This window comes from Cynara cardunculus (genome assembly GCF_001531365.2).
Source record: "Cynara cardunculus var. scolymus isolate 2C chromosome LG 3, CcrdV1, whole genome shotgun sequence".
In the NCBI taxonomy this organism is placed as follows: domain Eukaryota; kingdom Viridiplantae; phylum Streptophyta; class Magnoliopsida; order Asterales; family Asteraceae; genus Cynara; species Cynara cardunculus.
In genome coordinates this window covers 2088380-2146273 of record NC_037530.1, presented here as the reverse complement: position 1 = coordinate 2146273, position 57894 = coordinate 2088380, and the positions used below count along the sequence as shown (strand labels likewise).

General features: G+C 33.1%; 3 protein-coding genes across 4 annotated transcripts; 1 reads left to right on the top strand and 2 right to left on the bottom strand.

Annotated features, from left to right (window-relative positions):
* Positions 1 to 7888: 7888 nt before the first annotated feature.
* Positions 7889 to 17188, bottom strand: LOC112510335 (pentatricopeptide repeat-containing protein At5g04810, chloroplastic). The gene is made up of 10 exons (XM_025115729.1): positions 16145 to 17188; positions 14769 to 14896; positions 14035 to 14175; positions 13474 to 13560; positions 12565 to 12718; positions 11829 to 11888; positions 10891 to 11319; positions 9738 to 10033; positions 8925 to 9054; positions 7889 to 8488 (listed from the first exon to the last, which is right to left on the bottom strand). Exons 1-10 carry the CDS (start codon positions 17048 to 17050, stop codon positions 7994 to 7996), a joined length of 2826 nt encoding a protein of 941 aa, XP_024971497.1. The 5' UTR covers positions 17051 to 17188; the 3' UTR covers positions 7889 to 7993.
* Positions 17189 to 21896: 4708 nt separating this feature from the next.
* Positions 21897 to 34331, top strand: LOC112509921 (crossover junction endonuclease MUS81). Its single transcript, XM_025115130.1, has 15 exons — positions 21897 to 22243; positions 23590 to 23678; positions 24207 to 24285; positions 24396 to 24482; positions 24560 to 24688; positions 25245 to 25479; positions 27626 to 27821; positions 28332 to 28432; positions 28635 to 28780; positions 29265 to 29322; positions 29510 to 29668; positions 31075 to 31154; positions 31971 to 32208; positions 33252 to 33338; positions 34054 to 34331. The coding sequence occupies exons 1-15, from the start codon at positions 22059 to 22061 to the stop codon at positions 34156 to 34158; spliced, it is 1974 nt and encodes a 657-aa protein (XP_024970898.1). The 5' UTR covers positions 21897 to 22058; the 3' UTR covers positions 34159 to 34331.
* A 5011-nt stretch (positions 34332 to 39342) lies between these two features.
* Positions 39343 to 44517, bottom strand: LOC112510067 (cationic amino acid transporter 6, chloroplastic-like). 2 transcript variants are annotated; one of them, XM_025115343.1, is made up of 5 exons: positions 44130 to 44517; positions 43822 to 44044; positions 43379 to 43727; positions 42320 to 42554; positions 39343 to 40162 (listed from the first exon to the last, which is right to left on the bottom strand). In XM_025115343.1, exons 1-5 carry the CDS (start codon positions 44509 to 44511, stop codon positions 39594 to 39596), a joined length of 1758 nt encoding a protein of 585 aa, XP_024971111.1. In that variant the 5' UTR covers positions 44512 to 44517; the 3' UTR covers positions 39343 to 39593. The 2 variants fall into 2 exon arrangements, with proteins under 2 accessions (XP_024971111.1, XP_024971110.1); XM_025115342.1 differs by having other exon boundaries at positions 44160 to 44511.
* Positions 44518 to 57894: the final 13377 nt, after the last annotated feature.

Genomic DNA, 57894 nt, shown 5'->3' with positions numbered 1-57894 from the left:
AGAGGTGGGAAGGAAATGTTGGGGGGTAAAGACTTTGGATATGTGTTATTTAATAACAAAGAGGCATGAGGAATTTGTTGTTTATTTAATGAAAGATATGCATGCACCTCTCTTTTTTATACCCATTTTCATAATTGGGTACATGTTATATATGTATTTTTTTATGTTAGAATCAGGTTAAATCATGTATTGATAATGTAAAAAAGAAATTTTGATGTTAATGTGTTTGACTGTTTGCTAAGGAAATCAATAGGTGTGGCGCATTTAATGATATATAAAGGCGTATTTATCGTACCCTTTTTAGTGTGTGAAAGTGGGTTTTTCCTATAGTATGGGAATATACATTTAGATCAAAGCATATGCATCTTTTTTTTTTGTTAATTGTGGGTATTCGGTCTAGTTTGTGTGTAACTCGACTAATTTAAGGGAACCTGGAGGTATGAGTGTTCATGAGTTGGGTTGATCGGGTTGAAGACATTTGAACAACCCAACACAATGCTTGCGGTTTGAAAAATCTTAATCTAGCCTAACCCAAACCAAAGTGCAACCCAGCCTAACCCAAACCGTACGGGTTAATCGGGTTGGTCGGGCTGATACTTTGATACATTAAAATATTCTTCTAAACTTGAATATGTTATTTTTTACTCATAGTTTTTTGTTTATCATCAACCATTTGATACAACTTATTCTTACATAAGATATATGAATGAGTTGTATAGAGATGGAGAATAGGTTGAAAATATGTATATATGAAGAACGTACATGATAGTGTATATATTAATATAAACTCGACAATCATATTAATGCACAAGATCAATCCACGTATCAAACAAGAAATATAAGTGAGTTTGAGATTAAAGATGATCAAGAGCCCAGATCTCTTATCACGCTTCTCTCCTTAACTCTCATTCGTTATCTTTCTAGTTAATGAAAATTACCACATTTTTGTAACATGTTATATCCCATTAAAACCATATAAAAATGGACAAAATATGTGAAATTCAAATTTCTTCTTTTGGTAACTTGTTGAAGTGGATCTTCTTCACATTTATGACCATTTCTTGTGCATTCATTTAATAAATAAAAAAACTCATAAATTTCTAAAATGCCAATTCTACCCTTTTATATGTCTTAAAATTCAGTGATAAAAAGACAGAAAATTCAACGAAAAAACCTGTTAAATTAAATTACATTCAACATGATTTCTTGTTTTTATACAAAAAATAACCACTAAAATCATCTATAATTGTCGTATCTCCTATTTTATTCTATTTTAACGAACAAAATCAGTTATGTTACAACAAAACTAGAAAAGTAAGAATACGACGGTTAAAAAATAGATTATGTCTGAATAAGAATTATACAGTACCGTTTATAAATATATCTGTGTATAAACCAGCCATTTTGTAAAGTATACTGTTATTTGAAGTTTTAAATTTTATACATATTTTTCGTGTAATAAATAAGTGTATTTTAGTTAATATAAAGTCAGTAAAATGTCACATTCATGCCGTTTTTCAATTTTAAATATTTTCAAAATCAATCTTAAAGTTGACTAATTGAATATTATTATATGACATTACCCATAAATTTACATGCATGCATGCATATAGGCATGTAATTTAATATCATATATGTCTTGTAATTATTGTTTATTGACAAATAAATAAATTTAAATAAATTACAAGTATGGTATTTGATTGGTTTGAGTTTGCGTTCCAGAGATCAAAAATGTCTGGAGGTTACAAGTTCAAATTTAAGAAGAAATAAAAATGCTTTTATGGCTATAGGGGTTCAAATATGGTAACTTCGGGCTGCCTACAAAACAGGTGGTCCATCTGGATTAGTCGGCTCGTACATAACAAGTTGGATATTCAGGTTAATAAAACTTATTATTATTATTGTTTTCAAAATATTTAATGGTAAGTGAATGTCATGATATCAAATATTTATTGAATCACAAAACTTATGTATGAAATTACCGAAAAGACCCTAGGTGGGGTCCAAGAAGTAAATGTAGAAAGAGCAAGTGGGATCATATAATTGGAGAATCAAAAGAGGCAAATGTCTTGTGATTTTGCAATTTATGAAGCATACCTCTCTTGCTTGCTTGCCTTTCTCTTTAAGATGTCACATTCAAAAGTTATGAAAAAAATTCAAAAAAAAAAATGGGAATAAATTTTATTTTATTTAATATATAAGAAGTATATAAATTAGAAAATGGACAAAACACAAAAGTTTGTTCTTTTATTGTGGTGTATAATATCTGATTTTTGTCTCACAAATGGTATACATGTAGGACTCATTTGTACCTTATAATCAAAATCGCCCTTCAGGGACGATTCTGGTGGTCATTTTGTGAATTTTTTTTCTGAAAAATGGTAATTTTGTTAATGTACAGTTTAAGAAATGGTTATTTTGGGTAGGTTACGAGGGGATTTAAAAAAAGGGTTCATTTCACTCTCTTTAAATAAGACCAAGAGTCACTCGTTTCCTCAAGCACCGGAAAGAGAGAAGATCTGTTATTTGAATAGGGCGTGTAAGTCAACTATCTGTCTCTCTTTAAATGTACATTTTAAAAATATGTTCTTCAAAATAAAAGCAGATGAATAAGTTCTTTTTGATACCGTTTGCTTATTTTTTTTTTATACCATGTTTCAAACTCTAAGGTGACGTTTGTTTTCTAAGAGGTGCTGAAGTCTGATTTCACTTTTGATTTATAAAAGATGATCCTGAAATCTGGATCAGTAAGATTGTTTGTTTTTACGTCTGAAGTCCAAAATTTGAATCAGTCAAACTAGTGCAAAAATATAAAAGATAAATGCTTCTTTACAAAAATAAAAAAGATAATATTTTTTGGTAGCAAATCTCTTCCAACCCCCAAAATATGAATCGGATTAGGATTAAGAGGTATTAAGGGATACGTTTACCACCTAAAATTTCAGAGGACATTTAGAGCTTTTAAGCTCTTATTTTAAAAATAAAACAAACGCTCTTAATACCCAAACGTCTGAATGAATCAGACTTCAGAGTTATTAAAATGTAATTTTGAAAAAACAAACAGGGCCTAAATTTATTTCACTGTCTTTTTCCTTTTCTCAACCAGATAAGACTATACTGATTTATGGCCCACGGTAAGGGTCCCGATGCAATTAATGAATCCGTCCATAAAATATATCATTGCTTATAAATATCGGTTTAACACGAGACAATTATATTTGATATGGTTTACATGACAAATTACTGGGTTGTGAGTATCTCCAATGGAGGTTCTTTATAAGAACCTATTTTTATGTGTTTTTTTATTGTCATATCATTTCCAACTCATCGAATTAAGAACTTGAATAAAAGTTCACGATGATAGCTTTTATAAGAACCTCTTTTGCGGGTCCCATTTATTTTTTTTCAACATCAATAACTAATTACAAAATCAATAAGATATGTAATAAAAGTAACAAAATGTCAGTTCACACCAAGTTAAAGGTAAGAACCAAGGTTCATGTATAATAACTCAAAAGATACGAGGTTTTTTTAAGAACTTTCTCCAATAGTAATTCTTAACATCCCATTGTAACCCCAGAGGACTAAAAGTATACAGAGCAATTAAGGGTGTTTGGTTATAGGTATTAAACAATAATCAATGAGAATGAAAATAAAAGAAGCTGTTTGGTTTTCTATAATATAATGGGATCATTCCCCCATAAAACCCAAAGTTTCATTCCTGGCTAAAATAGAGGGAATGAAAATTAATTCTCATTTTCATTCTCTGTCATTTTTTATTTTCAATCTCATTTTCATTTCTCAGCATGAGCCAAACAGACCCTAAGTTAATTACATAATCAAAATAAACATCATTATGAACAACCGGATGTTAGGATACATACATACACAAACATATATATATATACACTATATTGTAAAGCATTTGACAAAAACTCTTAAAAACCGTTTTTTATGCATGAAGTACTGTTTATAGATGCATATTATTTAAAATTCAAGATTACAAGTAATTGTGCGTAAGTACAACTTATTAAAGCTCCATGTTTGAATTTGTGTAACTAACTGCGGATAAACATAATCAAATAGAGTATAAACATCTCATTTTAAAATTATAAAAAAATTAAAATATAATTATGATAATTATTGAGTTCTAACAAAATCATTATCTTTATAAAAAATTATTGTTACGTTAAAAATAAATTATTTCATTTTGATCTAAATTAAAGTATAATAAAAAAATTAAATTAAAGAAATTATACAAAAAAAACGAAAACTTTTAAATAGTTAATTTGATATTAATATCGATATACTTTTCATATTTTTATGATATCTTGAAATTTATTTTTATTCAAAAGTAAGAAGATTATCTTTCTCAAAACCACATAAATCATATTATATCAACAGAGACAAAAAATAAAACGATACAATAAAATGAAGATGTATCTCGTAGCATTGCGCGAATACCCTTCAAGTATATATATATATATATATATATATATATATATATATGGGTTGGTTCAAATATTAACCAAGATTTTTGTGTTAACTTTGTTAACCAAACTCAACCAATCATATTTCATCTTTTCTTTAGGTTCACATATAACTCATATATTAATGACAAGGGTAATTAAATAATTTGTCATTAAGTAACTCCCAAAGCATTAATTGGGAGTTACAAATCTAAAAATTTCAATAATTCATGATTATGTAATATTGATATTTTTTTATGTGTGTTCATATTTTGTAATTTCGATTTATTCTATCCATGATGATATTGATTTTGTAATTGTTAAAGAATTTCCGATTGTAAAGATTTCGATATCATCCGAGTAATATGGATAAACCAATTGGAAAACAGATCGACAACAATGAGAATGAAAAGGTTAAAATCGTCTACGACTACAATCGGAATTCGAATTCATATGTAATTGTTAAAGAATTGTTCACAAGTGTTCATATTGTGTTCATATGTACACTAGCTGCATATCTCAACATTGACTTGCTCCTGAATGTGTTCATAATGAATGAACTATTGTTCACAAACTGTTCATATTGTGTTCATACCTGTTTTTTTATTTATTTACTTTCGTGTAACAACTATTCTTGTTGTATTCATAAATGTTATACAATCTAAGTTCATATATATGTCAATTTTTGTTCGTATTTGACAAAATGGTTCGTATATATATATATATATATATATATATGTGTGTGTGTGTGTGTGTGTGTGTATGTGTGTGTGTGTGTGTTCATATGGTTCTTACATTAACAAAAATAAATTAATAAAAATAATGAGATTTTTTGATTTTGTAACTCTCAATTAATGATATGGGAGTTACATAAAAAATAAAATTACCTAAATACCATTTTCTCCTTTGTTCACATATGTTCTTTGAAATTGTAAATTCAAAAAATTATTTTTTTTATCATGATTAATCACAACCCTTTATTGTAAGAATCAATGGCCAAGATTAGTTAACAAAGTTAACACAAAAATCTTGGTTAGTATTTGAACCAAGCTCTCTCTCTCTCTCTCTCTCTCTATATATATATATATATATATATATAACCCAAAAGTAACTATACAAAAGTGAAGTCGTCTATAAAGTTATCCTCCAAAGTCCACTCCTAGTCTCTCAACTTGGATAATCCCATATCCTCTCTCTAGAACCTGCCACAAAAAACAAACATGGCTGAGTAATAACTCAATGAACAGATCAAAACCTACATTTTTTTTACTTATAAGAACCTTTCATCAAAGATGCTACAACCGTTCGAAAATATCAAATTTTGATCATTTGTTAACAATAATTTAGATTGTATCTTAAATTTTGACTTTGACAAGGTCAAAATTAAGCTTATAACCATCAAGAAAGTCAAAGGTATTTGCATGTGCATATGATGTCAAATGCCAAGACAAAGATCTTTTTGATTACCTTTCAGTTTAATTAATTATATTTTCCATTTTGTATAAATTATCCCTTTTTGTTTTAAATATTCTAAAAATATTTTTTATTTTTTAATAAATAAATTATATTTATTTTCTTTAATATAATAACAATTTGATCAAATGAAGATCAGTATTAATATAAAAAAATACCAGATATAAAATTATCTGCTAAAAACCAAATATCTCATTCAAAATTAAAATACAGTTTACAGTTGTTTGATTTGATTTCAGTTTTTTTAATAATAACCAGTAACAACATCTCCAATAAGTATGTTATATTTTTATTTTATTTTCTTTAAAATCTGAAGATTTCTCTTTTTACTTTTATTTTTATTTATTTTAGAGAAAAGTTTAATATAAATGTTGAAACAATTTTTTTTTTAAATTTTCAAAATTTTAAAATAACATAACTGTTGAAGATGTTTCAGTATTATAATATTCAAATTTCAATATTATGGATTATGCTAAATATCTATTAATCACTTGAAAACATAATATTTTTTTTATTAACCTGGATATCCAACCTGTTATGCGAGCTAACTAATTCCAGGACGACCACCTGCTTTGCAGATTGTCCGAAGTCACCGTATTTGAACCTTCGTGGCCACATGGGGGTTTTTATTCCTCCTTGGAGTTGAACCTGGGACTTCCTGATACTTTTGATCTTTGGAGTAAAGTTCAAACCAACCAGATACCATTTTTTTATTATTATTTTAATTTTTTAATTATTCATGATTGTGCATGATCACTTTTTTTAATTTAATGAGAAGTACAACTTCAATGCACAAAAGACAATTGAATCCAAACTCTGATTCACCAAATTTCTATGGAGATTCGTTCCATTTTTTTATAAAAAGTTAAAATTACATGAAAAAGTAACGTATTTTAATTTGATTTTTATTTTGGGTAACGTATTTTTAAAACTTTCATTTTATTATCTAAGTTGTAAAGTTTTAAACATTTAAGTATATGGGTGACCGGTTGAAGTATTAATCAATTATCATGCTGATGTGGTATCCAACTTAGTATTATTTGCTGACGTGGTTAGTGACATAGATTTTTTTTAATCTAAAGTTATTTTTTTTAATCTAAAATTAGTCTTCAACCGGATATTCAGATACTTAAATTATTTAAAACTTACATCTTAAGTATCAAAATGGAAGTTTTAAGAATACGTTACTCAAAATAGGAATAAAGTTAAAGTACGTTACTTTTTTATAAAACAGAAGTAAAAATCGATTATAATTTTTATTTGTATATAAAACTTGTTTAATTTTTAACAAAATTTTAGAAAAATATTTACAATATATATATATATATATATATATATATATATATATATGGTCGGGTTCACGTGAGACCAGCTTGTTTTCGTGAGACCCGTGAGACCACAGTTTTACACGTAAACTTCACAGCAAAAACACTGTGAAGGTTAAAAAAAGTCACCTTCACAACATTTTGCTGTGAAGTTTCAAGTGTAAAAAGTTGGTCTCACGAGTCTCACAAAAACACACTGGTATCACATGATCCCAAGTATATATATATATATATATATATATATATATATATATATATATATATCTTATTTTATACTATGTTTTGGAATAAGGGGTTGTTTACCTCTTAATAGTTCCATTAAACCGCAGCCTCTGAATTTTTAAGAGGTGAATCTCGTTTTGCAAAAAAAAAACCTTACCTCTTAATAGTTCCAAAACCTTCTGAATGATTTTGTATCATGAGCCTCCCTTAACCATTAACCGCCTTAATTTCGTTGTAAACAATTACCAAACAATTATATTTTATTTTACACTGTATCATGAGAGTCTCTTAATCATTCTAACCACTTAATCATTTTGCACCAAACCATTCAGCAACTTGCAAACAGCCCCTAATATACATCTATTGCAAAAGGTAAGTAATGGAACCGTGGAATTAACAAAACGAGAACAAATACAACTTTCATTGCTTAACGTACAAGTTAATACAGCATCGCTACCCGAAGACATTTACCAAATATACATCTAGTACCACAACCTTAAAATATCAAACTTCATCAAAATCATCATCAGAATCATCGTCATAACGCAGTCCATCATCGTAATCACCATCACCGTCGCTCCCCTCGACTCCCGAAATCTCGTCAAGTGTGTCCTGCGAATTCCAATCAGGTGGGAACGTTTTCTGAAGCGCTTCCGTAATATCTCCACCACCCCTTTCAATCTTGCGCAAACACCGTGCCCAGTGAACCGCAGTTCCCATATCGACCGTCAATCCCGACTCCACCATTTCCGCACAGATACGGTGAACACCCGAGTAAATGTAGTCTTCGGCAACCGAAGCTCGTGACAGCAATGACGTCATCAGACAATGATACACGGCTCGGTCCGGTTTCAATCCGGCCGACTTCATATCTTCAAAGCATCGTAAAGCCTTCTCGGGAAGCGAAGCACGCGCCCAGCCGTGAATTAACGTGGTGTATGTTTTCACATTCGGCTTCAATCCTGCTGATTCCATCTCTTTGATGGTTTTCGCTGCTCGCTGCACTCAAAATGCGAAACTAAGTCTCGTTGATGGTCCACAATACATGTAACATCGCTAATCATACCAAATATTGTCCACGTTGTCCACACACCAGGACCATGGTTTTAAAACGCGTCTTATAGAGGAGGTATCCAGTCCTTTATAAGGCAACCTTAGTTCCCCTCCCCAACCGACGTGGGATCTTACAATCCATCCCTCCCCCCGGATCCTGACGTCCTCGCTGGCACACCGGTCCGGACCTGCCTCTGATACCATCTAAAACATATCAGGCTAACCGTACCAGATATCGTGCGCATTGTCTACACACCTGGACAGACGCGTTTTGAAACTAAGTCCAGGTGTGTGGACAAAGCGGAGAATATTTGGTACGGTTAGCCTTGGATGTTACACAATACACAAAACAAAAAGAGGGATAATGACGAAGAAGACGTACAAGCATATCTCCCGCTTTGCAACAAGCATTCACCAAAGATGTGTAGGTACGGATGTCGGGTTGAACCCCTTCTTGCTTCATTTGTTGCATTAGATCAGCGGCTTCCCAAACATCACCCCTTCGAGCCCATCTACAAAAGAAACGAAGATTAGTTAAGAGTAAAAGGTAGGATAATCACGGAGAGGCCATTTTCTTGACTCGAACTGTGATTAAGTCCTGTATGGATAAAGTTGTCTGTGTGGATTAATCTGTCTATATAGATTGGGAAGGTTGTTTTTTCATAGATGGGATGAGCGTGTTTTTAATTGGGAGGGGCAGGTTTGGAAAAAAATTTGGCTTTCTGCATAAAGCTCCCACCTAGAAGTTTACTGAATAGCGACCACCAAACAGTCATATATAGCTGACCGAATAAGCAGTCTCATTAAGCTCATTAAGCTGCTAACAAGTGGTTGGTTTTCTATTAAGTCATGTATGGATAAAGTTGTTTGTGTGGATTAATGTCTGTATAGATTAAGAAGGCTTTTGTTTGGGAGAGTTTTGTCATAGATGGAAGGAGAGTGTTTTTTAATTGGAAGGAGCTGGTTTTAAAAATACTTGGCTTTTTGCATAAAGCTCTCCCCTAGAAGCTTACTAAATAAGTCACTTTCAATATCATCAACCCACTACGAAAAAGTCACGTATAGTTGACCGAATAAGCTGTGAGTCCCATTAAGCTCATTAAGCTGCTAACAAACAAGCCTTAAATAAAGTGTGATAATTAGTCAATATAATATACTCCATAAATTGTAAAAGAAGGCTGAATCAAATACATACCCGTCTATAAGTATGTTGTAAACAAACGTATTTCTCGGAATTTTCCGGGCATGCATTTCTTTGGTCACTGCTAACGCGCTTTGCATCCTCCCGGCTTTACAACATGCCTTGAGCAGCGCCTCGTATATGAACACGTCAAGATCTAATCCCTCGTTTTTAACTTTGGAGAAGTACTCGAATGCTTTTCCGGTATCACCCAATGATGCATAACCGTGCATGATTGTGGTGTACGTGTGCTCGTTTGGGCTAACACCCGCCAGCAACATTTCATCTAATATTTTTACAGCCCTTTCCATCTGTGAAAAATAGAAACTTTATCAATTTACAAGGCTACCAATGAGGTGCATTTGGTACACAGATGAGACAAGACGAGACAGACGAGAGTGAGGCAAACTGGTGAAAGAATTGTGAAAGGTTTTAAAGTTTTAAACTGACATGGGCAGTTAAGTAATTTACCAATCTAGTCTTTTCCTGATTTTTGTTCGGGAAATTGACAGAAATTGTCAATCCATCCAATTGAATTCACTTTGTAGCCACTTCTTAAAGCAAATTCTCAAATTATACTAACTAAAATACATAAAAAATACATTACTATTTCTACAAATTATATCATTATAATCGTCTCGTCAATACCTTCAAAATGAGCTCAATATTGAATATTTTTAGATTTTATTAAATATCACAAATACGTATGAATTATTTTTAATACTTACACTTTATACCTTTATAGTTACAAATTAAATTGCTAATTATAAGAGTTAGGGCATAAAGTGTAATTAAATAACCATATTTATGCAAATGGTTATGCATTTGTGTAAATCCTATTTTTTTAATTCGAAAAAGGTGGTTTACGCAGATGCGTAATCCATTCACGTAAATTGTGGATTTGTGGCTATTTTGGGAATTTGCTTCAAAAAGCGGCTCTAAAATGAATTCAATTGGATGGATTGGCTATTTCCGTCAATTTCCCTTTTTGTTCCACCTATTTTCGGTGGGACAAAAAAACACCCGGTCATATTGCCCGAATGTGGGGACACCAAGTTTTTGTTTTGTGTTGTCTTGTGTCCCAAACGCACAAGAAAGTGAGTACCCATTTTCACATTTTACAAGTTCAAAAACTCGGACTAATTCAACTTCTTAAGCGTAAACATACCTGGCGTTTCTCGACTAGACCAAGAATTAGAGCGTTGAAAGTGTGGACAGTCGGGATGCATCCACTCATTCTCATCATATTAAACACTTCAAGAGCTCTTCTAGCTTCTCCAGCTCTTGCATAACCATGAATGATGGGCATAAACGTTCGTGAAGTCGGCTTATGTCTCGCTCTTTGCATTTCCTCGACCATACGAATTGCACGATCCCTGTTTCCCATCCCACAAAATGCCCGAATAATGTTATTATAAAGCACAACATCGGGCTTTAAACCATCTTTCACCACATCTTCGAATATTGCAAATGCATTAGCCCAATCTTTCAACTTTATAAACCCGTTAATTAACATTGAATATGTCTTCATGTTATGCTTTATGCCATCGGATTTCATCGTTTCGCTCACCTCCAATGCTTTCGAAACTTTTCCCATCTGAAGAAAATCATAAGTCACCTTATAAGAATAGTTTAGCTACATGAGTCGTAAATACGGCTAGCCAGCTTTTCAAAACTTTATCTTATCTGACTTTCTCTCTTTGTCACACTTTTCATAAGTCGGGGATCTTTACAGAAACGACTCTACTCTTTCGGTAGAGGTCAGATCTACATTAGAGATGCACAAAAAAGTCCAAGCCCGGCCTGAAAAATCCCGGGTCTAGTGAGCCTGAATCACAGTCAATATCAGATCAGGCCGAAATTTTGGGGGAGGCCCGAGCCAGGCCTTTTTTTCGCTCACTGAAAACGGGCTTGGAAGGCCCGGGCCCCGGGCTGAAAAAGAGTGGGCTTTGTGCATCTCTAGTTTGCGTACATAGCCCTCCCAGACCCCACCTTCGAGTGGAATATACTGGGCCTGTTTGGTTTGGTTTTTAGTCGTCAATATGCTAGCAAGCCTACAAAGGCAAAAAGAACACGATATCATAGACACACGGGATTTGAAGTTACCTTGGTGTAAAGATTAATAAGACATCCATAAGTGATTACTGATGGTGTAAAGCCGCATTCCTATGACAAATTCGAACGTTAGCGTATTGGAAGAGATAAAAAGGATTCAAGTGGAAACATTGAACGATTAGTATGATATTTAATCACATGACAGTTGATATCCATATATATATATGGTCAGGTTAAGGGGAAAATTTGGAAAACATGGGAACACCCTAATAATCATTCATCTATAAGGTATGCACACGTGAATAAAAGTAGTTTGTCTAGTTGTATGCACATATGCATAAAATGCACAAGTGCATAGAAACCAGGAAATGTTTTCAGTTGCTTTTATGCACATGTGCATGCCATACAAATGAATAGTTATTAAGGTGTTCCTCAGTTTTCCATTTTTTGTGGTTTTCCATTCAAATAGAGTCTCTCCCTCTCTCTCTCTCTCTCTGTGTGTCTGTGTGTCTGTGTATATATATATATATATATAAGTATATGAATATAGATAGAATGAGATGTTGGCAATTTGGCATAGGTCCTGATGGTGTCTCCTCCCATGGCCCACATTTGTAAATTACATCTTTACAACATGCTTTCCAAGTAACTCCATCTACGATGGACAAGTTTCTACCCAAAGGGATGAAAAAAATCTCAAAGTAATCAAAGAATATATATCTGCTTAAATAACATGTTTTATAAGCCCTACTTCAACATAAAAGAAACTGTAAAAAGAAAACTTTACCTTAAGCCTCTTAAATACCACGAGACATTTATCTTCGTTCTTAATCATTGTATAACCATCCATCATCGTGTGGTAAATATCCATCGTAGCATCAATGCCCTCTTCCTCCATCTCCCTCACCAAGGCTTCGGCACGCTCCATGTTGAAGGTTTGGCTGTATTTTCGGTGTTAAAAAGAGTAATGCCATGAAAATCATAGTAGTATCACGTTGACCTATCAAGTTAGAAGATATACAAAAGATTTTACAACAATTTGAAAAAGGGTGATCAACTTGTCATCTTTTTTGAATAGGGCAAAATGCATCAAAATGCAATAAAGATTGGTTTACTTCCTATTTATCGTAACGAAATTTTTCTCTCATTCAATGTAACAAAGTTTCAAGATTTCCTATTTTGTACCCATTTGACCGGTAACCTCCTGATCTTGTAACATTCAATGACGTGGATGCCCGTTTACGAAAGGTTTACAACAAGTTTAGGAAGGAGTTACGACGAAGTGGACAATGAACTTGACACCCAAATCATCAAATGTCAAGAGTTTAGTAGGTCATCGGTATAAATGGGTACAGAATAGGAACTTTTGAAACTTTGTTACATTAAATAGGAAATTTTGTACACGAAAGAAAATTGTTACACTAAATAGGAACTATGGCAGACTTTGTTGTATTTTACCCTTTCGAGTACTATAGTGATTGACATTTTTTGACCCAACTAGCCCAACAGTGCAAATAAGGCAACAAGCACTAGTAAATTACTAAATTACTCCTAGGCCAACCCCTTGAGGTTATCAACTTGTCGTCTAAAGAGCCAAAAAGAACAAGATTATGTAGTTCTCGTAGTTTCTAAGACTCGTCCAAGCGTATAAGAAAGTATTTTTCACTCAAAAATATACACAAAAAGAAATACTTACCAATGAGCATAAATTATGTTTCCGTATATAATGGCATTTAGAGTTGTTTGTGTCTCTTTGGCCTCCTTGAACCACTTATCTGCAGCACTTCCAAAGGGAAAAATTGGAACAATAAACTTATGCACAATTGAAAAAATTGAGCATATTGAAAATTCATGCAACCATCGACTGTTTACTCCACATAATATATGCATCTATGTGTATGTATGTGTCAGTTTGTGTATATACATATATATAGAGGGAATATAGAAGGAGGAGTTTCAGAGGAAACCCCCAAAAAAAGAAAAATTTAGGAACACCTTGGTAACCTATTCATTTGGACGGTATGCACATGTGCGTACAAGTAATTGAAGTTGTTTCTTGGTTTTAATGCACATGTGCATACCGAACAAATTGCTTACAGATTACTTGTATGCACATGTGCATATGTCCGGATGAACGATTACCAGGGTGTTCCTCAGTTTTTCATTTTTTTGCGGTTTTTCCATGAACCGGACCATATGTGTGTGTGAGAGAGAGAGAGAGAGAGAGACTGTGTGTGTGTGTGTGTGTTTTACTTACTTTACATCACCAACTTTAGCAAATCCTCCCACAAGAATACTGTATGTCACCAAACTCATTTCAATCCCCTCGTCTTTCATTTTCCTTACACAAGAAAGTGCCTCCTCCATATCTCTACCTACTGCATAAGCGTGAATTAGGCTGCATAAAATAAGTTATTTTAATGCTGGAAAATGGACAAAAAGAAACGATAAGCAAAACCTAAAATCCAACTAGTAATAGCTTCTTCTTTGGTAAGTGGATAGTTTTATCCTCCAATAGCAAGTTTACAAAAGCTTTAAATAGTCGATACAATACTCCATGCACGGCCAACTGAAATTCATATTTACAACCTTCATTTAAAATATGTATATATATATGTATTATTTGTAATGTGTTATTTTTTCAAAGAAAGAGAAACACGCAACATTGAGTCCCCACCATCGGTGGCAACTAGTGAAATGCAACTTCCCAAAAAGAAATCAAAGAGGAAAATTTTGAGGTCAATATAGCAGGGACAACCATTAGCGGTAGCTTGACTAGTCAGCCTCTGGGTTTGCCCCCATAGCGATTCAAGTCAATTCGAGCCCCCTCATGGCCACTAGAGATTTACCCGGTTGTTAACTTCTGGGGCCCATGGGATTAGTCGAGGTGGGCGTAAGCTGGCCCAGACACCCAAGGTTATCATATATGTTATATATATATATATATATATGTGTGTGTGTGTGTGTGTGTGTAATAGTAGGGTTTGTTACCTAGTAAATACATGTGAGCTTGGCTCAATTCCCCTGGCCCGCATGCTCTCAAAAGTTTCTCGTGCACGATGCATGTCCCCTCGCCTTGCATAATAGTTAACCATAAGTCCAAACTCTTTCCTGGAAGGCTACAACAGTTGACTTTTAGAAAAAGACTTGAGTTTATGAAGTGCAGAAAGAAGGTTCTTGGTGTTCACTTCATCATTCTGACAATTAAACATGCTTTTAGGCAAGTAATCAAAACACACACACCAATTTAGATACATGCACACACGCACATTCGTATATATAGGAGCAGGTTCTGTTAGGAACCTAAAATTGATTAGGAACCGGGGGATAGCCACAAGGCAACATGTGGCATATTCATTAGGAATATGGATGTGTTATTCATCATGAACAAGACCTCCATATTCATCATGAACGTGTGATTCATAATGAATAACACCTCCGGAGTCATGAATGTGATATTCATGATGAATTTATCCTGAAGAGAGACACGTGACGCTATGTGGGTGGTTCCTAGGTTCCTAATCAATTTTGGGTTCCTAACGAAACTTCCCTCTATATATAGAGAGAGAGGGAGGTTCACTTAGGATCCTTAAATATTTTAGAGGGAGGATCAAATGAGAACGTGGTCAAAAACTCAAAATAAGAAAACACGAAAAATGGCCAAAACTCGTGATTTTGCACTAAAATCACAAGCGATTACGGAACACAGTCAATTGCAAGGGATGAATGGGTGACTTGGCACGTGACCTTATGTCGCAGCCAAAGTCGCATGAATTACATGTGACTTTACATGTGATTCTAGAGTAAAATCACATGTAATTTGGCCTTTCTCGTGTTCTCTTATTTGGTAACTTTCTCTCTCTCTCTCTCTCTCTCTCTCTATATATATATATATATACACACACACACACATGGGAGTTTATGCAATAATGCTACACATATTATGACTTCATAAAGAGTGAAAACTGTATCAGAATCCAATATGCATCTCTAACGGTAAATCATGAGAGCCATATCAATATCTAAGGGTCGGTTGTGCTAAAAACTAGACTCACAGTGTGTAGAAGATGGAATCTAAATATCATATATCACATAAATATACATATATATGGGTCGATGGAGGATCATGCGAGAAGTCATTCAATTTGCAAGAATTGCGAGAAGGGTCATATCCATGTGATTATAGAGTAAAATCACATGTGATTATATGTAATTTTCCCCTTCTTGTTTTGAAACTGCCTCTATATGGGTAATTACACCCAAAAAAATGGAAGCAAACAATCAACATATCCAACTAAAGCTAACAATTAAAATCTCTTTGGCATTCATGTTATGTTTCTTGTTATTAACAAAACCAATATAACTACCTTCTTGATCCTTTGAAAAGCTCCCACAACTGCCTGCCAATTCTCTGGTTGAGTTTCCAGCACCTTCTTAAGCTCTCTTCGTGAACCCTCCCTCTCTTCTTCCCATTTCGACTTATAATCTACACTCTCATCCCCTTCAATCCACCTAGCCCTCTCCACAGACTTCTCCTTCCTTCTCCTCCCATCATCAAACTTCACAGTTAACACCCTCCCATGAAACTCCATACCATCAAACTCCACTGCCTTCATTGCCGACTTTTCAGCCGTTGAACCACCATATATTACAAACCCAAATCCCATGTTTCTTTCTGTATCATTGTAACCCTTTATCAATATCACATTCTTTATTGGTCCAAATTGCCTAAAGAATTCAGTAAGTTCGTTCTTCTTTATCCACAGTGGAAGATTCCCCACAAAGATTTTCCCCTTTTCTCTGTACTCACTTCGCTTGGATCCGAAATCACCTGACCTATCCAAATTACTATTCTCAAATTCATTCAAATCAGTTTCGGATAGGGAAGAATCCGGTGGTGGTGGTGGTGGTGGTGGTGGTGGGGGAGAAAGTTTGCTGGTTAACCAGAGCTTTTCTGTTAGGGTCTGTGAGTTATTATCAATTGGGTTTCTTTTAGGGGTGGGATTGAGGAGGGTTTGAAGGGGATTTGTGATGTGGGTTTTTGGTTTTGGAGGGTGAGGATTGATGGGGGAATTGGCGATTGGTTTGAAGGGTTTGTTATTAGTGGGACGGCGGATGGAGGAGGAGGAAGAGGTGGTGCTGGGGTTCTCGGAGTCGTGGCAGCAAGTGGTGATGGAGTAGAACGGAAGAGTGGTGGCGGAAATGGAGTATGGTTTGCCGGAAAATGTAGAACAATAGTGTGGGGTGGATGAAGCAAGGGAAAAGTTATCCATGATAAATGGAAATGGTGATGGAGCGTGTAGTGAATCAGACGGCGGAGGATGGTGGAGAAATTACGACCTGTAGCGGTTGTTCCGGCGAAAAAGAGTAGCAAGGTCCGTTTCCATGGTGTTGATGACTATGGGCTTATCTTCTTACCGAACAACTTATCTGCAACCACCGGTGGCAGAAGGGTGGGGCGGGTTCCAAACCCATAAAATGGGTTGGGTTTTTAGTTGGGGGTTATCAATTTAGGGTTTGTAAAAACCCAACCGGATATGAAAATCAAGTCACGGTTTTTTTACTTCGGATTTTGGATTGTTTTGTTTCCATTTGATCGGGTTCGGGGTTAGTTATAATGCAAAATATATATATATATATATATATATATATATATATATATTCAATCAATTTAAAATACTGATAAATCGATATTATGCTTAAAATGAAAAGTAAAAACACTGATTAGGATTTTTAGAATTTTTAAAAGATAATTAAATAAATAAATATATTCATAGGGGGTGTTTGGGATTGCTTATTTTAAGTGTTTTTTGACTTATTTCAGTCTGGCACCGGTGGTAAGCTAAATGCTAGTGTTTGAATAAGAAAAAATAAAACTGCTTATACCGGTGCCAAACCGATAATAAGTAGTTTTTGTTAAGTTATTCCTTTTTGGCTTATGAAAAACTGTTTATTATCAGTTTACCATTTGAACTCTATTTTATTAATGTTTGTTAATTATTAATCTTATTGATATAAATTTTTGTCAATAATATTATTATAAATGATGAAAAACAAATTTTTACATGTTAAAAATTAATTAAGTTAATAAGCAATCTCAAACACTCCCGTAAGTCAATAGTATGGAAGATTGATTTTTTTGGTCATTTTACATATATAAGCAAAATTTGTCAAACACTAAAAAATAACTTATCGGCTTATTGCTTTTTGGTACCGCTATAAGCTAATCCAAACACTTTTTACAAAACTCCGGTTTAATAACACATAAGTTAATAAGCACTTTTACAACAAAACATAAGTTGTTTTAAAGCATAGTAAAATATAGGGTCATGTACCGATGAGAAATGTAAGAAGATATCTCCACTCTTGTATGCACATTATGATGAGATGCACCGAATCAATTCTCATATCAAGCGATATTTATGGGTGGGTTTGATAAATTCCCATATCAAGCGATATTCATGGGTGGGTTTGAGAAATTCCCGTATCAAACGATATTCATAGGTGGTTTTGAGATTAAAAGTGATCAAAGCCAAGGTCATATCCCTTCTTATGCTTCTCACTTTAACTATTTTTTCACACGATTCTTCGTCTTAAAATACATATGTATATGTATTTCGAGTTTTTCAGACGGATCAGGTGGCTAAAAATCAAAACCGTCCGAGTCCAATTCCCCCCCCCCCCCCAAAAGTCGGTTTTTAGGGTTTTCGGACCATTCGTGTTTTGCACATCCTTATTTATCATCTCAAATGGCAACACCGCCAAAAAAGTACATTGTACCCCTCTTATTGTTTTTTTCTCACAATATATAGTTAAGAAAAAACAACAAATCAAACACTTCGTAAGGCAATTTTCTTACGGTTACTGACAAATCTAACACATCCAGTAAAGAAGTTGGTTGGTCTGCGCTGTTTATTTATTATTAGAACATACATTTCTTCACTTATAATTAGCTATTTTTTTTATATCTCAATCTTGAGCCTTTTATTATCGTATTTCCCATTTATTATTTTATGGAGCTACAGTTATGGTTTACCTGTATCAAAACAATGGAAGGCTTACTTAATCTTTTAGACGGGCTGTTAATGTTGTGACGTATGCTACAGCAGAAGCGAAGCTTGGAAAATAAGAGCTTGAAACGTAGAGACCAGGGGATATGATGCCTTGATGATCTGTAAATAAAAATATATAGAAGAAAGGCATAATGACCAAAACACCCTTACGTGACTAGCATGTTAGGTACTTAACGGAAGAAAACTACTGGGCGTTAGGGTTGGGTTCGGAATATGTAACGAAATGCAAATCAAAGAATGTCGGGTGTAATTTCAAAAGTCGAGTGACGTAAAACCCTCTGAATGATTTTGTATCATGAGTCTTCCTTAACCATTCAATGCATTAATTTCGTTGTAAATAATTACCAAACAATTATATTATATTTTATACTATGTCATGAGAGTCTCTTAATCATTTTGTACCAAATCATTCAACATCTGCCGAACAACCCCTAAGAAGGGATTTGGACCACTGATCATTCTTAGGGGATGTTTGGGATTATTTATTTAAAACAACTTATGTTTTTTTTGTAAAAGTGCTTATTAACTTACGTGGCATCAAATCGGAGTCAAATAAAACATGGTTAAAATTGTAAATTGATAATAAACAGTTTTTCATAAGTTATGAAGAATTAACTTATCAAAAACAGCTTATTACCGGTTTGACACCGGTATAAATAGTTTTTTTCTTATCCAAACACCAGAAAACAGCTTATCACCAGTGTCAGACTAAAATAAGTTAAAAAACAACTTTTATAAGCAATCTCAAACACCCCCTTAATCTCAAAACAACCCACAAATTGCACTTTAGAAAAACCTGACTTGTTGTAACTCATTGGTGCTGATCTAATGTTTATCTTCAATTATGATTAATCCAATGTTGATGATTCTTTCTTACCATTCTTACCATAATTTTTATTCTCATATGAACCCAACCTTTTAAAAATACGACCTCAAAAACCAGTTTTTAATTAAATCTATAACTCTCACTAATTACCAAAAAAACCTACTTTTGTAAAGGTAATCAAATTTAAGAGTAAATTATGTTTTTAGTCCTTATGGTATGTTAAAAATTCCAGATTTTGTCCTTATGGTTTGGAAATTTCGATTTTAATCCTTATAGTTTGTAATTCATTTCTATTTTCGTCCTTAAGGCTAAAACACTACTTTTAAGTATGAAAGATTAAAATAGAATTGAATTGTAAACCGTAGGGATGAAAAAACATAAATTTTAAATCATAAAAAAAATAAATAATGAATTATAAACCATAAAGATGAAAATCATAATTTCAAAAAATAGAAACTTTTAACAAATAGTTTAGGAACTATTTGTTTACATCTTAATACTTCTATTAAGAAAGAATCTCTAAATCGTTAAAAGGTGAATCTTGTTGGGAAAAAAAAGTATGTCTCTTAATTGTTCTAAAATTCTCTGAATGATTTTGTATCATGGGTTCCCCTTATCCATTCAGCGTCCTAGTTTCATTGTAAATAATTACCAAATAATTATATTTTATTTTACACTATATCATGAAAGTCTTTTAATCATTCTGGCCACTTAATCATTCTGCAACTGCCAAACAGTACCCACAATTTAATTAAAATATCATCTAAATTATATGCCTAAAGATCCCCTATTATTAGAATATCATTTCAATTATATGCCTAAAAATCCCCTAATTTGAGTTTGATTCTCAATAACTCGGAACAAACATGGATTTGAAAATTGGCTACGAAAAGGCGGGAGGAGTTCTTTCACCGGCTCCATATGATTCTACAATGGCTGCCCACTGAAATCCATAAAGAAATACGATAAGTTCTACTTCAATTTCTTCTACGTGTACTCGTCACAATTGTGGATCAAAATCTGCTCTAGATTATCTTTGTTAGCATTCTTATGTCAAAACCCTAATCGATCAACAATGGATAGAGTAGCGTGCCCCGAAAATGTGGACCCAAATGCTGTTTGGCCAATTTATGGAAGGGTTTGAATCGCTCTGCTGATAGGGGGCATCAATTTTATTGAAACCCTTGCAATCGTTTATCGAACTGCGAATGACACAAGCCTCTGTTGCTGCTTCTTCTCACAACTAACAAGGTGAATCTTCTGGTGAAAGCCCTAATTTTGTGCGATAGTTCCCTTTCATTCTTCTCGATGCTGTTTATGTTGTGCCTACTTTTTTTGAAGTAATATTTATACAGGTGAGGTTTAAATCTTGATTTCTATTCCTTATTAGCAACCCTGGTTCTGATTTGCTCTTTTGGTTCTCGTCGTTGTTCTTCACGGATCGTAAAAATGAGTTTATTTAAGGTTTTCTTGTGGGAATTGAATTGGGTTATTCATGAGTTTGGAAACCCAGAAAGGAATTGTTATGCCGTGTAAGTCAAATCTGAAATCAACTTCAGATGGGAATTTCATCACTTGAGATTAGGAGAAATTTAAATATCGTGCTCTCCATTTTTGCTGCAGTTGAGATTGCAGGTTTGAAAGAAGTGAAACCTACCTCCCATCCCTGTTTTGAAGTCTAATATACATATACATACATACATATATATATACATATATATATATATATATATATATATATATATATATATATACAAATGTGTGCATGGACCCTCAAAATTTTTCTACAAAAACAAACCCTCTTGAGTTCCATCCAATTCAATACCACAAACTAAACTAAATTTAAGCCTGAATCTTCACTTGTTTAGGTCCATGTTCCTGGATCAACAAACAAACACTTTTCTTCTCCTCAGAATCATGCTTATTCTGATACATAGGGTTTGATGTCCCAAATTGTCACTGATGTTATGTTTGTAATTTATATTTGCAATGTGATATATATATATATATATAATGCTTATTCTGATACATAGGGTTTGATGTCCCAAATTGTCACTGATGTTATGTTTGTAATTTATATTTGCAATGTGATATATATATATATATATATATATATATTGTAAATTTGTAATTTATATTTGCAAAATGATATACTTGCAAAGTAATTTATTAATTCAGAACACTTGTCAAACAATCATATTTCATTCAAGACGAAATCGTAAAGAGGGTTAGAAATGGTTAATTTTTTTGTCATCCATACTGTTTATTTAGAACGCTTATTAAACAACAATATTTCATAATGTGCTAAATCATACGAAGTTTATTAATCATTTTGCAGCAAATCATATAGCATCTATCAAACGGCCTCTAAATTGATCAAGTATGGATAGAGTAGTGTGCTCCGAAAATGTGGAGCTTGTGGAGTTCATGTTGAAAAAGCAAAAGGAAATGGAGGATACACCCAAAGGAATTTCAGAGAGCAACGCTATGACGTTATTGAAGGCCTCCAAGAACGTATGCAGTTCCAAGACCCCAATCAAAACCCTCAAGGACTTCTCCAAAGTCAAGTAACGTTTTTTTACCGTCTAAAGTGTTGTGACATTTGTCGTAAATTTGAAGTTTCTTTTGAATAATTGTATGTTTTAGGAGTTATCGTGTACTACACTGTTGTAGAACAGTGGTAATTACATTTCACTTCATAACATCCACAACAATATAATAAATTTGTTGTAGCATGAAGGCCCTCAAATAAAACCATCCAATTCAACAAATGCCGGAGGGCTTGACGACAAAAATGACATAATTTTGGCTTAAATTTACTTCAAAACACTCCAGTTCATTTGAATTTACAAGCCTTAAGCCCTTAACATCCAAATTCAAAATTTAGCTGTTTTTATTTTATTTATTATTATCCAAAGTAATACATCAGGAGTAGTACTTGATAGGATCATTGCATAAGAATTAGGAACACAATGCTTCAACCATTTGTATGTTATTGGTTACTCTTAGCCAGCTTTTCAAAAACCAACTGATTTGAATCATTCACCACAGCACTGATTGACATGTGATTTTACTCTATAATCATATGTGATGTTACCCTTAAATGGGAGTTCGGTCTCTGTACTGTTGTATTAGTCAACTGGACTGAATTCATATAGGCATGGGCTGATCCACTAAGGAAGGAGCAGTGGCTCATGCCACCATTGATTACATTACACTACGACCCTTAACTGTGCTACCACTGTGATTCGTTTTTGTGCTACCACTGGGCATTGTCACAGGAAAACTAGAAGGCTACAGTAACATATCGAAACTTAGATTTGAGTTTTAATGGTTAACAATGGTGGAACACAAAATCCTCAACTGTAATTCGTTGATATTGGAGTAATTATAATTAATTTATACATCGTTTTATATTAAGCTAATTTATGGATCTTGCTTCTCTTGTCAAGATGAATGCATTTCACTTTATTTCTTGCAATATGGTGCTCCTCTGCTAAGGAAATGAAAAGACATATTTTTAGGAAAATAAAATTGCAATAAAGTGCAATTATTAACTATATAACCCATAACAATATGGTAGCATGTAGTATTGTTGATACTTTTTTTTTGTTTTGATTAACCTGGATATCCAACCTGCTATGCGAGCCGACTAATCCCAGGGGGACCACTCGCTGAGTCACCGCCATTTGAACCTCCGTGGCCACAAGGGGATTTTTATTCCTCCTTGGATCCGAACCTGGGACCTCCTGGCACTTTTGACCTTCGGAGCCCAAACTCAAACCAATCGGGCATTACCCTTGTGTTTTCGCTTAAAGAACTTCTATGGTGTTTTTGGTTAATGAGAAGCGTGGCTTTATTAGCACAGCCGGATTCTTCTAGTATGAACATTCTTTTGTTTTCATTGTGCCAGAGGTGTTGGAAAGTGGATTTTGAGACTCATGAAAGATTTCTTTAATACTGATTCTGATGCTGCTGAGAATGAAGGGATGATACAAAGGGGTAAATCCTCTCTGGATTCACACTTTGTTTATACCGTCTTCTCGAATTTGGGAGAAGAGAAAAGAAAAGAAAAGAAATGGATGGAAAAGGAAGGGAAGGAAATTATTTGTGTTCTCGAAAAAGAAGGAAAAGAAAGAAAATAATTTTTCTTCTTCTTGAACAGGAGAGAGAGACAAAGAAAGATGTCATTTTTACAAATATACCCTTTCAAAATATATCCTTTATAATGAAAGGTTGGGTAGTTTTGTAATTTTAATGATCTTTTTTAAGGGTTTTAATTTCTTTCTTTCCTTTCCTTCCACATTTGGAAAGAAAGTTTTGGGAGGAAACTTATCATTATTTTCCTTCTGTTTCCTTTCCTTTCTCTCCTAATTTTTTTTTTGAGAACACGAGTTTTTTACTTTCCTCCCTTCTCCCTCCCTTTCCTTCATTTCCTTCGTAAAAAAGGTTTATAGAACATGCCCTTAGTGACCTTGGAGTTACTGATTGCTTTCATTATCATCAATCTTTATCTGTTTAATGCTACAGGTGGGAGAAATAAGGGAAACACGCAATATGTGCCTCAGAAGAACTCTGTGGCGTATGCTTTATTGATCACTCTTTACAGGTAAATAGGATACATTGTAGATTTTGACCTCAACCATATCCTTTTCCTTCTTCTTTTTTTGTGTTACTTACGGTTTAATAATAACATCTTGAGGGTTTTTTTGATGCTAGGGGAATTGCTAATGGAAACGATTTTATGCGAAAACAAGAGCTAATTGACGCTGCTGAAGCAAGTGGCCTGTCTCGCTCACCTATAATGTATGTCTTCTCATTTTTCAGCTTTTATGTACCTGAAGTAAATGATGGTGTCTTGTTATGGTGTTTTATTTTTACAGGCCTACAGCAGGAAAAGGGAAACCGGGTCAGTTTGGAGTTAGTTCAGACAGGGATTGGTACAGCGGATGGAGTTGCATGAAAAAGTTGATAGACAAAGGGCTGGCTGTAAAATCAAGCTGCCCTGCAAAGTAATTGCATTTTGGCTTACTGCTTCTTGTTTACTATTGTCTTTTTATTTTTCGCTCAGATGGCAATGATCTTTCAGTTACTGTGTGTTTTGCTTCAATTTTGATTTACATTACTCGCCCTCCAATATACTCTTCTTTTGTTGACATCAATCAAAATGTTGAAGTCTCAGTTTCCTCTACTCTTTTTTTTCACCTTGAAACCGAATATAACTTGCGATTGTAATTCCTTTAAGCCTAGGTTGTCTTCATTGTAAATCAATGAAACGTCATACTTAGAAGTCCTATGGACGCTTCCATGTGAAAGATAAGTATCGGAGATCAAATAATCATTCTTTTTTGGCTTTTTATAAATCATTTGAGTAAAGCAGCTTGTGGGGTTTTGAAATGGATGAAATTTGATCATAATGAACCATTTTTATTGAAAAAGATTACTTATAAACAAGTCAAGAGATTGATAATGAGTCCTCAAAGCTTGTTGGTTATATAGCATCTTTGTGTCAAGGATGATAAGTTGAACCCAACATCTTACCCTTACTTTTGGAATCTTTTATTTCAGGTACATGCTGACTGAGCAAGGAAAAGAAGCTGCACGCGATTGTCTGTTGAGATCTGGATTGGTTGATCCTGTAGAGGATCTTACTACTGGGGATAAAACTTTGGATTTAAACCTGCACAACATGAAAGATCCAGTGTGCACTCATGCTAGGTCGGTGGAAGATGTGACATCTCAGCATACATCTTCAAGTTGTCAGAAAAAATCAGTCGAGATTCCTCCTGATACTCTTAATAAGGTAAACTAAGTATTGTGTGTTTGAAACAGTTCCAGATATTACTTTTCTCTTCATCCAAGTTAGCATTTGGGGGTCTTGGAAATTGGGTTGCCAATTTTTGGACCCAGTGGAATGCTATCGTGTTCAGCTCAGCTTGTTTCAACAAATTAAATGATCACATTCCAATCAGAAGTTAAAAGCTTTGAACAGCTGATGAGAAAAGACACATTACATAACGTAAGATGTAGAGTTATATATTTGCACATATTAATCTTCTGCACATTGCTTCATAGGGGGTTATTATTTGTCATTTACTGTATGCAAGTCCTAGTGTGAGGGAAGATCATGCTCTGTAGGAAAAAAATGAGTAGCAGGTCAAGTAGAAGGCCAACTCACTCACATGATCTTTCCCACACAAAATACACACACAAAAACACGAAGCTATCTGCAGGTTCCACACACACACACACTCTCTCTCTCTCTCTCCTTGTACACTTTTTGATTCATATTATTTTATCATTTCCTCTCACCGTAAACACAACCATTTTCATTTTTATCTCCCACAAGCACAGAACTGTTGCTCTTTTATATGGACTGCTGTTACTAAACATGTCTCTCTTATATTTAAATAAGCTGAGCTAGCATGACATTTCGTATGAGCTCTTGGCTAGTGTCCAAAACAAAACCATATCAAGGCCTTTACATGTTTCTGCCTAAATGTTTGATAGGGTATGGATCAGTTGTCTGAAGTCCCACTTGAAAACTTTAGAGCTTTTTTGAAATGTGGTTTTAAAATGTGAGGGATGTATGATAATATTTCAGTCTCAAAATACTTGCTCAAATATTGGAGTTTGGATTGGGACCGGAGCTTAACCATTTTTATGTTTTTACTCTTGGGTAGTTAGGTGGGTCTTAGAATGAAACTCTAGTTATATATTTTATTATCTTTTGAAACTCATAATCTCTTAGGATTCTCTAATATTCTAAAGATTCATATTTTACTCCTCTCCTTCTCTAGTATATATGTATGCATGGAGGTACTTGTTTTTGCTCCTCTACTGAGGAGAGATGTATTTTCATTATCTTTGGCTTGCATTTGAATCCGAGTTTAACTTTCAACTCGATGCATCAGACATACTGAGTGTTGGAGTCCCACATCTGCTAGACTTGGACCATTTCTCATATATATATATATATATATATATAGAGAGAGAGAGAGAGAGAGAGAGAGAGGAGCGATCAAATGAAAACCACTCCAATTTGTAAAAACCGTAAAAACTACTCTCATCCGTCATAATCTTATGAAATTTTTTCATGAAATTGTTTAATCTTGTGAAATTGTTTCATATAATACTTTTTTTGATGAAGTTGTTTCATATATGGTTATGAAATTGTTCCATATACTACTTAATGAAATTTTAATGTAACTGTTTCATGTATTTCTCTAAAATTAAAATAATGAAGATGATAATATCCATGATTAACATCCTCCACAATAAAAATGATTAATCAACCTCTTATAATTACAAAAAAATGAACAAAATGAAAAATTATGATTGGTGGAATGAGGTTTTTACGGTTTTTACAAATTGAGTGGTTTTTATTTGATCGNTAATTACAAAAAAATGAACAAAATGAAAAATTATGATTGGTGGAATGAGGTTTTTACGGTTTTTACAAATTGAGTGGTTTTTATTTGATCGCTCCCCTATATATATATATATATATATATATATATATATATATATATATATATTGGAACCTTCCTTCTCTTCTCAAGGGCTCTTTTGAAGAGTAACGTAATGGGGTTTCACTTATTCTCACGTGGTATTAGAGCCAAAGATGTACCACTCTAGGGACTCGACAGTCTGTACTCGTCTAGCCCCCTCTCAACACTCTAGGAGAATATGTGTCCGTCTAGCCTCCGTTTGAGGGGGCGTGTTGCAGTCTGTCATCGGCTAGACTTGGACCATTTCTTCTTTATATATGTTGTAACCTTCCTTCTCTCCTCAAGGGCTCTTTTGGAGAGTAATCTAATGGGGTTTCACATATTCTCACACTGAATAAGCATATATAAGATATAAACTTGACTCTTTGATCACTTTTTTGGGTTCTATTATAGTTTTTCCATTAAATATTTTATAGGCCTGCATTCTATTATATGCAGCTGGTGTGCATGGGGTACTCCAAAGAACAAGTTATCCGTGCTTTTTCTGAGGTTGCAGAAAAGTCACCATACGAGGACACATCTTCACTTTGGCTATCTGTTTTATGTCGTCTTCGGGAAGTTGAAGTTTACAGTTCACCTTTGGACTCTGAGAACATTCTGGAAGAATCATCAAGTTCTTTCACTCGTAAAGATGGTAATAATATACCCGTATAAGAATTAAGAAACTAAGAGGCGTTTGGTTTGATGGAATTATTTTGAGGGATTTGGATTTCGTGGAAGGATTTGAAATCGGAGGGATTTAGATTTGGAATCTTTGGTGTGTTTGGTTTGTAGGATTTGGAATGGAACTAAATTCTATTTTTTTATTAATAATTTATAAAAACAAATTATAAAAATAATTAAATTATCTTTTATTGTTTGATTATTATAAAACAAATGTTTTTAACATATTTTATAACATTATTACACACAAATCCTACAAAATCCTGCGAAGTACCAACAACCCCCATGGGATTTCTAACATGGGATTTCAATGAAATCCATCATTTCAAATCCAAACAATCATTTGAACCAATCATGGGATTGGAGTGGAATTGAATTCCAAATCCCTCCAAATCCTATCCAATCCTACAAACCAAACGGGACCCAATAATTCATTCCTTAACCATGACTCTTTAACAGTGAGTACTTCTTTGATATCCAGGACTAGCGGATCCTTTTAGAAGTGAAACAGGTGTGGCGAATTTAGCTTCTGCATGGAGATCTGAAATCCCAAAGCCTTCCTTGAAAGCTTGCTCATCAACTGTGAGTGTTAAGCTTGCAATCTAATCACCAGCAATTGAAGTTTGAGGGATGCAAATTTTTGGGGCATGATATTGTTATCTTTCTTTCATGTTTTTCTAGAAAATGAGTTTATCTTTTAAACTATTTTATCGACTTTTTTGTATCTAGAAAATATAGCATGGATGTTGAGCACCTTTTTTTCTTCTTATGCATGATTTTATAGGACCAGGATGTGCATAAACGAGGTAGGGATAATCTAGAAGCTAAATTGAATGTTTTATCAATGCCACCTTTGATGTTTGGAGAGCGGTTCGTGGATATATATGAAGTGGTTCTAATATTGGATGATCGGGAGAAGTTCACTAAGGAGTAAGTACCTGCAGTTTAATTGTTTTGAACAATTGCTTCAAAATCAGAATATGCATATTTTCAACAATTTGTAAGATTCAAATTTGTATATATAATTATAGGGTCAGGTTCAGGGGAAAAGCGCAAAAAAAGGAAAAACGGAGAACGCCTTGGGAAATCATCTGGACGATATGCACATGTGCTTACAAGTAATTTGTAAGCAATTTGTCCGGTATGCACATGTGCATAACATGCACACATGCATAAAAACCAAGAAACAACTCCAATGATTATATATATATATAATATATATTTATTGTATATAGTCATATGTTTTAAGTAATTATTTTTCAATTAATATAAATATAATATATAATTATAAACACACCAAATCAAACTGACCTAGTATATCTCACTGGAAAGTAGGTATATATAATGAAGAATTGTGCAGAATAGTGTTAAATCATAACTGATCAAATATTGATTTTGTTCTTTTTGATTTCAGGTCAAGGTCTAGAAATCTTCTTGAGAATCTCCGAAAACATTTAAAAATACCAATTGAGGTGCACTTTAACTTATAGCCTGCAGTAGCTACATACAGTGTAAATTGATGAACATGAATTGACTCGCAATCTAGCAATCAAATATCCTAATAACGAGAAACGTTACATCAAAACACATATTTTTTGACGATCTTTCTCTCATATCTGCCGGTTAAGCTGTTAAGTTTAAGATCATAATTCTTCACAGGTCCGACGCTTACCCGTTGGAGATGGTATTTGGATAGCTCGCCATAAGCATCTTGGTAGTGAATACGTTCTTGATTTTATCGTTGAGAGGAAGAATGTTAATGACCTTCGGTCTTCCATCAGGGACAACCGTTACAAAGAGCAGAAAGTGCGAATCCTGGTGATGTTTCTTACTGACCTTGCTACATTTTTTCCTTTACTTTTAACACTTCCCATCCCCAGTTCCCCACTACCTGGTTCTGACCAGGTATCCTTCCTTCTGTTTCTGTGTGTAGTCGATATAACTTTCAATAATGGAAATTGTAGGCATCCGTGTCCTGTTTCTTGCTAACGATTTGCAAGGTTTTAAAAGGCGGAATCAGGCCTCGAGGCGTTTTACCTCAAGGAGGAGAGGGTAAGCCTCGAGGCGGTCCGATGCTTAAGCCCCGAGGCAGAAATATATATACTACACAAATATATATACATTTACATCGAATATATATATAATACTAAATTACCGAGAGGCGTTGGTTCAGTGGTTCTTGACAGAAACCGTGAGATAGGCTGAGAGGGTGTGAAAAAATTGGTTACTTGGAGGAAGAGGAAGGGTCAAAACACACTTTTTGATTGAGGGGAGAAAGTACTAGTTTTTTGAGTTTTAAAATATTAAAAGTACACGTTAGGGCCATTTGGCTTTGACTTTTAGTTTAAAAATAAAATAAAAGACACATCATAAAGAGAATGTACTACTACTGCCATAAAGCTTATAAAAAAGCCAAAAAACATAACAGCATACCATCTGAGGCGTACGCCTCGACAGCACCTCATGCTTTCCTGAACCACCTCACTGGACCAAGGCGTAAACCTTGTCCAGGCGCCGCCTCAGGTTTGGTTTTGGGCCACCTCGCCTCGAGGCGCACCTCAAACGATTTTTAAAACCATGAGTTGATTTGTATAATATCAGTCTTCTAAAAGACCTTAAGCGGAGCTCGGTGGTCACTAAGTGGGGATTAAGTGGACACGTTAGAGGTTCATTTGAATATATAAACCATAATGACTTATAGAACCATATGAGAAACAAAATCTTATTATTTTGATACAATTATTATTCTAATTAACTAGTTTCATCCGTCGAAAGTATAGAAACCGTATAAAAATAATATTTTGAGGACAGTAAAGTAAAGTTTAAAGAGCATAAAATACAATAAATAAAATTTAAATAATGAATAAAATGTAGAGAGGGAGTCGTATTTGATGTTTTAGAAGAGAATTATGTTTTATTTTGAAGTTATATTGGTAAAATATAGGTCTGTTTCACCTTGTTCCATTGGGTGGGGGTGGAACACACCTGATCTACTTTGTTCCACATAAAAGTTCTGTCAAACATGAAATAGTGATCCCTCTTCTGTTCTGTCCTGTCCAGTGTACCAAACGCACCATTATTATGGTATGCATGCTCACTGTATAACATAGAGCATAGAGTCCTTAAGATTTTATATCATCTTGTTTATCATTGCAACACTACAATCCATCCCTTACATTATTTTTGAAGAATTGTTATCTTTTTTTTTTCTTTTCTTAATCAAGAGGTCTGGACTCAAAAGGCTGATATACCTAGTAGAAGGTAATCCCAATACTTGCGAAGGTGCTGAAAGTATTAAAACAGCGTAAGTACAATTTTTACGTCGTCTTTATGGACTAGTATCTTTCTACTTGCTTTCATCTAATGATAACTATTATTCCGTCATAATACTCATAATATCACGACCAATATCTATCAACCTCATTTGCTTTGCATTCTAGTTTTTTGAACTTCCATTTTTTTTCTGGCCTTTATCTACTTAACAGCTAATAATATCTCTATATGGGTTCTTACTAACCTCCAAGAGTCCAAGGAACTTAATTTTCTTCACATTTTACCTGGAATTCATCAGTCAACCAATTTCTAGAAAATAGTTTTTGGGATACCATAATATTATGTGTAGATTTTTGTACCTAAATGAAGTTCTTTTGGTGCCATACTGTTTGAAATGTGCTAAATTTCTATCCCACAGGTGCACAAGATCTAAGTTGTTTGTGTGGATTAATCTGTCTGTATAGATCGGGAATGTTTTTGTTTGGGAGGTTTTTTCATACATGGAAGGAGTGTGTTTTTAATTGGGAGGGGCAAGTTTGGAAAAACTTGTCTTTCTGCATAAAGCTTCCTCCTAGAAGCTTACTGAATAAGCCACTTTCCATATCATTAAACCACTACCAAACAGTCATGTGTAGCTGACTGAATAAGCTGTGAGTCCCATTAAGCTCATTAAGCTGCTAACAAACAGACACTAAGTTCCAGTTAAACATTGGCTTTACTATAATAGAACATGGTAAAGAATTTACGTAACTCTATTTCAAGAAATCAGGGAAAACGCCAGTTTGTTTGAATGTTTGTATCACTCTTTCTGCTGATTTTTATACCGATCATATGTGGGTATTTGTAGTTGTATGACAACCGAGATTCTGGAGGGGTTTGATGTGCAGAGAACAAATGACTTAGTAGACACACTACACAAATACGGGCATCTTACTCGATCAATAATAGAATACTACAAATCTCTTGGCAATGAAGCCCAAAATCAAGATTTCCCAGTCTGCCCTCCTTTCGATCAATTTATCAAGAGGTGCCAAGAGTTGGATCAGATGACAGTGAGTGATGTATTTGCTATCCAGCTCATGCAGGTACGAGACTTAAATATTTATGTCTCTCTTTTGTTCTTCCAATTTAACGTTGCTAGGGGCTGTTTGGTTGGTTATTTTTCATTTATTTATGTACGGATAAAGTTGTTTGTGTGGATTAATCTGTCTGTATAGATTGAGAATTTTTTTTGTTTGGAAGGGTTCCTTTAATAGACAAAAGAAGTGTATCTTAATTTGGGAGGGGCATGTATGTAAAAAACTTAGCTTTCTGCATAAAGCTCTACCCTAGAAGTTTATTGCATAAGCCACTTTCTAAATCATTAAGCCACTACCAAGCACGAGTGTTTCTTTACGGGTTAATCGTTAAGCCATTAAGCCAAAATGATTATATAGAATAAGTCGGGACCCCTCACTTTTCCCCATTAAGCCACCTCAAACAAATTAATACCAGAAATAATCCAACCCTCTCTTTGCCTCCCTCAAACCCATCGGTCTCCCGTCCCTTAACCAAACATATTTATTCAGACAGACAACTTAACCCATTAAGGGATTAGGGCCTGTTTGTTAGCAGCTTAATGAGCTTAATGAAACTCGCAACTTATTCCGTCAGTTATACATGATTGTTTGATAGTGGCTTAATGATATAGAAAGTGACTTATTCAGTAAGCTACTAGGGGGAGCTTTATGTAGAAAGCCAAAAATATTCCAAACCTACCCCTCCCAATTAAAAAACACGCTCCTTCCATTTATGGAAAAAAACCCGAACAAAAAAGCTTCTCAATCTATACCCACAGACTAACTCCATACAGATAACTTCATCCATACAGGACTTAATGGAAAACCATTCATAAAAAAACATAAAGGGCTTTTAAGTGGGACAACAATGCATTTTATCTGTCCCACCAAAATAGGTAGAACAAAAATCATGGAGATAAGACAAGATTGGTAAGTTACCGAACTATTCATGCCAAATTAAAACCCTAAAGCCTTCCACTTATCACTGTAGACAGTCTTTTATAAACATAAAATTACGTTAATGGAATATCTCTATCACTTGATTGTCTATAATGCAATTCTTCTTGCAGGTTCCACAGGTGACCGAAGATGTTGCCATTGCTGTCCTGGATTTATACCCAACAGTTCTATCACTTTCTCGTGCCTACTCGAATCTTGTGAGTTTTCTTTACTTTGTGACGATGTTGGTATGATCCCGTTTAATTATTTACAAAAATACCCTCTTTTGGAAAACATATATATTCTTATCCTTGTTGGTAAATATTATAATATGGGAACGTTGCCAAATCTAGTATTATACCTTTATTTAGAAAAGTGAACAAGTTTCTTAATCTTCACAAGTCATCTGTAAGGTTGGTCTTGGTGTGGTACCAAATCTTTTTCTCCAATGTATACAGTGTACGAACCAATTATAATTGGTACGCAAAATCCAATACCATGTTCCAACCAATTGTACTTGGTACCAACTTTTTACGGTTGGTAGATATTGGTACGGTTTTATACCAACTTCAAGTTACATATATGAAAACCTTGCCATTTTATTTGAATTTTGAGTGACATTTTGAGTTTCCAGGTAACACATGTAATGCTTAAGGGTATGCAAACATTCAAATGTTCAAAAAAAAAAAATAGTTAAAGTTACAACGTCTAATATCCAATATATAAAAAAAATACAAAAACTAATAAATAATTAAGTCAGTCAGTACCATGGTGCTGCCGACTGCCGTGATACGCAACTTCCAATGTTATCTACCTTGTACGGTACTACCAACTGGCTTTAATTGGTACAGTTGGTATACATGTTGACTGGTTTTGTTTGGTAAAAGATTGCCTGTTATTTGTGATTTTGAGTTTTGTGTTTTGGATTGCAAGGATGGTGACATAAGTGCACAAGAGGAACTGTTGAAGAAGCAGAGTAAGAATGTGATAAGTGGAGTTGCTAGCAGAAATATTTTCCAATTCATTTGGGGTGCTTGATTGCATTACATACATCTTCTAACAAATGGTAAATTCTCTTGAACTCATTCTTTAAGAGGAATATAAATGTTTATATTTTGGAAGTTGTGGTCTTGTTAGTTAGAAGTATTTAACATTATCTGGGTATCCTATGTGAGAATGAGAAAATTACAGTAGTTCTTCTTGGTACTGTTTTTTTATTTTGTGGGTATTATTTATATGATTTGAGAGAAATAAAATGATAATTGTGGGTATTGATCAGTGTTCTAATAGGCTCCTATAGCAGCTGCTGTTGCTCAAGGCTTGTGTCAGATGCCACGTTAAGCCTGTGGCATGCTATGTCCTGATGTGTGGTTTTTGTAGCATGATATTTGATTTTTCTTACCTTTTATGTGTTATTTGTTGGTTTTTAATATATAACCTAATTAAAGTTGTTTAATATCATTAAATCATTGAGTAATAGTAGACAACATACGTTTATATATATATATATATATATATATATATATATATAGAGAGAGAGAGAGAGAGAGAGAGAGAGAGAGAAAGAGAGAGATTTGCTATCATAAGTCATGTCTTGAAAAACGTCATGGTCTTGTCGTGACTCCTAAGGCTTGAGGATTGGCTATGCCACGTCTCACGCCATTTAAGACCCTGGTTTTGATTACTTAGATCATAGAGAAAATTGATATGGGACCCACAAAATAAAACGAGAACGAAAGATTAACTCATGATTTTAGATAGGAGTTGTTACAGGTGACAGATTAGGGTAGTCGATTGTGTCTATAAGTTCATTTTGCGTTATAGAAAAATCGAATTCCTTTTGTGAGCTTTGTGTCTTTTTTGGCTGTGTGGAATATTTGTTTTTTGCTATAATTTTGTCTTAATTTGTTTTCTTCTTCAAATATGTGGCTTATAGTTACACTTTCTATACTTATACTAAACCTTCCTTGCATGCCTAAAGTCTTATCGAAAACAATATCTATCTTTTCCAACAATATTAAGGTCTACTTGCTCTTTGTCACTCTTAGGGGCTGTTTGACAGTTGTTGAATGGTTTGCTGTAAAATGGTTAAGTGGTCAGAATGATTAAGAGACTCTCATGATATAATGCAAAATGAAATGTAATTGTTTAATAATTGTTTACAATGAAATTAGGGCGTTGAATGGTTAAGGGAGATCCATGATACAAAACTATTCAGAGGGTTTTAGAACTATTAAGAGGCAAACTTTCTTTTTTGCCAAATAATATTCATCTCTTAACAATTCAGATAATACCTCTTAATAAAACTATTAAGAGAGAAATAAACAACTCCTTAACCCTAATTCTGAGTGAGTGATAGTGTGTTTATTTGTTTTTAAAAACCAAACTGGAAGCAGTTATATTGTATCCAGTTTTTAGTCTAATTTCAAGCCTCGTACTAAGTCAATTTACTCCACAATCAAAACCTACCAAATAACATATCATTATTTTGAATTTTTTTTTTATTAACCTGGATATCCAACCCGCTATGCGAGCCGACTAATCTCAGGACGACCACCTGCTTTGTAGATAGCCCGGAGTCACCGCATTTGAACCTCCGTAGCCACAAGGGGATTTTTATTCCTCGTTGGATTTGAATATGTGATCTCCTGGTATTTTTGACATTTGGAGTCAAGCTCAAACCAATCAGACACCATCTTTGTTGTTCATTATTTTGAATTTTAAACCAAGTATGATGGTTATAATATATAGATATGATTGGGTTATGGGAGGGAGGTTAACAGGAAAACCCTTAAAAAATAAAAAACTGAGAAACACCTTGGTAACCATTAATTTGGACAATCTGCATATGTGTCTAAAAGTAATTGAAGTTGTTTCTTGGTTTTTATGCACGTGTATATATCATGTACATGGGCATACTGGACAAATTGCTTATGAATTACTTGTATAAACATGTGCATATCATCTAGATGAATAGTTACAACGTGTTCTTTGGTTTTTCATTTTTTGCAGTTTTCCTTCTTGAACCTGATGTTGAGTTATTGAAAGGTTAGTTAAAACATGATGACTTGATCATCGATCGATTTGAATGTCTCTTTCCTTTGTTTTGATATGCATATTACGTTTAAGACTCTTCTAGTTTAAAAAAAAAAAAGTTTTATCGTCTTCTTTTTGTGTAAGAACTGATTGCTACATGTTTAACTTTTCCCCTTTATATACATATCTAGCTTTTAAAAACTGATTTTGCTTTTATATCAGTTTCTTAACGCCTTTTATTTGCATCTAGCAAATGTTAAACGAATGAGAAATTCTATCAATATAAGTATTAATTTAACAAGAAAACTATGATTGTTTTTGTGATGTAATTTATTTTGTTTAAATTTTGTTTATTTTTAATATTTTTTTTGAATAAAAGTTAGAAAGGGTGAGTTTTTTAATTTAAAAAATATTATTGTAACCCTCAATTTAATAACATACATGCATATACGTGTTTGTATTATGTACATAGAGTTAGGTTTAGAAAAGAACCGTAAAAAATGAAAAACTGAGTAACATTCATCTGTACGGTATCTACAGACGTATACAAGTAATCTGTCTGGTATATATATATATATATATATATATATATATATATATACACACATACACATGTATAAATAATTGAAGATGTTTTTTTATTTTTATTCACACATACACACACACACATATATATATATATATATATATATGTATATAATATATATGAGAAAAATTTAAACGAGAACACTTTCATTTTATGAGAACGCGAGAACATTCTTTTACTATAGACAATCACATGTGATATTATTATTTTATCACATATGATACACATGTGATACTATTATTCTATCACATATGATACACATGTGATACTATTATTCTACCACATATGATACACATGTGATACTAAATCAGAGACGTGGACGATTTTCGGTACGATCTTGGTTGTGGGCCAAGTCGCTCTTGCACTAAGCCACCTTACAAGTATTATCACATGTGATAAGGATGTTGTTGATATGATATTATAATCCATCAAGACCATCACATGTGATGCTAAATCATAGACGCACATAATCTTTGGCACGTCCTAAGTCGTAGAACACGTCTTTCGCATACCATCACATCCTCTCATGCGTATTATCAAATGTGATAAGAGTGTTCTCGCATTCTTGTAAATGAAGGTGTTCTTGTTTGAACCTCCATCTAATATATATGTGTGTGTGTGTATATATATATATATATATATATATATATATATATATATATAGGGACAAGATAAAATGTTAACCAAAGTTTTTGTATTAAATTTGCAAACCATGTCAACCAATCACAATCCATTCTTCTATTAGGTTTCTATCATGTTCATAATTTAAAGCCAAGGGTAATTGAGTAATTTCATTTCCTATGTGTTCACGGTTCATTTGTGTTCAAATTGTATTCACGATTGTTCATTTTTGTTCAAATTGTGTTCACAGTTCATTTGTGTTCAAATTGACCAATACCGAAAATTGTTACTACCGTGTTTCTTATGCGATTTAGGAATTCATACAAAAATGAACATGGAAGATCAATAGTAAAAAATAATAATAATATGAATGCATATATTTTTGGGATTTGATTGTTTGTAACTCCCCATTAATTGTTTGTGGGTTAAAAATGAATTCAATTTACTAGAATACCTTTGATAAATGTATTTTTTCTTCCCAAAATGTCCCTTTCATCATTGTTCACTAGGTCTTATTAAAATTCAAACTTTAAAATTTAATTTTTTTATTGATTAATATTAACCGTTGATTATAGATTTGAATGACTAAGATCAGTTAATAAGGTTAACACAAAAATAATGGTTAACATTTGATATTGGCCCTATATATATATATATATATATATATATATATATATATATATATGAATGGACCGGTCAAATTTATTACAAAGATCATCCGGCATATTTGATTTTGCATCGGGTGGATCAAGATTTCTTTAATTTTACTTTCATCCCCTTGAAAATGATCTACTTGACATATAGACCCTAAGAGAACAATTATTTTAATTCCCAACCCCACTAAATTCAAGCATCAAGTTTAGTCAAAAGGGGGTACAAAAGGAAAAACTCTTGGTTTGAGAAGAGAATTATCTTATATTAAATTGAATTGTTAAATTAGATTGAATTTTTTTATAATTTAAATAAATTATTTGATTAATTACGGCCTTAAGACAATATCGACTATAACATATCAAAACATTGAGATAAAGTTCATAATTACGCTTTATGCAACATGGTTTGAGTTGTCTAATTCTCTATTAAAACCGTAAGTGTTGTTTAGAAAGAATTTCAAATGCTGTTGTTTGGCGTCAAGCAACTAAACCTATATGGTTTGACTATAAGTGACGAAATTGTTAAAATCAGACTGTATTTTAACAAAATCGGTAAGGTCTACATAGTTTGAGATTATCATGAGATCTAAACTTCGTCATAATAAAGACGGACAACTAAATATATGTTATTACGCTTAACATTTTATCTTATTTAAATAACAAATTTATAGTACTAGTCGTGCACATGTGTGATGTAAGAAAAGTTGCATCATAATTTCTTTTAAATGGAAAAATGACTAAAATACCCTCACATGTTCGACAAGTGGGGTGACTTATCGGCTCTATTAAACAACACAGAACTATACCCTTTGTTGAACTAAAAGTATCCTAGTGTTATCGAATGATATTTTACCTTTCGATTTTATGCACCATTAACTCGAGGACCACACTCGAGGGAGTATCGTAGCATTAGAAATATTGATAAGAGAATTAGATAGTGTGGGAGCATATTTATAGACCGACATAGGGTTATGCTTAACCATATGGACGTGAATATACAACTCTTGAATATCGAATATTTGTGCCATCATTCTCACCCATTATCATCAATGTAAATTAATGGGAAAAAAGTGACAGACAATAACATTAATATGCCATACTGATATTGGCATCAATATGTACTTTCAGCTCAGGTATAATGGAACTCAGTTAAATGATGCTAACATATGAAAGAGACCATATAGAGACATCAACCTAAAGATGTCAAGATCGAATCATGAGATTAAGGATACAAATCTTTCAAATTCGGTTTTTTGAGATGCATTCAAATCACTTATGTATTTAACATGTTAAGCCAGTTTAGTAAAGTATGCAAAACAAAACGAATTGATAGTTACAGTAAATTACACAGTTGGTTTTGAAATGATATACTGAATGTTTGACCAAAACAACACCTAAAAGTTGTTCCCTTTTTGCTACGAGAACCATCTTCAAAAGTTGATGGATTACATTGCATACAAAAAAGGGACCAATATCACCCACTATACAACTTGCCAAAATGCACCAATTGCAATTCTATTCTTACTTCTTATATCGCTATCAATGAAAAATAATTTAAAAAAAAGTCAAGGTCAACTTTACAATTTAGGGGTAAGATTTTCGATGTCAATTGGTTCTTTCACCATTTCAATATTTTTTTGGCACAAATTCCCTTCTTGCTCACCATCAAAGCTAGCATGAACGCTGTATAGAACATATACAAGCACTATAACAGCCGAAAAGAATCCAAACCGAACGTAAGAAGGTTTGTCGATGTTCCCCAATAAGAATACGTTGAGAAAGATTGAAACAGATGGTATCCATGGCATAAGCGGGACCCCCCAAAAATCGGGCTTCCTCACTTGTGGGACCATGTAAACAAACAGTTGAACCAACCCCACGGCAGCTAAAGAGCATGCACCTAACATGAACCCCTTTGGTTTCCCGGGCGGTGCTAGCCACCATAGTAGGGTGAACATGATGCAAGTGAACGAGAAGCTTAAAAGGAACGACAATGTGGGCCACGAGCTCGTTGTCTCTATTGAGACGTAACGTCTGTAGATGACTGCATTGGAGACCATTAAGAATACAAAGAGTGTGCCGATGGAGACAAGGTTGAGGAGGACGTGTAGCTCAGTGAAAAGGGCTATTGCCGCCGTGAGAATCCCTGAAAAAGCCCTGATAAATTAGATCGTGTATAGGTATACAGACATTTTACCTACCTAGAATCCATCTCTAGATGGAAGATACCGTACTCGTTTGGTGTTATCAGTACAATTATTTCAGGTATCACAGTGAGAAGTGAAAATCTAGTAATCTTTAAAGTTAAAAGGGAATTTTGATTATATGAAAAGAAACATAGATTACATATAAAGATGTTAGACAAGTAGATCAAGAAGTCTTTCAAGAAAGTTGAGTAAGGAGAGGAATAGGAATTGAAGATAAGGCAAGAGAGTCAAAGTCAAACATATGAAGGCATTAAGAACAATTGGATCCTATTAGTGGTTGTAAAAGAGAGAATTCACAAGACCCACATGATGGAGAAGTGATAGGATAGGATTTTGGGGCTCATATTTGCAAAAAAATCCGCTTTAGAACATGATTCGTTGAGGAAAACTCGTGAGAAGACTGGGTTTCAGAGCATATGTTTTTTCAGTAAGTAGTTGTGTAATCACGATTCTTCCAATCAAAATAAAACTTTCCTTTTCAAGATGCTTATCCCCCCACTTTCAAATTACTAATAAAAGTAAGGTAGATTATCACCAATCATAAGATGGAATCATACTTCTATCCCTTTTTTATTTCATATCTATAACTAGATAACATCTAATTAGTGGCTTTCCAAGTCTTTCTCATCAAAAAAAAAAAAAAAAAAAAATCTAAAATACCTTCGATTTTTTTTATTAAACTGGATATCTAACTCCCTATACGAGCTGACTAATCCCATGACGACCACCTGCTTTGCAGATAGCCCGGAGTCACCAAATTAGAACCTCCGTGGCCACAAAAGGGATTTTTATTCCTTATTGGATTTGAACCTGAGACCTCCTGATACTTTTGACCTTTGGAGCTAAGCTCAAACCAATCAGACACCACCCTTGTGGTTCTAAAATACCTTCGTTTAGAAATGAAATAAGTATATATTACGAACTAAAACAAACAATATCAATATTTTATATAACGATAATAACCATAAACGATAGAAATTTCTCTTGAAAATGTCTAGGTATCAATTATCACGTGACTAACATAAAGCATATAGGTCAAAATTACTAGATTTTCATGTGACGACATAAATATTTACTAAAAAGCATTATTTATTCTGTAATTTAGTTTAATCTGTAGGAATCTTATAACAGCTAGACACAAACAGTATAGGAACCTTCATTCATCCACAAAATTTAAAAAAAAAAATCACGTATTTTCAAATAATCAAAATTAAATGTAAATAAGATCTTTATATGTAATCAGATTAAAACCAAAATTATTGTTATCGACTTTATCAATTTTAGTTCAGATCCCTAAGTTGACATGGTTGCACCGACAATGGGTTTGGATTTTAGGCAGTGGAATGACCTATTCATTTTTGCATCATATTGTCTCACCACTTTTTAGTATGTACTATTTTTAACTAGATTTTTTAGAAACTTGTTTCCATTGTAACCATGTTCCTTTCACTTGACGACCATATTTCCATTGTAAATCGGGTAACCACTAACCACTGAGAGTACGACACATATATCATAAATATTGTCGAACGTTCCATTCATTATTCATAATGAATATGAACACATGACACGCTCTCAATAGTTCTCTGATTCACAATAAAAATACACTTTTCAACCGTATTTTCCTCTAGATTTTAAAACATATTATAAAGATTGGATCAGAGAGGTCCAAGGTTTTTATTATTATATACCTCAATATTTCATAAAATTAAGGTATGAACAAGACCATATGCTCCCCAACCGAAACGGTTCATATGGGATCAATTTCCCATGCGGCCTAACTTTTTAAATACTATTATTTTATTGTATATGTTTTTGAAAAAGAAAACCCGTATCTTGATGATATTTTAAATAGAAATAGATCAAAATAGACGATCTTTCAGACCGTGTTACCTTTTTAGCTACTCTTTTAATCGAATTACTGTTTTAGTTAGATTTTACGTAAATCTCGATCTCAGATTAAAGAAAAAAAAAGAAAAGGGTATCTGTCACGACATAAAGAAAATATGAGATCATCGAGTCTAGTTTATTGATGGTTCTTGTAATCTTTAAGATTATTTTATTATTAAACGACCTAGGAAAAGAAAAAAGGTTACCTAAAAATGCTGAAGCATTTACGGGAGTTGATGTCTTCGAATGAACCTTTGCAAACCACACGGGGACCACTCCAGACCTTCCGATCACACAAATATATCGAGCTTGTCCCAACATCGCTACCAACAGCGACGTTAGTATCCCAAAGCTGGCCCCGACTCCGATAACGTTGGTTACCCATTTCAACCCGTTCGAATGTCCAACAAAAGCTCCTGTAAATGGTGATTCTGGATTTATCTGCAGAAAATAATCCTTGCTACTTAGTTTATACAGTAAATTTAATTTAATTAAAAGTTTGTATTGAAAATTACATGTTAAACATAAGAAAAACTTTTCTATCTAAAAAGTATTTATTTTAATTGTATCATGTAATCTTGTTGAAATAGTAACGCAATCAAAGTACCGTCACAAAAATTTCAATAACCACAAAGGTACCATCACTTGTGCATGATTTACAACTCAAATAAAATTAAAGAAGACAAATAGGCCAAGAAACAAAAATTAGTTGAGATAAGACAATTGTGCTTTTAGCAATCAGTCAAGGCCAAAGCCCTTTTCAGAAAACCATTTCCATTATCTACAAAGACACATGTATATATCCACAACAGTACAACAATCTCAGAAAATTGTACAACAAGTTGAAGCAACACCATGACTATGCCTGGTGACATTTTGTCAATAAACAAGTATCCCATCCTATGTTATGACATGACTTTCTTAAAAGATGAATTTAATGGATATACATTACATGTAGGATTCAATTTTGATAAGAATTAAAGTGAGAAACATAAGAAAAGACTTCATTTTTAGATATATACGCGATTCATGAATGAGTTTGAGATTATAGTTGATCAATGGTCCATATTTCATCTTATGCTTCTCATTTTAACTCCCTTTCTCATATGATCCTTCGTGTGTGTGTGTATATATATATATATATATAATACATTTACGTATATTTTGACTAAAACAGGAATTCGATGTCAAAAATGACTAAAAGTGAATTTGGTTAAATATTCATTTTGGTGATATATATTTTTATTGAAATATGATATAAATACCAGATCGTAGGGAAGGAGCATGGACATTGAAGCGGCCATTAAACAGTAGAGAATGGTAACGAGGATGACGGAACCCGAAACCCCAATCGGAATATCAGTAATAGGATTCTTAACCTCCTCCGCCAGCGTCGACACGGCGTCGTATCCTATGTAACTGACGTAAACCAGAGAAGCTCCATTGAACACTCCTGGAGCTCCGAACGGGAAAAACCCGCCCGGATGATTCGGGTCCGATGGCTCCGTGAAGTTTTTCGTGTCTCCTTTCCAAAACCCCATCATAATCACAAATACTATGAACAGAATGTGTAAGGCTGTCAAAATCATGTTCAATACAGAGCTTTCTCTTGTGCTGTGATAACAAATCAAACGAAATTGAAATCAGAAATTTCGAAAATGATTTCGTTTTGTTGGAAATTGATTTGAAATTTTTGAATAAAGGAGACCTGTAACAGATTATGAGAGTGAGAATTAAGATGATGAGAACGGCGATGATGTCGATTTGGTTGAAACCTTTTGGAAGAGATGAAATGGTGATTCTCCATTTTGATTCTGCAGAAATTCCAATGGCGGTTCCGAGATAGGTTGTGAAACTTCTCGCTGCTGCTGCGTTTGATAAAACGTAATCCATCACCAGATTAGCTCCCGTTAAAAATGCAGTAAACTCGCCTGAAAAAAAGGGGGGAAATACATTGAAATCACGTGAATCTGTGTTTATTGTTGTTTGTTGTTAGCTGTAGATGTGAAAACAAACCGAAAGTGACACGGATGTAGCTGAAGGCACCACCGGCGACAGGCATGTGAACGGCGAATTCAGTGTAACAGAAGGCGGAGAGAAGTGCAGAGAGTCCGGCAATGGCGTACGATAGTATAACGGCGGGACCAGCCTTATCGTGGCTAGCGGTACCACTAGTAACAAAAACTCCGGCACCTACCATACCGCCGATGCCAAAGCAGATTAGATCGTACCAACGGAGGTTTTTCCTCATATCAACTCCCGATCGGGAGCGGAGACGGCTGGTTTCTTCGAAGGTGGTGGAGACGGAACCGGCGCGGCGGAGGAACCGGCGAGGGGTGTCGGAAAGGGCATGGAAGTATGATTTGAAGCTCGAGAACGATGAGCCATGGCAGTCCATCACCTTTTTCACTTCTCTTCAATGTATGTAATTTGGGGCCACGAAAGGGGATTTTATAGGCGGAAATTTACAGATTTTTAGTCAAAGCGATCCAAATTCATTTTTCAACCAAAGGAGTGCATGACAATATTCAAATTGCTTCTAAAAATAACTTATTGATGCATTCGGTGCGACAACTTATTACTTTATTTCAGTGTGGTACCAATAATCAGCATTTTTGAGTGTTTGAATAAATATCTTATACCGGTGTCAAACCGGTAATAAGAAGTTTTTGAAAAAGTTAAATCATTCTAACTTATAATAAGTTGATAAATTTTTTTGTAGAAAAATATAAGTTGTTTTAAATAAACAATCTCAATTTATTATTAAAAATATTTATAATGTTTTTTTAGTGTGTGATTGGAGTTGAGTTTTTTTCGTGTTCAAATGATCCACAATTTGTAGTATTTTTAGTGGTTGTGTTGGAAATACCCCTATGTTGAAGGTCTATGTATATACGTAAGGATTGGTTTTCGATAAAAACAAAAAAAACAAAAGAGGTTTTTGCATAAGGATCCAGAAACCTTATACATACAGTGGAATCCTTGTATAGAAGCCATACGCATATACGTAAGGATTCATTTTCGTTTTGTTGCGGAAAACCAATCCTTACACATATGCATAAGGCTTATGCGTAAAAATTGACTGAAAAATGAAATCTTATATACTGATTGGTTATTTCTGTCAGTTTTCTAAAGGGACTCCCGTACTGTGGTTTTTGGGGGCTGACGTTAAAACAAATAGGCGTGTAACTATTTGTTTTCGATCCCTATGAAATTGACTTCTGACAAATGGGTCCCTGTATTTTACATTTAGATAAGGATTACACTTTTTCATCACATTTCCAAAAGGTATAACCTTTATATGTTGATATATACACACCCCACCACCATTCTTGGAATAAACCAAAACACTAGTTGTGATTTGGCATATCTTGAATATCTTTATATTTCAATGTTTTTAACTGTTACAGTAAAAGTCTGTATCGAATAATTAATTTTTAGAAAAAACACTGTGTTTCTCGTTTCCCAATAAAGAAATTAACACCTGTTGTAGATTAAAGTGTGTTTATGTAGTCAAAGTCTTGTTATGGAAGGTTAGACCTTGGTATGATTATTGCTATTACTAGATGCTTGAAATGATGTTATTGGTGCCGATAACAAGTGATATACATATGATAGAAAGTATCCAAAAAAGGATATGATGCGGTTGCACTTTGGTGTTTAAAGTTAGCAATGCTTTGTAGTTTAGACCAGTGTCGGATTTTGGAATTTCAACATGACGATACACGTCATAAGTGTAAAGCTGGTATGCATTGATTTGCAATCATTTTTCTTCAGGGTATGTAGACCCTCCTCGAGTTGAGCAGAATGTGTGTGGCACATATAATGTTCATGGCATAACTTGTGAAGACGATAAAGGATTTGTGTGTTTTTTTACTTTGTATCATAGTGTCATACAAATTGTTTGGTTCAAATAAGATCTAATGGTATGAATAGTGCTAACTCAAGGTTGAATGTACACACATTTTCTGCATGTATGTATGAATACATGTATGTATGTATGTATGTATATATGTATGCATGTGGGTATGTATGTATATACATACATACATACATATGCACATGCATGTATGTATGTATGCATAACAGTAAAAAAATTTAATTATATACGAAAAAGATAAAAACCAAGTTTGTTACACTGTCAAACTAAACTAATTAACGTATCAAAACATCATTAAAGATCCAAATCTGATTTGTAGATCATTTTCACACATAGATGCTACTAAAATCGGTCCCAAGACGACGAAGACTTCCATTATCTACACTGTGATTTTGAAACCAAAACCATTTAAACCACACTTAATAATTGAAGTGATGCTCGAACCACAACCATAAATTAAGCATACCCTCTTATCCATCCATCTCCATGTAAGGCATTGATTCCAAAAGTTTTTCACATTTCACTTTACTGAGTTTCAAAGAAAAATCTGGGAAGTTTCAGCTTATGTTCGTTCATGGGTTCCTAATAAGGCCTTGACATCTAATCAACAGACAATTTGGCCTTTTTTTACTGATAAAGGCTTTTTTTCCAGTTACGTGTTTATTTCAATCTCCCATCTAGTTTTCAAACTGTTCTCGTCTTTTCCAACCCACGTGAACTTTTCCATATTCAAGTGAACATCCACCAAGCATTCAATTCTATGAAAACCCTGTATTTTACCATACTTGGTGCATAAACGATAAGATAAAACACTTTTTATCCAAAGGGATATGAACCCTAAACACTGAATCTAGCTGATCGAAGCCTACAAGCATCTTTTCTAGAATATGTTTGAATTCCATACGTCGATTAAACCTCTTGACCTTCGAATACGTACCTGGGCTTCCATATATAGCTAAATCTAGGTTATTGAATCTTAACCATTTTCGACTCCTATATGGGCTAGCTATATTGGTTTGACCTCTCGTATCAGTTGTTTTATTGTTTTATCTTTAAGTAACGAATATAATAAAGTTGTTCATCATTATTCTACAGTTTATTCTTTTTTTATCTTTCAGTGATTGTTGTTCTTTTTAATACGTTATACATGTATACATATTTTTTTATTATTATTAAGTATCAGATACCTTTAATTTCATATACCTTCAAAAGGAACTCGAAACAACTACGATAGTCATTATTTTGGGAGCTAAATCTAGCAAACAAGTACTGTATATGCCTATTCTTCTAATCTGTCAAGTCTTCCTTCTACCATTTGACTGATTTTCGTGCAAGGGAAATGCATCAAAATATAACAAAGTTCATAAACATTCAACTATTTTTATTACATATCGGTTTTACGTGATAAATGGGTTTTCTACATATGTGACATCGATTCATTTTGATGTGACATTTTGTCACGTAATAAATAACTACAATAACACTTGATGACTTGGCATTGGTGTCATTACAGTTACAAGATCTGTTGGTTACAGATCAGAATGTGTATGAAATAACAGAATTGAACGTTTGTTATGCTAACTGAGAAAAAGATCATTATTACACTTAATAGGAACTAAGAGTATTTTCAATGCAGGGTTCTTATCAGCAAAAAGTGAAGTGACTTTAAGAACTACAATTATTGAGAGTTTTTTTTTATAGGAATCTTATCGTCTTTAGGTTCTTGTACAAGAACATTGGTTTTTACCATGAAATTTGTGAGAAGTGACATTTTTTCCTAGTTTTTTATTTTATTTTTTTGACTTTATAATATTTACTGATGTTGAAAAATCAACGGGACCCATAAAAAAAGAGGTTCTTATAAGAACTATCATTGTAGACTTTCAGTAGAGTTCTTTATTTGATGAGTTGGATATGAGGTGAACAACAAAAAGTACAAAAAGAAGGTTCTTATAAGAACCTTCGTTGCAGATGTTATAAGCCAAATGCAGTTGCATTTTGACCTTCTTGAAATTGTCCTTTGTAGTATTCTTGGTTGTCCCATCGGCTCCTACGTGACCCCATCTGGCAAGAAATTTTGATCGTTGATGGTGATTTCTCTTCGGGCTCGATCGACATCCCCTGATTTCTCTTTCTATTAAACGGGTTACGCTCTAATGGTCTCTTTATTCATATTTGCTTTGAGTACTTAGTCAACTGTTGACGGTGGATGGTCGATGGTTCTTATCTGTAATCAAAGGGGTTAAACCGAATAAAAGGCATAATGTAGGGGTTGAATTTGATTAAAGTAAACATTAGTGTCTTTCTCATTATTTCATCCAAGTTTTCATCATATATAAATTTACCCAAAATTTGTGATGTCTTGTGAGTACACGTTTGTATTGAAGGGTACACAAATTCACATAATTTATTTTTATTTTACATTTTTTTTAAATGCTAAAATATGAGAATGTTTTCAAAAGGTGGCAAAATGAACCAATCAAATTTCGGGGCCATTTTTATTTATTAATCGGGATATCCAACCCGTTATATGAGCCGACTAATCTCAGAACGATCACATGCTTTGCAGATATCCCGGAGTCACCGCATTTGATCCTCCGTGGCCACAAGGAGATTTTTATTCATCATTGGATTTGAACCTGAGACCTCCATTTTTCAGCTCATCAGTAGCAGAAAATTACATAAGATACATCATTAAATTTTAGAATTATCTTGTATCTGAGTAAATTCAGCTCGCTCTTTTATCAGCCGAGCTACTCGTCAAATGATTTTTCTTGTCTTATTATTTTAATTTTATAAGTACCCTATATTTAAAATAGTGTTATAATTTTTTTTTATTAAATAATTATTTGTTTTATTGTAATATCTTGTAACGGTTAATTACGGATAAATTTATGCCGTTTCTTTTATGAAATATCTGTTTTTGACGTTTACTATACAAATGTCTCGATGAATTAGTAGTTATTGTTCTTATTTCTTTAGTACCATCAGTGGTTCATATCTCTGTCATGTTCCTTGTATTATTTACAACTGGTATTCAAGATCTTATTTTTTGCAACTTTAACCGCGGCGGGATATTTAACGCGTTAGCTACAGCACTGCACGGGTTGGTACACACAGCATATGCCATGCAATGGCCCAAATGTACTATTCATATAATTTCTCTTGAATCGAAAATGCAAAGGAATCAGTTGTAGAAGTTTATGTTTTCTTTTTGATTCTTGTAGATTTCGTTATTAAAGAAATGGGTTTAACTGAAACTATCAAATCAGTTCAACTTAGGTTTTCTTTAATAAACTTATTTTCGTTTTAATAATATCAACTACTTTAAACTGTCGGCTACGGATGATAGGACGACACAAAACAATTTTAAGAGAGAATATTAACATCCTTGGTCGTTAGTGATGATTCACACTAATATAAACGAAGGGTCCGTTTACAGAACACTTCCTCGTACGAATGATCATATAGAAATGTGAATAGATTGAAAATATGTATATGTGACGAGCATACACGATAGTGTAATTGTCTAATGTGTATATTAATAGAAATTCAACAATCATATTAAATTCAAAAATATAAAAGGATATCAGATTCATCGGGTTGAGTTGAGTTCAAATAATAGTAACTCAATACCTACAGTTTGAAAATTTACAACTCGATTAGACACCTGGTTGCATCGGATTGAGTTATTTCACATTGGGTTGGATCAGAATGAACGGGTTTTTGAGCACCCCTATCTCCTACAGCTTCTCCAAAAAGGGGGGAAATGGAGAAAATGCGGATTTTGAGACAATATTTTGCTACAAAAGTTTTCCAAAAACTATCTCCAAAATAGAGAAAGTAGGAGAGATAAAAGTTTGGGAAATTTATAAAAATAACCGTTTTACACAACCCTTTGCCACAAAATAACCACATTTTAGAGGTTTTGCCAAAATAACCACCCGGATCGCCCCCGGGGGCGATCCGTACATAATGGGGGCGATCCCATATAAAAAAGTAAAAAAAAAATTAAAAAAAATTCTCAAAAGTCGAGATTACTGTTCACCTCGTTGACCGTGTTTGACCTCGCCCGGGGGCGATCCGTACAGTACGGTACGGGGGCGATCCGTACTGTTCACCCGTGATTTTTTTTTTTTTTTTACTTTTTTATATGGGATCGCCCCCATTATGTACGGATCGCCCCGGGGGCGATCCGGTGGGTTATTTTAGCAAAACCTCTAAAATRTGGTTATTTTGTGGCAAAGGGTTGTGTAAAACGGTTATTTTTATAAATTTCCCTAAAAGTTTTTATCACCAAAAATGATTATCAAATGAGAGCACAAATAGGAAACTTTGAAAATAAATATTTAGATAGTGAAATAATATTTTAATATTATAATCAATGTTGGATTCTCCAAAATATAAAGAGATCAATATAATATTTTCTTAGATATTTTGACTTTTGATTCTCTATTTTGATGAAATTTTAAGAAATCTATTGAAGATGCTCCAAGGTTCTCATAAGAACTCCATCTACAACGTTAGTTTTATAAGAAATTACACTTTTTATTTATAAGAACCTTCATTGGAGATATTCTAAATATGATTTTTATTTATTTATTTATTTTTAACCATAAGGGTGGTGTTTGATTGGTTTAAGCTTGACTCCAAAGATCAAAAGTACCAGGAAGTCTCATGTTCAAATCCAATAAGAAATAAAAATCCCCTTGTGGCCATGGAGGTTTAAATGCGGTGATTTCAGGCTATCTGCAAAGCAGGTGGTCATCCTAGGATTAATTGACTCGCATAGCAGGTTGGATATTCAGATTAATAAAAAAAATAATTTTTTGAGTGTATTTATTCAAATATATAATAATATTTTTATTTTTTTTGTCATTAATTTGAAATATTTTTACACAAACATAATTAAATTTCGATAAAAAAAATATAGAAAAATATATAAATAATAAATTAATATGGCGCCGTCGTTGGCTCAGTGGGGGCAGGGACCACGATGATTGACGTGTTGTGCAGGGTGTGGGGGCGTTGGTGGTTGCCATGTAGAATTGTCTACATGTGTTCGTTGAGTGGATGGGGGGGCCTTATGGAACCACAAATTTAGTCGTCATGATTTGTCGAAAATAATACTTTTTGTCTTTACAGTTTCAAAATCACAAGCTAGTTATCATAATTTGTGAAAATGTTGGAATTTAATTCCTTTCCTCTAACAACTGTCAAAAATCCCGTCAAGGGCATTTCCGTCTTTTTTATCGATTTTTATTGTCCTTTATCTAATCAAAATCAATTATATGAATTCGATTTCTATGGTTTTTGATTGGGTAAAGGATAAAAAGACGAAAATGCCCATGTTTAACGGAATTTCTTAACAGCCGTTAGAGAGAAAATTCTTGAAATTTTAAAACGGCAGGGATAAAAAGTATTATTTTTTGACAATTCACATATACCAAAAAATGTTATCTTATATTATACAAGTATTTAAATCATACGTACAAGCATTTGCATGTTAAAAGCTAAACCCTAAACCATCGGTCGTTCTTTAAACCAACACTCTTACCCTAAACTAACAGAGACCCACTGACCCATCAGTCTGTCGCTATTTCTTCCTCTCCTGCTACGCCACTAGCAATCAAATCCCCCTCCTTAATAAAGAAACCCACGACCTTTTGCTCTTTGTCATGCCTTCTGCATCTGCAACCACCACTATCAGGCTTTTCCTTTTGTACTATGAAATATCTGCATATTGGGTCGATGGCGTTGGTTGCAAGTACATTAATTCAATGTTGGGAGTTCCAGAAGATCCGGCTTCAAGGATATTTGAATCGAGGCAAGAAAACAAATTTGGCTTCAAACTTAACACGTAGGTTCACTTTCAGCACATATGATATGATTGACCAGCCTTAACCGCACCTGACCCCACAAGCAATTACGGATCTGGGGTTTTGATGTTCTTGATATTTTAGAGTTCTTATTTGTGGTTTTGTACACAATTTTGTCTTTACTTTGAAAATTATACATTTTAATACCCAATGTTGATTTGACACAGACAAAATTTGAATTATTTAAAAGAAATTCAAAATAAACCTTTTTTAAAATACATATCTTTAAAAATAAGAATTTAATTGGTACAAATGTAATTGATACCGGTTACAATCGGTTGGTAATATAATGTCAGGTTTGCAAATTTGGTTGGTACATGGTATTGGAAGTCACGTACCATGGTGGTATCGTATTATTTATGTGTTCGTGAAAGGTGCAACCGCATTAATTTGTTGTGTGTCATCAATATGTATTTTGAAAATACAATGAGAATAAGTTTTATTTGGTAGAGTTTGTTTGCAAAACTTTTATTTCACCCCAGACACAAGTTCGAATCATGTTATGGCATTTTCTTAGTCAAATAGTGTCATCGTTTGAAAAAGTTCCGTATATTTGTTTCTTATAGTCAAACAATGTCACCGTTTGAAACTTTTTCCCTATAATTTTTTCTTTATAGTCAAATGGTACCACCGTTTGAAAAAAAATTGGGTCTGTCTCTGGTATAAACTCATGGCATGTTTGTTAGCATGCTTGTTGAATTTAATAGGACCCACGACCTATTTAGTCAACTATACATGACTGTTTGGTAGTTGTTTAATGATATAGAAAGTGACTTATTCGGTAAGCTTCTACGGAGAGCTTCATGCAGAAAACCAAGTTAGTCTAAACTTGTCTTCCTAATTAAAAAAACACATTTCTTTCATCTATGAAAAGTTCTCCTAATAAAAAAATCTTTCCAATATGTACTGACAGATTAATCCACACATACAAGACTCAATAGAAAACCAACAAAAAATCCCTTAAAATTGGTACAAAACCAATACCAGTATCTACCAACCGAAACAATCAGTACCAATAAATTGATATCAAATACAATTGATCAGTATACAACGTAAAATTTTATGTACCAATTATAATTAACTGATATATAATATTAAAAAAAAAACTTGATACCGTACCGAATATATCTGTAACAGTTTTAATAAGTAACGATAATGGTGTAGGATAAGTTTGTCTTCTTATCCTCTCTCTCTCTCTCTCTCTCTCTCCCACATTTACCTTTCTCCCATTTGGATGGGAGTGAATGGGTTTTGTCTGCCATATATCAAATTCCACCGTGGTTGTTGTGGACACTCGTAATAAAGGACCCAATTAAATCCATAAATGGGACTTGCTTTTTTTTTTCTTCCCAAAAAAGCAAAATCTTCAAATACGACAAATTTTTTAATATTATAAAATAATTTCTATTTTATATAAAATATCGTTATAAAAAATTTGATCGTTTATCTGGTTTGACAAAATGTTTTTGAAAGATTTGAAATATGTAGGTATGGTAATGGGACGGGGATGAGAACGGGACTCCAATCCCCGATACCCCATCTTTGTCCCCGTTCCAATTCCCACCGGGGAATTTGATTATATCCTCATCTCTGTCTCCAACGGGGAAATGAGGATATTTTTTTTTTCTGTTTGTATAAGTTATTTTTAAATCAAATATGTGAGACACTACACATATTTAAATCTTACATTTTTTTTTTTGATAAACCTAAAATTAAAAGGAGTTTAATTTAATATAAAAAAATATGTATCATCGTATAATAATTAATAAATCGAAAATCAAAAGAAATTAGATTTAATCTAAAAAATTAACGTCGCATGTACCAAAACATATTGAGTAATATACAAAACTACATCTAGTAATATCCAAAATATATTGAAATAAAATTTACCGTTTACCGATTTAATAAAATAAATAATATATAATATAATTTATTAGACTTTGGATCATATGAGACCAATGAGTTTTCGTGAGATTCGTAAGACCAATTCTCAACCCTTGGATTAGATTTACAATCGTCAGATCTAAACATTCATAAACGTCACGAGATTTCTCAATAATTACAAAATTGCCACCTTGCAACTTTAGACCATTAGATTATAAAATTGATCAATGAACATAAATTGGTCTTACAGGTCTCACGAAAAATCTTTGGTCACATAAATGGGACTTGCTTTGTTATATCTGGTAATGATTTTGGTGATTTTAAATTGAATTTCATTACAATCCCAGATTTAGTTTAAAGGGAAGCTGTAACTAAGATACAACAGACCTTGGGTTTAGAGATCTCATCAGGTAGTTGGTATTTTATGGGATTTCTGCGTAAAATTATCTTAAAATATACATAAAAAAAATATTTGTTTTGTAATAATCAATTAATAAACAGTAATTTAATGGGTTTTTTTTTATAAATTGTCTTTATATAAATTATTTATAAATAATGGAATTCAAATTTATTTCAAATTGTACGGTTCCAAATGCTTTCGATTTCAAAAAAATTCACAAAATTCTCAAAAATATTTCTCAAACCATGTAAAAAAATTACAGAAAAAAAGGCAAATTACATGAAAAAAGTAACGCACTTTAACTTGATTCATATTTTGGGTAACGTATTTTCGAAATTTCCATTTTGGTACCTAAGATGTAAAGTTTTAAACATTTAAGTATCCGGGTAACCTGGTTGAAGCATTAACCGGTTATTATGTTGATGTAAGGGTGATGTGGTATCCAACTCGGTATTATTTGCTGACGTGGTTAGTGACATGGATTCTTTTAATCCAAAATTAGTCTTCAACCAGTTATCCGGGTACTTAAATGCTTAAAACTTTACATCTTAGATACAAAAATATAAGTTTTGAAAATAGGTTACCCAAAATAAAAATCAAATTAAAGTACGTTACTTTTCAATACAATTTACCCTTAAAATTTTTTAAGAAAAAACAATATTACAAAAATGATTAAAAAATACGTATTTTTTTTGTATAAGTATTTCAAATTTACGATGAAATTTCTGAAGATTGAGCCATGACTTTTTATTCTGTGCAAAGAATTCCTATCTAATTTACTGGGCTGGTTGTGGGTGAGGAGAGATTCGAACCCCCGACACTGTGGTTTTGTAGTTTATATATATTTTTAAAAATAAACCAGTTTTGTGAATAATTTTGAAAATTCAGATTTATTTGGAAAAAAAAAACAAAAATATAGTGCACTAAATGTGAGCTAAACCTATACATACAGAAGATTGTATGTATATACACACAATGTTGATATAGGTGAAGGAGGATATGAAGAATGGGCAAATCTTATCACCTCTTTAACCAATCCATACCAACAACTTATAAAAATTTATTTATCAATTTCATTTTTTATTTTAATTCTTGGTTTTATAAATTAGACAAATTACATGAAAAAGTAATATATTTTAACTTGATTGTTATTTTGTGGTATCGTACTTTCAAAACTTCTATTTTGGTACATAAGATGTAAAGTTTTAAACATTTAAGTGCATTGATAACCGGTTGAATCATTAACCGGTTATCATGTTGATGTGGCGAGTGATATGATATCCAACTCAGTATTATTTGCTGACGTAATTAGTGACATGAATTTTTTTTGATCTAAAATTAATATTTTTTTTATTTATCTAAAATTAATCTTTAACCAGTTACTTGGATACTTAAATATTTAAAATTTTACATCTTAGGTACCAAAATAAAAGTTTTAAAAATACGTTGCCTAAAATAGAAATCAAATTAATAAACGTTATTTTTATTTCAATTTTTACACTTTCAAATTCTATATCTTTATTTTATGATTTAAACCAAAATTTATATTTGAAATATATTTAGAATAAATGACAAATTTGGTCCCTATGATTTGTCAAAATTAACACTTTTTGTGGCATGTAGTTTTGAAATTATAATATAGCCCTCGTTGTTTGTATAAACGTCTAGAATTGATCCATTCATCTAACGGTGGTCGTTAAAAATTTCCATTAAAATTAAGACAAATTCTGTTCTTTTGTTGATTTTTTATCTTTTACACGATCAGAAGTTATAGAGACCAAAATCTTGAAATCAGTTTTGATCGGGTAAAACACAAAAAAATAGATAAAAATGAAAACGCCTATATTTTACGGAGTTTCTTAACGGTCATCAAAAGGGTGGGACCAAATCTGAACGGTTTTTGCAAACTACGATGACTATTTTATGAATTTGAAACTATACGAACTACAGGAACCAAATTTGTAGTTTACTTTATTATTTTCTTGAATTTTAAGGACATTCTTATCTTCAAAAAGAAAGGGTCCCACAAGAACCCTGTGTATTTTGGGAATTGAGAAGTCATATCCATGAAATAGGGAAAATTGTACCAAAATGGAACCAACTTTCACATGATTCTTATTTTGGGGAACCAACTTTCAAAATCGTCATTTTGGGAAACCAACTTGCACCTGATTCCTATTTTGGGGAACCAACTTGCAAAATAATTATAGAAAAATAACTAAAATTCATTTTTTTCATAAAAATTAATGCAATAAAATCTATTTTTCATTTCAAATCTCGTTTTTTTTAATTCAGATATCAAATTGAACATTAAAAAAAACAGATTACCACAATAGAAATTGTTTTTTACTAATGCAAAAAAATCAATTTAGTAGAAAAAAATTAATTGATGCAATTGGTTAGATATAAAAATCTTGAATGTAATATTTAATATTTATTTTTTATTGCATCAATTAATTTTTTTTCCTATTAAATTGATTTTTTTTTTGCATTAGTAAAGAATAATTTTTATTGTGGTAATTTTGATTTTTTTTAAATGTTCAATTTGATATATGAATTAAAAAACGAGATTTAAAATGAAAAATAGATCTTATTGCATTAATTTTTGGAAAAAAACGAATTTTAGTTATTTTTCTATAATTATTTTGCAAGTTGGTTTCCCAAAATAAAAATCAGGTGCAAATTGGTTTCCCAAAATGATGATTTTTAAAGTTGGTTCCCCAAATTAGAAATTAGGTGAAATTTGGTTCCATTTTGGTGCAATTATCCCCATGAAATATAATGGGATTGGATCAAATTTCCATTTATTATACTGGTTTTTAATTTATTATGACCTGGGTTCTTATAAAATGTACAAAAGGATCGAAGATAGAATATAGATTGAATATCGACTAAGGATTAGACTGAAAGGGACCTGGATGGAAAGGAGTGTTGTGGTTTGGTCTTTCAGGTTTAGATCTTTCTTCTTTTTCATACCAGTTTCCAGTTAAAGAGCAGTTTTGAATTGATGTACAGATAACGACTGAACTGAGTCAAAACCCGACTATTGAAGATTCGGAGGTCAAACCTTCTCCAGGATCAACAGTGAACATATTTTAGGAAGAAGAATCATGTTTGGTTCTAAATAGTCGATGACAGGTCAGCGATCGGACCCAAAAAGATCAATCATATTTGAATCAGATAATGCACGTCTATATTTGTGGTTGTGAAATATGGGCCTATGAAAAGGCCAACCATGTGGGCCTCTAAAATATACTTGAAGATGTAACCTCGTTAAAGAGACGTGTTTATTTAAAAGCTGTGAATATTTTAAAAATCTGATAACTAACTATAAATCATTCACAATGAATATCAAGAATAATACAAAATGTGTGATATTCATTGTGAATAATCTATACTATCTTATAAAGCATTTAACTAAAACTCTAAAAAACTCTTAAACCAGTTCATCCTTATCCGATTTCATCCCATATCTGAATTCGTGTAACTAACTGCAGATAAACACAATCAAATACAAAATAAACATCTCATTTAAATATAAAAAATCAAAAATATAATTAGGATAATCATTGAGTTCTAACAGAATATTTATTTGTTATCTTTATAAAATGTTTTATTATTAAAACAAAAATAAATTATTTCATTATTAAACTTAAATTAAATTATAAAAAATAATAATTTATACTATATTATAAARCATTTGACAAAAACTCTTAAAAACTACTTTTTGTGCGTAAA

Coding starts and splice junctions, on each gene's coding strand:
- LOC112510335 (XM_025115729.1), bottom strand. CDS start 17,050: ATGGATAACTTTTCCCTTGCTTCATCCACCCCACACTATTGTTCTACA. Junction 12,719..13,473: donor AACATAATTTATGCTCATTG/GTAAGTATTTCT, acceptor CCGAAAATACAG/CCAAACCTTCAACATGGAGC. Junction 8,489..8,924: donor GCAAAGCGGGAGATATGCTT/GTACGTCTTCTT, acceptor TTTTGAGTGCAG/CGAGCAGCGAAAACCATCAA.
- LOC112509921 (XM_025115130.1), top strand. CDS start 22,059: ATGGATAGAGTAGTGTGCTCCGAAAATGTGGAGCTTGTGGAGTTCATG. Junction 24,286..24,395: donor TTATTGATCACTCTTTACAG/GTAAATAGGATA, acceptor TTTTGATGCTAG/GGGAATTGCTAATGGAAACG. Junction 33,339..34,053: donor CTCGTGCCTACTCGAATCTT/GTGAGTTTTCTT, acceptor TTGGATTGCAAG/GATGGTGACATAAGTGCACA.
- LOC112510067 (XM_025115343.1), bottom strand. CDS start 44,511: ATGGACTGCCATGGCTCATCGTTCTCGAGCTTCAAATCATACTTCCAT. Junction 44,045..44,129: donor CTACATCCGTGTCACTTTCG/GTTTGTTTTCAC, acceptor CCTTTTTTTCAG/GCGAGTTTACTGCATTTTTA. Junction 40,163..42,319: donor AAATGCTTCAGCATTTTTAG/GTAACCTTTTTT, acceptor GGGCTTTTTCAG/GGATTCTCACGGCGGCAATA.